The sequence below is a fragment of the Ylistrum balloti genome, unplaced genomic scaffold (assembly GCF_031769215.1).
Source record: "Ylistrum balloti isolate Yb309-2 unplaced genomic scaffold, AGI_CSIRO_Ybal_v1 Utg369594, whole genome shotgun sequence".
Taxonomy (NCBI): domain Eukaryota; kingdom Metazoa; phylum Mollusca; class Bivalvia; order Pectinida; family Pectinidae; genus Ylistrum; species Ylistrum balloti.
Genome location: NW_026781878.1, coordinates 320,190 through 392,278, shown reverse-complemented (window position 1 = coordinate 392,278; position 72,089 = coordinate 320,190). Strand labels below are relative to the sequence as shown.

Genomic DNA, 72,089 nt, shown 5'->3' with positions numbered 1-72,089 from the left:
TACAAATCATGTCAGTGGTGTTTATATGGTTTTGTGGTTCACAATAACAACGGTTATGCTAACTTCAATTGTTTATGTTACTTTGGTTTTATTCGCTATAAACATATGAGGTTCCTTAAGGGAACTTAGGGATGATTAGAGATTACAATCGAGCTGCAAGGATCTTTAGTGATCCATCGAGAATCAAGGGGAATAATGATTTGCATTTTTTGTTCGCCCGTCTTTCCGCTTACTTGTCCGGGGCCTATCCCCTACTCTTTTTTTCGCTGAAACTTCATACTTGAAATGTGGTTCACCTTGACGCGTCTTTCTGTCGATGAGGAACTGTATTTCGTCAACATGTCCTGATACAAGCTAACTTAAAAATATTATTATTGCAATATTGCGAAATATGGAAAGAAGGAATACTGGCTAAAAGGTGTCTTTTCTTTGCGTCAATTGTAAATGATGGTGCCGCTCAGAAAGTAAGAAATGTTTCAATATTATTAATTAATTGTCGCTCAAGCACACGTAAATATTGTGTCATAAACATATATATAACTATTACGTTTTGATGCTTAATTTACTTTAGATAAAATGGCGATCGCTTCATCTACCAGCTGGCAAATCGGCAAAACACTGTCAGAGTGTTTTGATCATGTATTTACGTCAGGTATAATCAGTGACGTCACATTTCTCGTGGGTGAAAACAACACAAAGATTGAAGCCCACAAACTGATCCTAGTTAGCAGGAGCCCTGTATTCTATGCAATGTTGGAGGGACCAATGGCCGAGAAAGGGGAGATAACCATTCCGGATATCTCTGAAGATATCTTCAAGTTATTTTTGAGGTGTTTTATTGTGTATACTTATGTACATTACAAAGTCTGGTAACGAAAATAGATCCAACACCATAACAGATGCCGACAGGTTTCCAGCAGAATATAGTGACGTTATCATTAACTAATTTTATTTAGAAATCGATATATATGGTCAACAAAATGAATGAATTAATAAGTTAATTATGCATGAATGAATGATTTTGTAGAGAATCGATATAGCTCCCGTTTCGGATAGATCGTGGATTGATACTTAAAATGAACAACATAATTAGTATCTCTAGTGTTCTAACATAAAGAATACAAGAATTGTCAGAAGTAACTACAAACATGTTGTAAATTCCAGATTTGCAGTCTAATTTGCAGGTTGTATTTCAACGGAACTACTCATAAAATTAAATAGAGGCTAATGAATCATTTCTTATAAAATTATCAAATTTATGAAAAATCATGAAATTATTGAAAAACGGGGCGAGTTTACCTTCTCATGTAGATTTTGCCTTTCTGTAGATCACTTTGCATTTTCCTCAGACGCCTCTTGAACTTGAACAAAATGTCATTTGCCATTATATCCGAGTCTTCGAATAACAAACAGTTATATAAAGGTGTTTCTGTCACTCTTCTGTATGAAATTCTTGATTTACATTAAAATATATTAAGTTATGTCCCTTTTGAACAATTTTTTTTAAAAGATGTGATTTAAATTAAGTAAAACTGGAATACTAAAACAAGGTTTTCTTTATAATTTTACATAGATATCTGTATACCGATGAGATTGTCTTGACGGAGGAAAACGTTGCAGCTGTATTTAACGTTGCCAGGAAATATTCTGTGGACATCCTTGTTTCTTGTTGTGAAGAGTTCCTGACGAAACACGTAGCTGTTAATAATGCCTGTATGTTTCTTGAGCACGCGCATGTCTTCATGATTGATGACTTAAAAAGCAAATGTCTCGAGTTTATTTCTGCACATCCACTCGTTGCTTTTCGATCTCCGGCCTTCACTGACCTATGTTTAAGCTGTGTTAACAGAATCACCGAGTTGGATGATCTTCGTCTTATAGAAAGCGACATTTATGAAGCCATTGTCAGATGGGCAGAGGCTGAATGCGCAAGGCAGAATGTCGAGGTAATAAAACAATGCTGATTTTATCTCATTACCTAAAGTGTACATACTGCCGCCTCCTTCCTTTGGAATTCAATTCATTGAAATTAATTTTTTATCATTGCTGGTGTTCGAATCGTTGATGTAACAATTACTGAATTGGGATTAAACGGAAACAACAGAACTATCTAGCGTACCTTATAGTATAAATGTTATTTTTAAACAGTTTCATACAATTATAATTTAGCGCAATTTCGATGTTTGACAAACTAGCACAATCATGAATCAACACGTTTACACGAGCTGCAAAACAAGATATTTGAGATAAGTGCATTCATATTATAGCGTAAACATTTCTGTGCGAAATCTCGAAAACAAAATACCGGTAAAAATACGTAAATTTATACGATTAAAACAAACAAGGGAGACAACCGATATAATTATTGATTTTTTTTTCAGGCCACACCTGCACAAAAGAGGGAAGTTCTCGGGGAGATTTTGTATAATGTACGATATCTCCATGTTGACGAAGAGTTTCTTCTCAACAAAATATGTGCCGACAGAATATTGAAGTCAGATGACATAGTTGATGTTATCAACCACAGAAGAAGTAAAACTCCATTGCTATCAAAGAAATTAGATTTGGAGAGGCGATCAGGTACACCTACTTTACATAGAATAAACAGAATAGGAAACGCGATCAATGACCTATGGGATAGTGTACCACGTGATGAAGGTATTTCGTTTAAATCATCCACTGATGTATATCTTCACGGTTTTGGATCATTCAACGCGGAAGTCGAACCAAGTACTGTGGATTTACAGGTGTTTGAAGAAAACGTTAGTCTACTTCAAACAACCAAGACATTGACGGCGTCACAACCTGACACGCCTTACATGGGAGATGTACTGTTTGATCAACCGATCAGGATATCGACTGGGAAAACTTATACAGTAGTGGAACGTGCTCATAAGGGAAAAATTCATTATTTTGAAAATGGACGGAATAATGTAACATATAAACATGTGAGTATTTTGTTCAGCAATACAGGAAAAAGCAGACACACGACTACAGCAACGGGTCAAATACCCTATCTAATTATATCAGTATAATTCCCTAGAAAATCATCGGAGAAGTGAACGTAAAGTTCGACAGTTGTTCGTTCTGCGTTATGCGGGAACAGATTTTTGGGCTGGGAAGGAGGGACTAAAGTAGAGTAGGACAATTATTCTGAATATGGAATAAGAAAAAAATTATAACTGTCTTACTTTCCCTTTCCACAATGAGACATTTGTTTCTATCTGTTTTAGTTTCCTCCTTCGCCTCCTAGGTATCTACACTTTTAACATTACTGGCATTGTATAAATGTATTGTGACATGTCCAAATGGCTAGGAACACAAAAGGAAACTTTAACTGTGAAAGAAAGATGGAGAAAAAGTTACAATTATTATGAACTATTTTGCTACCGGCGATTGAAAATGATCATATTGATTGGTAGTTAGTCATAAATGAAAACTTCTTACTATCGATATTGGTGTCTCACATACTACAGCGTGATCCCGTTGTTGGTAGGGGAAAACTCTACCGTAGTCGTCTTAGACATCTAACCCCACTATGACGATACCCACATGTAGAGCTGTTAGTGTATGGGGAAAACTGCATCATAATGTCGTGATATTTATCGAATAAAATGTGAACGTTAATACTGTGTTTCAAGTCGGTTATTTCTATCAGCAAATAAATGAGAACTTACCACCGATTCTGTGTTTTATTTCTATTATATATATACATATTTATATATAAGTGATAAAAATGTTACCTTTAATTGCACAGTTTTCATGTACATTTGAACCCGTATCACTTTCAATTTGAGTTGGTCAGTTTTTATCGAGAAAAATGAGGTTAGCCACATTGTCATCTGATAATCTTGCACGTTTGTTTGTAAGAGTGTTTTCAGCACAACTAAAAATCCTATCGGACGGTACACTCGTTGCCGGAACACACAAAGTCTGACGAAGTGCGATAAATTCGGGTACACAACGGCCTGGTCTTTCCACCACTGTAATGGGTGGTGTTCTAGTACACTCTATAAAGTTACGATCCATGTTTAGGCGTAATATTTAACAAATAAATCATCGCTGAGAAAGTCTCCAAAACTATCCCGTTTTTCATCAGGTTCTGTACAACTGTCGTCGATATGATTGACAGTGTCAATCAGCTGTACAGAAGGCAGTTCTGGTAGTGTGGGCGTGTCTTCAACTGTCGAGGTCGCAGCTGATTGGTTACCATGGCAATCAGGTTCAGTTTTCGTGAATAACTAAATCCGGAGTCTCGCTGTCAGTGAACCTGTCGTGAAATTGAGGGTCCAGCAAGGCACAAGTGTTGATAAATAGCTGCACAGTCTCAGATAACGACTGTTAAAATATGCCAACGTTTCCAACTTCATTTCAGTAATGGGGGGGGGGGGGGTGTGCAGCTGATATGATATGCAACATTGCTGACACAGCGGATTCCTCTTCAACAAAACGCGACAACAATGTTGGCAGAATTCCACCTATTTTCCATGTCATTCAAAAGTTTATGCTGGGGAATCCTATCTTGTTTTTTAATTTGTGTTTTTCTTAGTTGCTGTGCAGATATATGACTACTTCAGAAATGGCTAAATAACCGCCTAATTTTCGCAACAGGTTTCGAAATATTTGACAGTTTAAGTCCCTTTTTCACGACAAGGTGAAACAATGACCTACACACCCCATATGGGACAAATCGAAATAGGATGAAAACGCACTGATGATATTGACTGCATGGTCAGAAACAGCATAGGGATCACGTAATCCCCATTCCTACTAAACTCTCGCGCGATGTTTTCTTCAGTTTGGCTGTCATGTACACTTCTGGTTAACAATACATTTAAATTTAGTTTTGATCCTTCATCAGTGAAATGAATAGTATGGTTAGGTATGGATCACTACTTGCACCACGTGGCCAAAACTCACCAATCACCTCATGACGGGGAGCTCTCGCTTGACATGGTTTGTTCGTACCACAGTAGTATGTGTTGATCCATAAGCGGTATCCTGCATGGGATGCTAAATGTTGGTTCAATATGGTGCAGCGTTGATTAGAATCCCGCCCTCTCAATAACAGATAATAGCTTGAGGTCACCAACAACAAAGTCCACAATCCCGGTGGTAATGGAAAAAGCCCGTTTACTTCAATAAGAAAACAGTTTCTTTTTTCCAGAACACGTGATGATGTTTGCTGAAAATTTACTCCAGAATTGTCACCAGTAGGCTGTAGAACGGTATAGTATTATCGATTTAAATTTGTCGTATTACCACTGTATTTAAGTACAGTTATACAAACATAGCATTCAGAAGATTTGTTTGTCCGTATATCCTCCGTCAGCATTCTTTTCAAAAACTAAACACTTCCAAACATAGCAAGTATTTCTTGACCAGAAATTGAGTAAATCACAGCAGCATTATGAGTCTGCATCATTGACAAGTGAACCGTTACAATATAAATAGAAGTTCAATTAACCGATGCGCCCCTTTAGACAAAAATGGTATGATCCATTCCCACAGCAGAATCAACAAATGTGTTAACATGTGTCAAAAAATGGATTAGTCTAATCTGATAGGGTGTAACGATTTCATTCGGAAATCCAGTGACACATGACACGCGTTTTGTTACATTGTTTCAAAAACTGACTCATTGCCTATCATTGTTTCGCTTTGTTTACCAATTTGAATGAAATGCTGTAAACAACAACTTTTTGTGCTTTACTTGTCTGGAAATCAATTATGTTTCCACCTGAAAACTGTTGCCTCTTACTTTTTGCCAGCGGCGATGTCGTCATCCCGCTTTTCTGATCACGATACATCGCGATGACGATATAAGATAACAGCTTTATTCACATGTCTGAGTCGTGAGATGACATGTACATTTTGAACCCGAAGACTAATGGCTGTTCAAAGAATATATCAACTTTCCTGATTTCCAAAATCCTCCCCTCAATATCTAGAAGCGAAAGAACCAAATACTCCTGTTAGCTGATGGTAACGTAATTCACACAAATTGTGAACTTAATTATCCTCAGGTCCCACATTTTTCCGCAGCACGGGGGTTGATTTTACAAGGTTTGTTTAGAAAGCCTTGTTTTTGAGCACACTTTCTGTTTGAAAAATCATTCAGACTTGGTTAGAACAATTAGTTTTATATGGAAGATATATATCACATACAAGTACTTGCAGGGGTTAGTGGGCGGGAACGTACAATATTGTTCAAATTTATAGAAACATTTCATAACTACTAAGGTCCATGGACCTCAAGTTTAACCATGTGAAAAAATAATCAAGAAGGCATCATGCTGACCAGAAAATACTACGTCTATGTTCATTGTCTCATTACTTGTGATTATCAAATGCTTATCTTATGTTATCTGTTTTATTTGTGGCAGTTATTAGACATATGTGTAAAGCTGAATAAAATGTTACTTCTGACTAATAAGTCAGTGGGTATGTATATTTTGAAGTCTCTTTTTAAAAGCAATTGGTCCTCATCGAACCAAGAAAAAAACCCACTATAATACAGTGAAACCAATAATGGCTATATATATCATATAGATAAGTAATTACTAAAGTACATTTATGAAAACTACATGCAAATCAAAAAAGAAAAATATTGAAGCTCGACAGCATCTTCATCTAGTTTAGTGGTAAGATCGCCCAACATACATGTTTTTGTTTTATACGAGGCTTAATTTATCGATGCGTTCAGGTTACAGAGATCTTTCAGATATATCTATTACATATCATTTCAATAACCAGATATCTACTGAAGAATGTATACCAAAGTTCAAAAGAAAACACAATATAAACACTTTGGATTAATGAAGATTGTGATAGAGCTATTAGAAGTAGGAAAACCGCTTTGATGCAATTCAAATCAACCCAACAAGAGATCTTGGAGATCTGATGTGTCCAAATTAAATTCCAATACATCCACCAAAAAGGAAAGGGATATGATTAAACGAATCAACGGTAAAACAACATTCAAAACAATGGGACATCTGACAACAAATGGAAAATAAGCCACATCGAAATTTGATATTGCAAACGCTTTAGGATCTGCCTATTCCAAAATTCGTCTGTAAATAATCATTTAAAAAAAATCAAATGTTTAAGACCACGCGTGAATAAACGAAATTGAAATTCTCTTCCAAAAACTATGCAGATTGCAATCAACCTTCCGCAATGTTGATACAAATAGCATGACTCTACAACAGGACCTGATAATATTCACTATTACTTCCTAAAACATCAATCAGAGGCATCATTAGAAAAACGTCTTGATATTTTTTATTATCATTTTAGATCGGGTAATATTCAAAGGTAATGGGGAAAAGGCAACTGTGATTCATATCCCAAAACAGGGTAAAGACACGACATATCCCTCCAGTAACCGCCCAATATCAATATCACCCACGAGTTGCGTTTGTAAAAATCTAGAGCGGATGATAAATTCAAGATTAATTTGGTATCTGGAATCTAATCACATAATATCATTCCTACAGAGCGGTTTTAGATCTAAGCCAAGTACAAAATATTTTTGGGTAGGCTTGAAACCTTTGTGCATGAGGCTTTTCTAAAGAAGGAGCACTTGGTTCCTGTTTTCTTCAATTTGGAAAAGGCTTACAACACAATGTGGAAATACGGCATAATGAAAGATCTGCACGATATAGGTATTAAAGTTAATCTACCAAATTTTATTTCAAATTTTCTATCAGACAGAGTATTTCAAGGACGGAATGGAACGACCCTTTCCGATGTTCATCAGCAGGAAATGGGTGTACTACAAGGCAGCATTCCTTCATTTACACTTTTTGAACTTGAAATTTACAGTTTTGCCAAAACATTATCCCCTTCAAAGGAGGGCGTTCTTTATGCCGATGACTTCATCATATGCTATCGATCTAAGCATATGAATACCATCGAAAGACAACAACAACAATGTTTGAATCGGCTACAAATTTTGGCAGATGAAAATTGAAACATTGGTAATGTGACGACGGTAGACTCGGATAGGAATGCCTTTAAGGACCTGTTGGACTTAAGAAGTAGAAATGCAAGGAACTTTTATCTTACAATTTATATTATGCATAGTATGTTATAGAACGTTCCGTAATGATAAGTCTGGACACGGTGGAGACCTTATGTGTTTTGTTCACTCAAATTTGCCATGTAGACAGTGATCAGATCAGGTGGAGTTCATAGTGCTTGAGGTGATAGTAAATGACAGAATGATGTCACTAGTAGGACCGCATAATCCTTCATTTAATCCTAGGAACTCCGTCTATGAAAATCTGATTATCGGTTTAGATAGGATCAGTACTCAGTACGACCATGTTATGATGATAGAAGATACGAACATAAATATGCTTACATAAATATGTTAAAGGATGAACGCAATCTTTTTGTATGGATAATCTTATTTATATTCTTCATATTTTATAAAGAACTGCAACCTTCTCTAGTTGATGTAATTCTAACAAGCAGCCAGCATATTTTATTCAACAAAATGTCTTTTAACTGTCGACTCAATGATTAGTATAATCTGATTACATCTTATATTAAAGGATATTTAACACGTGTACTTAAAGGTAAGAGAAATTTTAAAAGCTTTAAAAACTTCGATGATAAAGCTCCCAATGCAGACGTATAAAAATTCTTTATAGTTTTGGCGATATTTACTGGGCACACGAGAAACTTCTAGTTGACGTTATAAATGATCATGCCCCCGCCGAAGGCGTTAGAAATGTTCAGTGTTAATAGCAGCCTTCGTAAGGCAATGTATCAAAAACGAATACTTTTTAACAAATAAAAAATAGAACCCATCATAATTGGGAAAGAACATAAATCAAAGGAATGCAGTTACCAAAATTAAAATCAATGTATGAGAAATTATTCTTTCAAAAGGTGTTATGGTGAGCCAAATTCATGTGATTTCTCGCCCACTATCAAACCTTTCCTTTTAAAAAGGAAATACTTCAGACTCAAACATAATACTGGAGGAAAACGATACCACTGTTTGGGACCAATTAGGGATGTGAAATATTTCTTTTATGTGTAAATGTGGCTTGAGATACCGGAAATGATGAAGGCATTGTAAATGACGACATCATTTCTAAAATCAAAAGCCAGTCGTGTATACAAGACAATTTTGTTTTTTAGCGTGTTTCCCCTAATTATGTATGTAAAATTATTAATTTAATTAGTTCTGATTAATGTGATAAATTTTAGTTTGAATGTAAATTCTGCACAGGTTGAACCTGTTATTAAAAGAAGGATGTCCTAGACAGACATAACTTCAGATCTGGATCTAAGGCTTTTGATTTCCTTTCTCATGATCTGTTGCTCTGGATCACTGGACCTGGTGTCTAGCTATCTGGGTAACAGGTTACAGTGGGTCAAGTTAGAATCGAAATACAGCGAGTGGTTGGAATTGTTTAAATGGGTTCCCTAGGTTCAATTATGGGTCCCCTCCTTGTTGATATATTTATAAATGACATGTAATTTCATCCAAACTCTATAATTATACGTACGACAACACAAATAGCGCATCCAATAGAGACCCTTCATATTCTCAAGCAGCCCATTGCAACAGATTTAGTAAACTGGTTTAGTAACACCCACATGAGGGCAAATCCTGAAATATTTCAAGCCTTATGTTAAAGCAAGAAATCTACTGATGCATTTACTTCATTTGAACAAAAATTTATTAAGCCTGATAAAAAACAGAAATTAGTAAGAGTATTTATTTACTTGATATAAAACTGGTTCACACCTTGAATGATCCCATTCATACTTGGTCTACCTGTGCAAAGATGAATTGACTGATCTATTTTATAAGTTTTATTTGCAGAAGATGAGCACAGTGTTGGTAACAAACATGTACAATTATATTAGACTGAGAAATAGGGAGTAGTCAGTCATTTAGGGGGTGTTATCGGCGCAATTGAACGCCCCTATTACTTCGTAGTAATTAGGTTCGCTCCCCCACGATCAGCACACGGCAAGCTTTTGCAATCCCTCCGACATCAATCTGATATTTGCTTATGTTGTACCTGTTCAAGTGGTATTAGCAGCAAACATACACAAACCCCCTCGGGTAACTGAACACGCTACGATAACGTATCAGATACACACTAGACATTACTCAAGCTAGTAATACATATTCAATCAGATTGACAATATTAGGCTTAGTAAGACGGATAATACCATAGTTACAGTTAGATATCAGACATCGCATTGATGCAATCGAATCATTTCGTATAGTCAAATTTACTACAATGTCTTGACTGCAGTTAAGTGGTCCGATTAGTTGCAGTAAAGATAAATACCCTCAAAACCATGCCTTAAAAATCAGACTACGACGGTATGTTCGGAATGATAACGTTCCCCTTTTCCGGCAAATATCCTTTAAACATAGTGAAGAACGTTGAACTTCTACTTAAAAGGATCGTTTTATGGGCTGGAATGTTTGCCTTGTTTTCACCCACAACAAACGAGACGTCCCTGGCTGTACCGGAGGTAAACATATGGTGCAAACATTCCAGTACTGGTTTCCCACATTGCCAGTCTTCAGAGCGTGTCTCAATTACGTAGTAATTCTGTGGAAATTAATAATATTTTGTAAAAGCAATATCTGTTGAGTCAACCGGAATATGTCATAGACATAGATAAGCCATTTCAAAATTTATTATTGGGATAGGACCCCTTCTAACCTTGAGTTTGGCATTTTGTTTATTGTCTTCAGTTACATCCTATACTTTAAAATCTAGACAGATAGTTTTGCTGACTTGTCTTAGAAGGACGAAAAAGAAGTATGCTACAGGTTAATTATGATTTGGCTTTACTGAACCTTTGATAAATTTGTATCATTTGAAACGTGATATACACCTCTGTGACCGCAAACAAAAGGTTATAATGAAATTCTGTCCTTCACCACGGATATGTCAAAGTCATTGAAATTAACTTCTTGTTCCATGGTCGTATTAAAACATTAGCATGGTACACATGTAATTGTTACGTTGTGTCTAAACTATGATATTTCAGTATGTCGCGTTATACAAAGCATTTGTCTGTAGTCCAATGATCTGCAATTAAACCAAGTCGCTAACCAAAATGATTTCAGTTCTTCATAACAATTTTTAGAAATTTCTATGTATAAAAAAACGGACACGAGATGAAGGAGTTGCTGCATAAACCCATCTTTTTGTTGATAAGTACTTTAAACAGATACGTTTTTTGAGACCTGAAGCAAGGCAAAGAAAACAAGACAATAGAAATAGACCACCTGGCCTAATGCTTATTGATCAAAGGTGATTTACGCGTAAATGTGACTGCATATTACAGGCACAAAGCCCTATTATGCAACATGATATGGTACATATCGAGATTCACAACATCGACTAAGTTGCGATTAATTACAAATAAGAAAAATAGTATTAAACGCGTAAAACAAAACATACTCTATGTATATGTACCGTTGTGAAGTTTCCAAAAATTGGAAACTGGGGCAAGTATTTTGTATTGAAATTAGATTTATATATAGATAAAACATTTCGGGGATTTACATGTCCACCATCAAAACACTTAAAGGAAACCCACAGCCGAAGTATGATGTGCCTGTGACTTATGATGTCGGAGGTAACGCCCTGATAAACTTTATATTTAATTTGGGTCAAAGGTAAAAAGTACGTTTTTTTGTTACTTGATATACCGCCTCAACAAATGCACCATTATAGATTAGTGGATACATCCTAGACAATATATTGCTTTAATGTAGCACGAGATCAAGTTGTAGATCACAATGACCTGCTTTTGTGCACGACACACCGCATCACCGAAGTTAAGGCACACCCCTAGAACGAAGTACCAAACATTAGAAGTGTAGAAAAACTGTAACAAGTAGTTAATGATAGTGCCCGGACATGGTAGCGGAATTACGGACGGACACAACGCAAACTGTTTCAACTAATATTTTAGTCACAGTGAACAGTTGAACTCAGAAACATTGTTGTATAGTTTCTTTTTTTAATTACAACACATGTTATAATGACCCACTGACCAAAACATATATGTTTTGATATTACATCTGTATGAAAAACAATTAAGTATATCTTGTACAATTTAGTTACAATTCAATACGCCATACACTGCACCAAGTGATCCTATGGACAGCGGCAGTGAAGTTATACACAAGTAAGGAAATCTATTTTTAGTATGTACTCACCTGTGTTTTCTAACAAAAGAATTAATCCTGATCAAATACTAGATACAATAGTGGTTTAAGTTATCAACTTTTGTAAAAAGTGCACAACATATTTTTGTAATGTTTTGCGTAAAATGTATCTCATCAGATACAAATCTCAACGAAAAAATGATATTTTTTACCATAATGAGTGAAAAGGAATCCAATAAGTACCTGTACATATCTGTGTCTGAGTTCTGAGGATAAATTAGTTGTATATGTACGAATATCCTGTGCAATTTCTATATAAATACCTTATGTCAAAACAAGAGAAATACTCCGTTTTTGTAAAGACGGATAGGTCCTTTCTGTCGCCTTTGAGTATTTACCTTATCAAAATTGGAAAATCTTGAAATCTACTTTCAGTTTGGCACGTTTAAAGGTAGGAAATATAGCATTGTTAATTTAAACTATATATAATTTGGAGGTGCTTAACTATCATAGTTTATGGTAATTATAACAGTATATAAACATTTAAGTGTAATTAATGTCCTGTAATGTTGATGATTGTACCATTGGTTATTGTGGTGTACATTTAGACAATGTTAAGTATGAATCACACACTTATGTGTTTAATGATCTGACATCTGCTATTCCCTACCTGTAACTCTCCAATGCGAGGTCAACATGTGTCACACTTGACTGCATAATTAAGGTCTAGCTCAGCTTGGGTATGCTGGCTTAGAACAAAACAAAGAAAGGTTACATGACCAATACTTTCTATGCCGTGTTTTATGTAATCTGGTAACATCATTATGTCTCAGATTTCCTTCTCTTTTTTGTAGTTTTGGGCAAACGGAGACGACTGATATATAGACGTTAACACTAGATTAATCTTATTTCTCTGCCATTCAAATTAGAAATAACGGAAGTGCGTCAGGTTTCTGGTGTTTGTATTCATTTTTGTGTAGTATTAGTTTTCTTGGTCAAGTTAAACTGATGCTTCCCACTGAAAGATGACAACAAAAAGAGCGCCGTCGTAAAACAGTCTAATGTCAAAGATTAACCAATCCGAATTGTCTGAGATCAGAGACGATCTATCCGGCGTAATGGAGCATATAATGATAAGAAAGATGTAAATATTGAAAAAATTGGTATATTAAAAATTATTTTTGACCCAATCTCATTTTCTTTAGTTTTTGAAATGAGATCCCCTGCATATCTACACATATGTACAAGCTGTATATCGCAAATATCCAGAATGTGTTTAAAATACTATATGATATACGATGATTTAAAAGATTTAATAAACACATTGCATTGCATGATTATATAATTTTAGCGTAGAATTAAAGATTGATGACGTCAGGTCACTTAGAACTACGTGTATAATGTAAGTATTCTAATGTCTCCACTGAACTTTAGTTTACCTGGCAATTCATATACATGAATATGTTGAATTTGATAGGCACTGCAGCTGAATAGATAAAGCAATGAATGACAATGACATTAAGTTAAGTGAACTATTTAATCAGTGTTGACTATTTTAATTATATATAATCGACGGCGGTTTTCCCATATTGTGGGGCAGAATTTGGACAAACGAAAGAATTACACGGACATTCCTGAAAAAGCACAATGACAATAAGACCAGGTGTTCCGGTAGAGTGAGCGTTGTCATCTTCTGCTTTATCAGAACAAGGTATATAGAAACAGAATTCACATACGTCCAACTTCATGTCTCTCAAAAAAAATAAAATATTTCTCATTGTTGGTGTCGCATAAACTTCGATGACCTGTACGACAGGTACAGGTAATTGGGCTCTCTGAGGGTTGAGTAACTACTTTTCTTGCTATTCCTCTGTTGTATTTGGGTAGTACATTCACTATAGAAGCTAGATTAGTTATCTTGGAGCTACGATCTACCGTCCTCTCCTCATTTACATGATAGACAAATTCTCCTACATTTTTACTACATCGCTTTTGACATGGATTCCGCAACATGAGACACAAGTACCGAGCGAAAAGTATCATTGCCTTCTCTTATATTTTTCAGTACATCAACTATCTTCTCCTCATTTTTCAACAAGGCATTTACGAGTGAAGCTACCCTTTCAATTGTCGAATGCATCTTACTGGAAACCTCGACAAGTGTGAGTGCGCGCGTTCTATTTACTGAGGGATAGTTTTATGTTTCGGAACCCACAGGGCGCGAGAAAAATTCTTCAATGTCAGTGCTATCGCCTTGTATGAAGGATTCCAAGATTTGAATGTCTCTAGTGCTTTTTCTATGCGCTCATACTCCTTGTGGTAGTTTTCCTTGAACACAAGTCACCATTTGGGTACCTTTTAGCCCTACTAGCAAATATTGACCGGTACCAGATTATGGTGTCATTACTGTCATATGACAACTCTAGTGATTTCTCTATATAATCTTATCATGTACAGGTTGGAGAGCTCCTCATCAAATGTTATGATATGATTCTGTCCATGAGAGATGACCGGTGACATACCTATTTTCTATTAAACCACAATTACATATCATAAACATTAGATGGAGGAGCTATTGTATATATTCGGTATCGTATGGTGGTGCATACCTGTCGTTTCGTCTTGTACTAAAACCTTTAAAACAATATGCAGCATATCAGCAATCCACAGTATTTTCTTATTACATTTTTCGCACCCGATATTAAATGAATTATATCAATAGTTATTTTTATTTATAAAAAATTACTTAAGGGCAACTGATTTCATATTTCCCTATCATTGTAGGACATGTCATCTCTGCGGCCATTAATTGTCAGTGTAGGGTCTTAAAAGGATGATGATGGTGGTGATATTTATTGTACCGATATCATGCAGATACTTTACATAGAATGGGACATATCGTCTTATATCATTGTATACAAGCTTTGGACACGTGTATTTGTAGATAAAAATGTTCGAGAAATAGATGTTAAGGGTATATAAGCCTCTACGAAGTACACGTGCTAGTTAGAAATTCGTTGTTATCAACACAAAGATATATAAAGGTATGTCTTTGGAGGCACGAAATCACAATACCATGAGCTGTATAATATAACAATATTATCTTTTTCTTACTGATGTTGGTCACTACTTTCAAATGCGGAAATTTTTAATGTTGATAGGGGTATTCAATTCATTCTTGTTTACTTTGTAATGTATTCAATTTTAACAGCTTGTTAGTGAGATTTGGATGTGATGATTTCCCAAATGTGCCCTTGCTTTCGTCACCTTACACTTTCGGTTTAAATGGATACTGATGCGCAGCAAAACTAGGTTTTTATGGTGTGTATTTAACTATTTTATAAGTATTTTCTGTATCAACACGTTGAAATATTATATACACTTATATATATTAATTTATTTGTGTTCAATGGGCATTAATAGGATATTGCTTAAGACAAATACAACAAAATTCAAACAATAAACAGGTTCGTAGATATTTACATCTGATAGCGGTAAGATCCCGCATTAAGCGTAAGTTATCTTTTTCACAAACATGAAACAAGCAAATTTAGAAACATTATTGATAGTCTCACAGCTTAATGTTTGTTGAGGCAGGTAGGAGGGAATATTTTGGAATACTAATCAGAGGAAATAATTTCAATTTTAACAAACCAGTGTTAATTTCTAATAAAACTTTCTACGATAAGGCAACTATCAGATTTTATATATGCATCAATTCAAATGAATTTGTGTCAAAAGTGTGTTTATATAAATCACAATGGCGATTGTTGTGTCACCCAAATCCTAACTTTGATGATTTCATCTTTTTTAGTACACGTCATGATTTTGAGGTTCCCTAAGGGAAATTACGAATGGCTCGTAACAGATAGCCGTCAAAAACGTATTGGTCCCAAAGCGGAAACCAAGGAGAACAATAGTTATGCGTTGTTTATTCCTTCCGTCCTTTCCTTCACGCTTCTTCTTTTGTGTCATTGGTTTAGCTAATAGCTCTGCGACCTGTATCACTGATATGATGGCGATCGCTTCCACTGCAAGCAGACAAACTGGGAAAACACTGTCAGTGTTTTGATCATGTATTTACGTCAGGTGTAATCAGTGACGTCACATTTCTCGTGGGTGAAAACAACACAACAGCAGGAGCCCAATATTCTACGCCATGTTACAGGGATCACAGGATGAGAAAAGGGAGATAACCATGCCGGATATTTCTGAAGATAAATTCTTCTTTTTGAGGTGTGTTTAATATAAAGCCCTTGTTTGTAAGGCTGCTAACAGCATAATAGCTGGTGCCTAAGACTTTGGAAGACTTTATGTATCTGCATATTTAGATTTTCTTACGGAAGATATGTAAGCTTAAATCTGAAATCTAATTCTAACCGTATCATCAAAACATCTCTTCAGATAAACCATTTATGCGTAAGACTAGTAAACCCGGAGTTCACGGGTTTGAATTCCGAACAAAGATATTGAAATTAATATATGACACAGGAAATATTAGCAAAAATACCAAGTATTGCTCGACAAGCTTTTACTTTCACTTCTAGACATACTCGTTGCTAATTTCTTTCCTCAAGAGGAAGTAGGATCGTTTGTAAATGCTCGGCTGGAAAGAACGTTCCGGAAAGCTCGGTTAACTGAGCATATGTTATGAGGTGTCTCGGGTTAGATTACTTGGGTAGACATTGAAATTGGTAAGAACCTTTGTATCATGGTATTATTGTTGTTACCGACATCCAGAAATTTTATATTCCAAGAGGGAGTTTTTAAACTATATTCTGAAATACTTCTTTTCATTGAATAGGTATCTATATACAGATAAAATAGAATTGACGAAGGAAAACGCTGTAGCTGTAATGAACCTTGCTAGGAAATATTCTGTTGACATCCTTGTTTCCCTCTGTGAAGAGTCCTGGAAAAGCACGTAACTGCTGATAATGCCTGTATGTTTATAGAACACGCGCATGTCTTCATGATGGATGACTTGAAAACAAAGTACTTTGAGTTGATTTCTGTAAACCCACTGATTACTCTTCAATCTCCGACGTTCACTGAACTATGTCTTGGCTGTGTTAACAGAATCACCGAATCGGATAATTTCCATCTTCATGAAAACGATGTTTATGAAGACGTTGTCAGATGGGCAGAGTCTGAATGTGCAAGACAGAATATCGAGGTAATTTAATTTCATTTGAATTTTGTTTCCACCAAAATGCTGCTGTACGATTTCGTTCGATTTAATTCAAAGAAAAAAAGTTTGTTATCATTCCTCACTGTATTTTTTCATGAAAATGTATTTCCTTCCAGTTATATTACATTTCTATTGTTTAAACGTCATTTTGAATAAATACTCATCGCAAATATTATCGTACTTAAATTGGTTTAGCGCAAAACCAAGAACTGCTCTATAAACAACCTACAGAAATTAATAGATGCATTTGTATTTACGCCTTAAAAGTTTTACCACGAAAAACATGAAAATACGAGTACCTCTATAATAAATATGAGAGACAAACAATATGGTTCAGCTTATTTTTTTAACTTGTTCGTAACCATTCAATATAACTACGCGTTTGTTTTGTTTCAGGCAACTCCAGAACAGAAGAGGGAAGTTCTCGGGGAAACTTTGTATAATGTACGATATCTCCATGTTGACGAAGAGTTTCTTCTCAACAAAATATGTGCTGACAGAATATTGAAGACAGATGACATAGTTGATGTTATAAATCACAGACGACATAAACGTCCTTTGTTATCGGCAAAGTTGGAATCGACGAAACGGACAGGCACTTTTTATTCACATAGAGTGTATAGAAAAGGTTCCGTGTTACACAGACAATGGTGTAATAATGCTCAGGATGACGGTATTTCGTTCACATCATCAACTGATGTATATCTTCTTGGTTTTGGATAATTCCACACGTCTGTCGAACCAAGTACCGTGAATTTACAAGTGTTTGAATAAAACGTTTGTCTACTTGAAACAACCAAGACATTGGGGGCTTCACAGCGAGACACACCTCACATGGGAAATGTACTGTTTGATCAGCCAATCAGGATACTGACTGGGAAAACTTATACGATAGTAGAAAGTGCAAATGCGACAAAAGCTTACTATTTTGAAGATGCCTCTTTCCCTTTGCAGGTAAATTCAAGGTTTCCCGGTGGCAGATTTCCTTGTCTCGTACCCTTGGTAGGTAATTCCACGGTTTTCCGGTGTCAGATTTCCTTGCCTCTTTCACTTTGCAGGTAAATTCAAGGTTTCCCGGTGGCAGATTTCCTTGTTTCTTACCCTTAGCAGGTAAATCAACGATTTCCCGGTGTTAGATTTCATTGTTTCTTAACCTTGGCAGGTAAATCCACGATTTTCCGGTGTCAGATTTCTTTGCCTCTTTCCCTTTGCAGGTAAATTCAAGGTTTCCCGCAGATTTCCTTGTTTCTTATTAGCAGGTAAATCAACGATTTCCCGGTGTTAGATTTCATTGTTTCTTAACCTTGGCAGGTAAATCCACGATTTTCCGGTGTCAGATTTCTTTGCCTCTTTCCCTTTGCAGGTAAATTCAAGGTTTCCCGGTGGCAGATTTCCTTGTTTCTTACCCTTAGCAGGTAAATCAACGATTTCCCGGTGTTAGATTTCATTGTTTCTTATCCTTTGCAGGTAATTCCACGGTTTGCTGGTGGCAGATTTTCTTGACTCTTACCCTTGGCAGGTAAATTAACGATTTCCCGGTGTTAAATTTCATTGTCTCTTTCCCTTAGCAAGTAAATCAATGGTATCCCGATGTGAGATTTCCTTGTCTCGTACCCTTGGCAGGTAAATCAACGGTTTCCCGGTGTCAGATTTCTTTGTTCCTTACCTTTGGCAGGTAAATCCAAGGTTTCCCGGTGGGTGGCAGATTTTTCCTTGTTTCTTACCCTTAGTAGGTAAATCAACGATTTCCCGGTGTTAAATTTCATTGTTTCTTATCCTTTGCAGGTAAATCCACGGTTTTCCGGTGGCAGATTTCCTTATTTCTTTCCCTGGACAGGTAAATCAACGGTTCTCGCGATGTGAAATGTGCTTGTCTCTTACCTTTGAAAGGTTAATTTACGGCTTCCCTCGGCGTGAGATTTCCTTGTCTCGTACCCTTGGCAGGTAAATCAACGGTTTCCTGGTTGGTGGCAGATTTCCTTGTTTCTTACCCTTAGCAGGTAAATCAACGATTTCCCGGTTTACATTTCATTGTTTCTTACCCTTTGCAGGTAAATCCACGGTTTTCCGGTGGCAGATTTCCTTGTCTCTTTCCCTTGGCGAGTAAATCCACGGTTTCCCGGTGTCAGATTTCCTTGTCTCTTTCCCTGGACAGGTAAATCCACGGTTTTCGCGATGTGAAATGTGCTTGTCTCTTACCTTTGGCAGGTTAATCTACGGCTTCCCTCGGCGTGAGATTTCCTTGTCTCGTACCCTTGGCAGGTAAATCAAAGGTTTCCCGGTGTCAGATTTCTTTGTTCCTTACCCTTGGCAGGTAAATCCACGGTTTTCCGGTGGCAGATTTCCTTGTCTCGTACCCTTGGCAGGTAAATCAACGGTTTTCGCGATGTGAAATGTGTTTGTCTCTTACCTTTGAAAGGTTAATTTACGGCTTCCCACGGCGTGAGATTTCCTTGTCTCGTACCCTTTGCAGGTAAATCAACGGTTTCCTGGTGGGTGGCAGATTTCCTTGTTTCTTACCCTTAGCAGGTAAATCAACGATTTCCCGGTGTTACATTTCATTGTTTCTTACCCTTTGCAGGTAAATCCACGGTTTTCCGGTGGCAGATTTCCTTGTCTCTTTCCCTTGGCAAGAAAATCCACGGTTTCCCGGTGTCAAATTTCCTTGTTGCTAACCTTTGGCAGGTAATTCCACGGTTTCCCGGTGTCAGATTTCTTACCCTGGACAGGTAAATCAACGGTTTTCGCGAAGCTTGTCTCTTACCTTTGAAAGAATAATCTACGGCTTCCCTCGGCTTGAGATTCTCAAACCCAGGACAGGTTAATCCACGGTTATCCCCGGTTGGAGATTTTCTTGACCCTTACGATGAACAAGTAAATCCGCGATTTTTCCCCGGTTTGAGATTTCCCTAACTCTTACCCTGGACAGGTTAATCCAAGGTTTTTACCATTGTGAGATGTCCTTGACTCTTACCCTGGACAGGTAAATCCCCGGTTTCCCTGATTTGAGATTTATCTGCCTCTCATCCTGGACAGTTAAATACACGGTTTTTACCGGTTTGAAATTTCCTTGTCTCTTACCCTGTACAGGTAAACCCACGGCTTCCTCATCTGTGAGATTTCCTTGTCTCTTACCCTGGACAAATAATCCACGGTTTTTCCCCGATGCGATATTTATCTGTCTCTTACCCTGTATAGGTAAATCCACTGCTTTCCCAGGTGTGAGATTTCCGTGTCTCTTTCCCCGGACAAATGAATATACGATTTTCCCCCGGTTTGAAATTTCTCTGTCTCCCACCATGGACATATTAATCCATGATCTTTACAAGTGTGAGATGTCCTTGTCTGTTACCCTGGACAGGGAAATCCACGGCTTTTCACCGGTGTGAGAGTTATCTGTCTCTTACCCTGGATCAGTAAATCCCTGATTTCCCCGATTTGAGATTTATCTGCCTCTCATCCTGGACAGGGTTGAGACAAGCTACACCTGTTATTTGCATGTTCTTAAAACAATTTCAGTGACATCACTGACGTCATTCGGAAATTGACCTACTTTTATGAACTCATACACATACACCTCTTCGTCTGCCAATGAAATCTTGTGTTATCCTCAAATATGAAAATCCTTTGTAATCAAAGATGGAAACTCATCATAACCAACAACTTATAATAATTAATATATATATATAAATATAAATTTTATCAAGACTACGATTTTATTCGACGTTTTATTGACATGTTCACTAGAATTATACTTTGTGTAAGATTAAATTACAATGCTTGAAGCATCTGTGGCGCGGGCCTCCTCGCTGTTCATACGACACAAACACATAATACATACACCCTCTTTAGGGTGACATAGGGGATTTAAGCCTTGTGTTAGACAGCTCAATACTCTTCCCTCACATGTTGAGATGCCCGTTTCACCCTGAAGGAGTTGTAAACTTTCAAAGTTAGTGATTTCACTTTACCTTCACTACGAGATGATTTATGTGTTTGTTCTACATTTATGGAAGCACGACCTCGGAGTCATAAACAACCAGACAAAACACTATGCCCTGCCATCAGGATTCCCCTAAAACCATCCTCTACCCTACCACAAAATATCATAGAGGCTATCCTGCCTCCTTTGTTCCGATTTGTATGCCCTGGTTGTCGATGAATTATCTGGTCCTGAGCTACGGACCCGCCCTTTCCTCTCCATTGGCCTGTATTGCGTATAATCCGATAAAGATATTGTGTTTATCACTGAGTTGCTATTTTCTCGTGTGGGATACGTCACAAAATAAATATCAGTGTAAGTCTACTGCAGTTTATAGGGCTCAATGTCTAAAATGAAACATGTTTATTTATTTATCTATTTTCAGTATCAGCTGCATGGTGATTAACTATGACATCATTGCTAAATAAAAAACTATTTTGTACGTAACTGTGATATTTCTTATATCAAATACGTTATTGATATATCCTCATGTGGTTTCTGCTTGAAGAAAATTGTGCAGATGATATATTTATTCTTTTTAAAATTTTCAGATCAAAATATGTTCAGCCAAGTAAGTTGAAACTGATTATGTGTCTGCCTACATAAGACTTTATGTATCTCCCTACAGAAGATTGTATGTATCTGCCTACAGAAGACTTTAGATATCTTCCTACAGACTTTATGTATCTTCCTACAGAAGATTGTATGTATCTGCCTACAGAAGACTTTAGATATCTTCCTACATAAGACTTTATGTATCTTCCTACAGACAGAAGACTTTAGATTTTATATATCTTCCTACAGTATGTATCTGCCTACAGAAGACTTTAGATATCTTCCTACATAAGACTTTATGTATCTTCCTACAGAAGATTGTATGTATCTGCCTACAGAAGACTTTAGATATCTTCCTACATAAGACTTTATGTATCTTCCTACAGAAGACATATAATCATGATTATGTCTAAGCTGGTCATTCGGTATGCGCCTAATTCGTTTTGTGTTATTTGGCAACTGGTATCTTAACAAATAAGAAGATTAATTTGGAGGGAGAACTAACGATGAATATAGATCCAACTCCGACAAGTCGTCATCACAAAATTCAGGTTGTGAAAGTTTTCTAGAAACTGAAAACTGAGAGTAAGGAAATTTATTCATCAGGCTTATTTTCCTGCTTAGTTAGAAAATGTCCCTGTTGATTCCGTCGTAGGAAAAGATCGAGATAAGCGGCTGATTTTCTGTTTTCGATTTCAAATGCTTATGGTTATGTACGACAGAGGTTTTCAACCAACTTGTTATTTAAGGACAAATTCCGTCAATACATCAGAATGAAATTGGGCGGAATTTGCATTGTCTATGTGATCTGTTATGCTAAATTCAGCATTTGAAAACATTAACAAGTCAGCCATGCTTCGGTCACAGGTATATTCTATAACTTTGCAATTAATCCTTGGGAAGATCTTACCATCAAACTCAACAAGGAAGTTGTTAATCAGCGATTCGATTATTTCTACGATTTACTTTTCTTTTGACGTATTTTGTTTACGTAAAAACACTTCGGCATATTGCAAAACTATTCCTGATTTCTGTATTTTATGAAAAAAAAAATTAATTGATCATGCAAAAAGATCTTAAATTGATTCCATTTGATAGACGATTAAACGTTTAACGTGTCGTGTCAATAATCTCATATAGAAGAATAAGTTCAATTATAATGAAATGTATCTGACTTTTGCAAGAGTCGTTTCGTTGGTAACATGAAATAATAAACGAAATAGTATAAGATTTTTGATTGCGACTAGTTTACTGAAACAATTAAAATAATCTATACGACATGATCACAAAACACAAAGTATTTACTGAAAAGATTTATTGAAATAACGATTACAGTTCTTTCTCTGATATAATCACAGAATATGTATAATGTTGTGAGTCATAATGATATTGGAATGGTATTAACTAATGTAACATGAGCCTTCATTGAGTAACACAATGTTTTAAAGGCGATATATTTTGGACATTTTATCTGTTATAATCATAAGGCATTTCAGTGACCTAATTTTCTACGCGACACACAAAAGTGAACTTTTATCCCAGGTACGATGTTCCCATGATTAGGAATATAAGAGATTGGATAAGAACAAGCTTTATTTCTTTAACGTAGGTCAAAGTTGAGAATGTAGGCCAGGTCATTTTAATTGACAAGCAACATTCCGTGTCTACTAAAGTTCGAGTAATGGTGTTCGATTAGGACAAATAATTAGTACACAATTGTGTCAGAGATGGGTTAAAATTTATATCTCAAAAATGCAACAAATGTTTTTAAATATTTTTCTGTCCATAATCGTTCACTTTCGTCAGAATTATGTAGGGAATGTTCCCACCTTTATTACCTTCATTTTCTCTCTTGAAAGTGACTGATCCACTACGAAAGACAACCTCATCTGTTGACCTACGGAATGAGTACTTTTTTTCCGCTGATGGTTTCTCGATCACACTGTATTGAGTTCCTGCTGTCAGAAATATAGGTTTACCCAAAATGACTTCCCCAAGTTCTTCGGTCTCTTTTACCAGTGACAAATGTCTTTCAACATGTATACGACGTTCACCTTTATATATCTCTACATCAGAAGTGCTTGGTTCTTCACATGTAAAGAAAGATCCGAATCCGTGTAACACTGCTCTGCCAGAGATTTGAAATGAAACTTTTTCTGTGGTATAACCTTGTGTATAATGTTTCCTCAAAATCTCAGAGTATCGCCTGGCTTTTGTTTTTGTCTGTCGTCTCCGTCGGCAGTCAGTCAGGCCTGATTTTACCTGATGCATTTGATAGTTAACAACTTTAACTGCAAGATCCGATGTCAGAATGTTATCAAGAAACACTCGCTGCAGAAGGAAATTCAAATCCATCGTGTTGAACCTTGCGAGAAACAGCATGTTCCCAAGTACCTCACGTCTATTTTCACTCGTCACCTGTACCAAATGTTCAACAAAACGTGGTCCGGTGTTATAACTGAATTCAGATAGACCAGGAACAACAGAGAAAAATACAGGTGTGTCAACATCATCATAAGTCGAATACAAATTCGATGAATCTAAGGCAAAATATCATCAATACAAATAATATTTACAAGGAGATTCTTGACAACAACTACAAAAGCAATAAGACAGTGTTACGGAAGTATTACCATTTCCTTCTTGGTCAATCCGAGAATTAAGAAGTACATTCATGAAAGGAAGCAGATTAACTTTAATGTAGGAGTGTGCACTCATATCTATCTTTATTTTTGTCTCCATAGTGAACATTTTTAGAGACATTACATTTTGAAATATGATCTTCAGATTCAGCAGGACATTAAAATATCTTGTAACATATTGCATCTATCTAGCAAAAAGCACTGGATTCAGTTTCGAAGTCGATTTGATATTGTGTATGAATAATTGAAACTAAAACTAGATATTAAGAGTGACATCTATTGTTAGCCATCACTGTAATGACGCCTCCCTGCCCGGTAAGCAACGTGAGAACCAAACGCGTCTATGATCGCCCAACAAGTCCGGAATTCTTTTTTCCCGAAAACAAAAGTGGATAGACAGGAGGACAGGCACAAGGATAATACAAATCAATAGCTTAATGGCGACAAAACAATGAAAGACAAAAAGCAACAAAGTTAAACAGGTTTACAGTTGTAGACTGACAATTACATCACGAATGGACGCACAAACGAAGCCATTTTAACACTTGTACCAAACATATCCAAATGGTTTATCAGTGGCATATATACATCGCCATTGAAATGTTTGTAGTATGTCTATATTGCAATACTTTTACTTATTTCTAGGCTGATTTTGCTCTTAAATCTTTCATAATCCAGATTGCTTTGTATGTATAATTTAACGCCATAACTACTAAATTAATCGGTTTATTCGGAATCAAACGATTTTCTTAATTGCGGTACTCTTTAATTATAGATTTTTCACTAAAACTTGTGTAATGTTTCAGAACTCTCCATTTCACACCCAAATTTATAAAACTTATATCTGATCTATCTTTGAGACTTTCATAACGTAACTTTGTGTAAACTTAACAAACTCGAAACGAAAGTTGCTTCCCTCTCGGGTACTATGTACTTTTAAAAACAAGTAACAACCCCTTTGTCAATCAGCTACTAACTTTTATTAACGCAGTATGAACATACAACATTCATATAATAAAAACCAATAACGCTTATATGATATAAACATTCTGTTTTGAACAACATTCATAAGTATTATAAACATTGTAAATATCTACATGGCGCTTATTACAACTGTTATAAATATTACAAATTAGAGCACAATGCTTATAAATAACATAACTAGCAGAAACGTTGAGAACTATTGCTTAACACTTCAATACAATTGATATTGATATTTTACAACATAAAGTAGTCTGATATAAGACTTACAAAATACTTATTCACCAAAGATTCAGAGAGTTCTTACCTTTAAAAACAAGTAACAGTCTCTTTGTCAGTCAGCTACTAACTGGAATTTTGGCTGACCGACAGAACATTAATAGCCAAACTGAGGGCATTCCTTCATTTTACTAATAAAGAGAAAGATTTGGGGTTGACCAATGCCCAGTCCTCAGGTACATCACTATCTACTGCTTTAAAATTTTGGTGAGGTGGTTTTTGCGTACGACATTGCTTCAACACGTGGCTAGGTTCTAGCAGTCTAGGTCATAAAAATAGGATTGATTGACCAGTGGTCAGTTCCACGATGTTCCGACCTCTTGCATCCCAAATATGGTCAGGTGGTTTCTGCTGACGTAATGGGATTTCAACGTGTGAGGTTGGAGGCAAAGGTTAATCTGCTTGATAATTTGGAAAATAGCTTAATGTTTATCCTGTGTGTATCAGCTTGACCTACAGAAGGTCATTCACTGAGAGATGTGCTATTTGGCTGAAATCTAAGGTAGAACTCTGCTTAAAGTATAGTGATTTGCATGAACCAACCGAGGACTTGAATTAATTAAAGTAAGAACAGAATATATCAAAATATCTATTCTTATATTTTTACGATTTTTCTTCGTAATACTTTAATCCATTCCAAAATCGTTAAAATTGATCATGTTGCCGGGGAAAATGTTATCTACACCAGGCTTCAGGATGCAATTTTTCATGTAATAGCCGGTATCCGGTTATTTTCTAAAAGGATATTACGGCAGTTACGATTGGTACAGTATATTTACGTATTGTTATATGGTACAGAATACTGCTATTGATATGCATAAACAGTATTCAGATCTAATTAAATTGTAACGATGTTTGTCTAACGTATCAGCGATCATAAACTTGATATCCTAACAATTTTGTTTTTCTCTTTGAAAATGAATATCGTGAAAATAACACCAATAAAAAACACGATTATACGATACCATCTTCCTATGAGTATTGCTTGTCTTCCTATATTTCTATAACAAATATATATATTAATCTGAGGAAGCTATATTACAATCAGATTATTTTCACAATGTCTTCACCGTGTATCCGTAATAACAAAAAATAACCACCAACTAAGATATTTTCTACTTCTGACAAAAATCTTATTTAACCTCTTGCACTTACCTCAATATTTTTCCGGAAGCATTCTGCTTCTGCCCACTTGGTGATGGCTAGATACACGTCACTTTCCTCTGCGTCGAGGTCGTCTGCATTTACAATACTGCTCATGCAGGAAGGACAAAGGGTAGTGAAGGATTTGGCTCGCAAACTTGCAGGTGCTGATCCTTTAATCAGCTGGAGACAATCTGTTGTAAGCTTATCTATATGGAAGACGTGTGCCTCCTCCAGAAATGTACATACATTGTCTACAGACAGATTGTGTACTAGAAAATCCTCACAAACAGAGATCAGGATATCAACGCAATACTTCATGGCGACGCTTAACACAGGGACCACATTTTCTACAGTGAGATTGATTCTGTCGGTGTACAGATACCTGCATAAAGAGGAAAACAATCAAGGTGGTATTAGATAAGAGTTTGCACCTTCACCTGCATCAGGTAGCATCTATTAAGCATCCTCAATGAACATGAGAAGCTGAATTAGAACAATATCAGGCATAACAGTCAGAGGTCAGATAAGTCGATATAATATTTCATTACCGGAAATGACGTCCTAATAATATTCATCGTATTATATGTTTGTTCATCAACAGTTTTTTTTTATCCACGTTTTATGGCAACAGAGGTGGTACCATCGACCGGAAATAAAATGTAACAGTCTAGTTGATGACAGGATGGCGAGGATAAAGTCAGTTTCGTTTCCCTATTGCGAGTATGTCGTTTGTGGATAGCATCAACTCGTTTTTCGAAACCTTCGGTGTTTTTAAGTCGCAATTGAATCATTACAAAGGACATATTTCCTATGCCGTATTGTGCCAAACAACTAGTTGATAACACCATCTGATTTCAATATATATTTACACGTCATGGAAATAGAGAAGCATTCCCTTCAAGATAAAACGTAACTGGTATCATACATTACCCTAAGAAGGTTTTGAAAATAGTATCTTGAATATCCGGTATAACAACATCTCCCTTTTCCGGCAGAGCTCCCTCAAACATAGCGTAGAATACAGGACTTCTACTTATTAAGATAAGTTTATGGGCGGAAATCTTTTTCTCGTCCTCTCCAACAATGAATGTGACGTCACTGGCTGTTCCGGAAGAACAAATGTGTTGTAAACAGTCAATAAGTGGCTTGCCACATTGCCAGTCTACAGGGGTTGATTCAGGCATAATGTTTTTCTGTAGATATTCAACAAAGATCCTTTGTAGATTATGATCGTAGTAATACACTCTTTGTATCAAGCTAGTTTTGTTCATATTTTCCTTTAGTTTTATTGAATTTGAGTTCGTATTATTTTTTATGCTGACATGTTGGTATTTTCTTGCTGTTTTTCGGCGATGATGATAATAACAGGAATTATATTTTAAATAACGCAAAACATCGTATTTTCTCCCATACCGCACATGCACATTCCAATATTAGATAAGGAAAATATAAATATGTTTTATTCTAGGTAACTCACTAACCCGTGGTATGACGCTACCTACAATTTGATAGCGTCATCAGTTTACGTAGTGAAGACACGTCACAAATTGATAACGTTATCAATACCAACACAATTCATACACAATTAATGTCGCGATCACCAGGTTTCACAATTTACATTGCGATTGTTTTTCAAGTTTCTGAAAAAAAATCAAAGTTTTATTCCGTGGATAGGGATATCTGAACCCTCGACTGCACTTGACAGACCGATGTAGAATTTTACCAATATACTGAAGTACCTACCGTCGAATAAAACTGATCGCAATGACGTCATGGTGGTTTGAAATGGCTTTTCTTTGAATCAACATGCATATGTCAAAGTTGGGGTTGGGGCATAATATCATGTCGTTTTGACTTCAAATGAACGATTTTTCAGTGAAAATACATCGCAGTGCATATGTACCTCCTAGGATAATGTTACATGTTTTTGTTTGTCTTACCAACTAAAAATCGATACCTAGCACATCAATCCTAAAATAATGAAAAGACGGTAAGGTCGTAACACGTTGGTATGATGTGGTATAAAGGTACACTTCTCTCATGATTTTGTCAACCGTGAAGGTCATTATTATGAATAATATTATGTACATGCACACACAACGCTGCAGTTCTATACAAGAAATAAGATTTTTCACTTAGACGACAAGTGAGATTGTTTTCAAAAGACCCTATTACGTTGCAATATATACATTAATTCACCATCAGTCGGTGTGTGTTAGAATGTATGTGGTGTTCCTATTATACCTACGCAATTTTAGTATATGCTAATGTCACGTCGCGGTGTCTTATTTATGAAAACAAAAATAACTCTATTTTGGAAATTACGTTATTGAAACTTTCAAAGAGAATATTAAATAATGGTACACTTGCAATAATACACTTACGTGTATCTAATTGAGATAAAATTCGAAAGACTCTTTCATTCCGGTGATGTGTATGAGGTATGGTGCCATTAGCAACATTCGTGTTATATGCATGTGTATCAGCGTCACCATCATCTTAAATCGTTGTCAAAAACATCTGAAATGCACATTCTACCATTTTGCATGTATGATAGAGTTGAAGGTTTGTAATATCAAGTGAAAGAAAGGGGATTATAAGAACTCATTGATAAACTTATATTTACTTACAAACAAATATAATGATCAAAGGACAGTGTAGATGATTTTTAAAAGTGCGGTTTCATTTAGAGAGGAAATCCGGTGTAAACATTAGTGAAATAAGTTCAACTCTGTCGTAACATCCTTTGGAAAAATGAACTTAAACTAAGTAAGCACATCCATTCGGTTCGATTCGTCACTCTTAATGTAACTGATTTAAATAGGATTCGTACGAAAATCGTTTTATTCTTTTTTATACTTTTTTAAATATCATCTTTGTCATACTTGTCAAGTTCTTAAAAAAATGTAAACTAATCTTTATTGTCTGAGATATATAAATTGCTAATTTAAGGTAATTGAGAAAGCGAAAATAGTATATTCCAGGAAAACATATGTGTATCGTGTCGTTATTTTCTGAAAAGATTCGAGTGCGTGTATGTGAGTGACGTGACATGAATACGTATATGTGTCAGACTTTTTTTACTGGCCTGAAGATTATGCAACAACCTATCGGTGTCCATTACAACACAATTTTTAAACAGATAAAACGACCTAATACGTTAATATAATTTAAGATTAGACAAAATATCAATACTTTGAGGGTCCTTGAGTAGATATAATTCACCAAGTAAATGTCTGTGGGACAAAACGACTCAATTAGGCTATACAGTAATATACGTTATGAATAATTGTAACCTGCTCTATGTCATAACAGGACTTGGGTAGTTCTTGTGAAATCTTATGTGAATGGCCCTTTTAATGATATCAGATCAATTGAATATTTTAACATTGTAATTATACGATCTAATTGAAACAGCTTACCTTCTGTGACGGAAGGAGATCCATTCCCGACGCCATGTTGAATGTATGAATACACTCGGAAATCCCATTTTACGGCACAAATAATGATCATGTGTGAGGTTCACTGAGGGGTATATTTCAGTGAATTAAGAAATATGTCTTTTACGCACTTTGTAGAACGATCATCACATATCTTTTGCATTATTCCCACTTTTGTTACTTGCATAATTATATGAGATTTTCATTTCCGTTTTTCTATCTTAGTCTTCACAATACCTCTGTTCATTTATCTGAGATTCTATAGATGGTGTAATATAACTACCTCAAACACTTATATTGATTTATGTCCTTGTTGAATTGCTTCCACTTCAATAATATTCCTCATGCAAAAGTCCTTAAAAGATAAACATACATTCAATGCATCAATGCGGGAATTTTGTTTGCTTTTTACTGGTGTCTTTTGTTTATGTAGGGGGTAGGGGTGGAGGGATGATTGCACAAATTCTTTATCGATGACTCACTCAGCTATTTGTAAAATACTCTCTTACTGGTAGGCATTTGTATATACTGTATCACATTTTCTTGTAAAGACAATCAATATATATAATGTATTTCTAAAGCATGACTTTATTGATATATACGTTACCAAAAAAACATTAAATAGTAAAATAAGATTAAAAAAAATAATATAAACGTTTTTAAAAGATGGATTCAATTGAGAAAGAACAGGAAGTACGGTTTTTGTATACTCAAAGATACAAGCCATATTAAAGTTGTGCCGATTGAGGTAAATGTGTTGACACATAATACAACTTTCACTTTCATATTAAGCTCAGTAATTCTCTATGATTATTCAATTCTAAGACTTCATGCACCTGACCTTACAACAACTCTCCTTTGTAATTTTTTTATTTACACTTTTCTTGAGAAAGAACAAGTAGAATAAGACCAAGTAATTCTGAACTGTTTTGTTTTGTTTTGTTTGTTTGTTTTTTTGTAAAAGACATCAGTCTTGAAGAGGTTTGCCAATTGTCAGTGCGTATACACATACTCCCTTTGATCACCATACCATCCGATGTAAACTTTGGTAAAGTGACGACGCTAGACTCGGACAGGAATGCTTTTAAAGGATCTGTTTGACTTAAGATGTAAAAATACAAGGAACTTTGATCTTACAATGTATATTACTATTAACAATATCCGTTACAAATTTAACGACCTCACCAATATCCTTAGGAAGTCAGTAGCGAGCATACTTTCGTTGGAGAGACAAAATAAAATCGGTTTTTTTAATCAGTTTGTTTCATGTGGACAGTATAGAACATGATAGATCCGGACACAGTGGTGGCCTTATGTGTTTTGTTCACTAAAATTTGCCATATAGACAGTGATCAGATCTTGAATTTAATCTAGTGGAGTTCATTGTGTTTCAGGTGATCATAAACGACAGAAAGTAGTCAATAGTAGGACTGCATAATTCTTCATTCGATCCTAGAAACTCCGACTATGAAAATCTGACTATCGGTTTAGATAGGATCAGTACTTAGTACGACCATTTCATGATGATAGAAGATACGAACATAAATATCCTTACATAAATATGTTAAACGGTGAATGCAATCTTTTTGTATGGATAATCTTAAGATTCTGCATATTATATGAAGAACTGCAACCTTCTCTAGTTGATGTAATTCTAACAAGCAGCCAGCATATTTTATTCAACAAAATGTCTTTTAACTGTGAACTCAGTGATTAGCATAACATGATAACATCTAATTTTACAGGATATTTAACACGTGTAGTTAAAGGTAAGAGAATTTAGAAATTACGTTTTTAAAACTTTGAAGATAAAGCTCCCAATGCTTACATATAGAAAATTTCTTTCCACGCTGCTTATGTTTTTGATGACATTGACGATATTTACTTTAAATGATCATGTCGCTGCTAAAGAAAACAATTCAGCCTTCGTAAGGCAATATATAAAAAACGAATGTTTTTTTAACAAATAAAAAATAGAGCCCCTCATAATTGGTAAAGAACTGTAATCAAAAGAATGCAGTTAACAAAATTAGAATCAATGAATGAGATATGATTCTTTCAAAAGGTGTGCTGGTGGGCCAAAATCATGTGATTTCTGGTGTACTATCAAAACTTTCCTTTTAAAAAGGAAATACTTTAGACTCAAACATAATACTGAAGGAAAACGATACCATTGTTTTGGACTAATTAGGGATGTGAAATATTTTTTATGTCAATGTGGCTTGAGATACCTAAAATCTAAAGTGAAAAGCCAGTCGTGTCTACAAGACAATTTTGTTTTTAGCATGTTTTCCTAATTATGTATGTGAACATATTAATTTAATAAGTTCAAAGAAGACATGCTGATTCACACCTTGAATGGTCCCATTCATACTTGTTCTACCTGTGCAAAGATGAATTGACTGATCTATTTTATAAGTTTTATTTGCAGAAGATGAGCACAGTGTTGGTAACAAACATGTACAATTATATTAGACTGAGAAATAGGGAGTAGTCAGTCATTTAGGGGGTGTTATCGGCGCAACTAAGCAACCCTAGTACTTCGCAATAATTAGGTTCGCTCCCCCATGATCAGCACACGGCAAGCTTCTGCAATCCCTCCGACATCAATCCGGTCGCGGGATATTTGTTTATGCTGTACCTGTTCAAGTGGTATGAGCAGCTGTGTCTAATAATAGATCAGCTACCTGTGATTCACACGGTTTTATTCCGATCACAATTCCTGCATACTGATCAAAACGGAACAGCGAACATACACACGCCCCCTCGGGTAACTGTACACACTACTATAACGTATCAGATACACACTAGACATTACTCAAGCTAGTAATACATATTCAATCAGATTGACAATATTAGGTTAAGTAAGACGGATAATACCATAGTTACAGTTAGATATCAGACATCGCATTTATGCAATCGAATAATTTCTTGTAGTCAAATTTACTACAATGTCTTGACTTAGATCCGATTAGTGGCACTAAAGATAAATACCCTCAACACCATGCCTTAAAAATCAGACTACGACGGTCCGTGAAGTTGCAAGAGTCTTTCGACTCACTCTGTATGACGAGGGTCAACATTATCAACTACATCTACATACTTTTCTCTAAATTGCAAATACTTCATGCTGTGATTACATCGCGTCACAATTCGACGTGGGGTTGGCAGACTAATATCATTTTAAGATTATCATGTAATATACACCACGAATAAATACAACATTTGCAATTTCAACAATAAGATAATATTGAAGTTTTAAGAGTAGCGACAAGATGACAATTCCAAATCATGTTTCGTGATTGCTTCCAACATCGTCAATTAGCTTCGTCATAATCAAAAATGGAACACTTGGAGAAGTCTCTCTCCGTTTCTTATTCTTAAAAGTGATCTTTCCTCCAACAAAAGAAACTCCCTTTATCAAATGTCCAAAAGCGAAAGGCTTTTCTGCAGATGCCCTTTCGATTACAGTATATGTGGATCGCGGTGTGAGAAAAATGAGTTTAGCGAAAATTATTTCCCCAAGTTTTCCCTCCTTCCTTAGAAATGGTAATTGTTTTTCAGTTTTAATGAGATTATCTCCTTGCAAAAAAACCAACATCGGAGGTACTATGTCTTTCACATGTAATCAGAGACCCTATACCATGAAGTACTGCTCTACAGCAGATTTGAAATGTCACAGCTTCAGGTTTTCGTAATTGGCAGCTAAGAGGAGATCCAGCTGGAATTTGTTTGTATTTCTGATAGTTAACAACATATACAGCCATTTCCGGGTGAACTATTTCATGAAACACGCGTTCTAGGAGAAAATTTAAATCCATTTGGATGTATCTACCCAGAAGTATCATATCTCCAAGAACTTTTCTTTTGTTTTCACTCGTTACCTACAATTAAGAACAATTCATCAAAATGACGGTTTTAGTGTGCACGTCATCACAAGTTATGTGAATTGCACATTTATATAAACATTATTTTAAGTAATTACGCCATCATTCAGGGTTATTGACACTTTATTCTCGTGATTTCTTGTCGACTGAACACACTATCAGTAGAGATGTCATGATTTCAAAACTGTCAGCACCTTCCATTACTAACGAGAATTTGAAAGATAAAAGTGCTATCTGATCAAGTTGAATTAATTATTTAGCTAAATTAATCTGTTTCTGAGTCATCTGATTGTGTTTCTATTTTGTATATAAATGTCGTATTTTTTCGCAAAATTATAAAAATGTGTATAAAACTATTATCAGATGCTTACCTCAAGGTCTTTCTGGAAACATTCTGCTTCTGCCCACTTGGTGATGGCGAGATACACGTCACTCTCCTCCGCGTCGAGGTCGTCTGCATTTAAAATACTACTCATACAAGCAGGACAGAGTTCGTTTAAATATGTAGTATGCAAACTGGCAAATGCTGATCGGACAATCAGTTGAAAACAGTCCGTTTTCAACTGGTCAATTTGAAATTCATGAGCATTTTCCAAAAACAGGCAGACGTTATCAACAGAGAGATTCTGGTGGATGAAATCTTCACAAATAGTACCCAGGACGTCCACAAAATACTTCATGGCGGCATTTAACACATGAACAACATTCTCTATAGTAAAATTAATCCTGTCTGTATACAGATACCTGCGTAAATAAGACAATTAAATAACGAAATGTATGAAACCATTTAGTTGGCGTAACTCCCCATCTTAATTTTCGCTTTTCTACTTTTCTCTATTTTCTTCATGACTAAAATGTCTGCTCTAGCATCACTGACAAGCCCTAGAAGTACGAAACAGATGAATGATGTTGATTCGCTCAGCTGTAGCTAATTCTTGTACTTGTATTAAAAGTGTTGTTCACTTGTGCCTTTTGTACAATTTTCCATAAATTAAAAGGTATGCAGATTGATGTATCTATGATGACAGAACGCAACATCATACATATCTTAAAAACGGAAGTCGATGATGTTAAGTTATACGTATGATGTTGTGACATGAAGAAAAACCTTGTTTGAATATGTTTCAATCACCTTTGATTCAACGAGTTTAAGACTGCATAGGATGGAATTTTAAAAAACGAAACCTAAAACCATTCTTTGACCGTCTTCTGTATTTAACTTCTTGAACACTATATGCTGGAGTAGAAAGATAAGAATAAGGTGGTTGCTGTATTTCAATCATTGCAATTTTCAACCAAATAGTCAGATTTACAAAGATCATTAAGCAAGCGAAATCTTTATTTTCAAGTCTGACAAATCAGGTCGAAATTCTACTCAACGATTCCAGATTTATACTAGAGAGAGTTACCTTAGCAACAAAATACCATTCAAATTTTTGAAGCTTTGAACCAAATCACACTGTCAATTACGCGAAATATCTTCAAAACGTCATATAAAGCACTTTTGTTTCTTCTGATAACTACAACTATAGATAACACAGTACAAGCATATACAAAATTGGAATTTAAGATGTTGGAATTCATTTTTGTCGAACTATGCCCATTTTCGGTCCAACATCTAGGGAGTATATCTTTAATGATCTTCACTTAATAAATTAATTGCTTTCTGCTATTCTAGTGAGAAAAATAAAGCAATACTTTACACCAAAAAAGCTTTGAAAATGTCCCCCTGTATGTTCGGAATGATAACGTTCCCCTTTTCAGGAAGAGATCCTTCAAACATAGTGAAGAACGTTGGACTTCTACTTATAAGGATCGTTTTGTGGGCTGGAATGTTTGCCTTGTTTTCACCCGCAACAAACGTGACGTCACTGGCTGTACCGGAGGTAAACATATGGTGCAAACATTCCAGTACTGGTTTCCCACATTGCCAGTCTTCAGAGCGTGTCTCAATTACGTAGTAATTCTGTGGAAATTAATAATATTTTGTAAAAGCAATATCTGTTGAGTCAACCGGAACATGCCATAGACATAGATAAGCCATTTCGAAATTTATTATTGGGATAGGACCCCTTCTCACCTTGAGTTTTGTTTGATCGTTTTGTTTATTGTCTTCAGTTACATCCTATACTTTAAAATCTAGACAGATAGTTTTGCTGACTTGTCTTAGAAGGACGAAAAAGAGGTATGCTACAGTTTAATTATGATTTGGCTTTACTGAACCTTTGATAAATTTGTATCATTTGAAACGTGATATATACCTCTGTGACCGCAAACAAAAGGTTATAATGAAATTCTGTCCTTCACCACGGATATGTCAAAGTCATTGAAATTAACTTCTTGTTCCATGGTCGTATTAAAACATTAGCATGGTACACATGTAATTGTTACGTTGTGTCTAAACTATGATATTTCAGTATGTCGCGTTATACAAAACATTTGTCTGTAGTCCAATGATCTGCAATTAAACCAAGTCGCTAACCAAAATAATTTCAGTTCTTCATAACAATTTTTAGAAATTTCTATGTATAAAAAAAACGGACACGAGATGAAGGAGTTGCTGCATAAACCCATCTTTTTGTTAATAAGTACTTTAAACAGATACGTTTTTTGAGACCTGAAGCAAGGCAAAGAAAACAAGACAATAGAAATAGACCACCAGGCCTAATGCTTATTGATCAAAAGTGATTTACGCGTAAATGTGACTGCATATCACAGTCACAAAGCCCTATTATGCAACATGATATGGTACATATCGAGATTCACAACATCGACTTAGTTGCGATTAATTACAAATAAGAAAAATAGTATTAAACGTAAAACAAAACATATTATATGTATATGTACCGTTGTGAAGTTTCCAAAAATTGGAAACTGGGGCAGATATTTTGTATTGAAATTAGATTTATATATAGATAAAACATTTCGGGGATTTACATGTCCACCATCAAAACACTTAAAGGAAACCCACAGCCGAAGTATGATGTGCCTGTGACTAATGATGTCGGAGGTAACGCCCCGACAAACTTTATATTTAATTTGGGTCAAAGGTAAAAAGAAGGTCCGTGTGACTGTATTGTGTTACTTGATATACCGCCTCAACAATCGAACCATTATCCAAAATATAAAGGTGAAAAGTAGGTTAGTAGATACAGCCTAGACAATATATTGCTTTAATGTAGCACGAGATCAAGTTGTAGATCACAATGACCTGCTTTTGTGCACGACACACCGCATCACCGAAGTTAAGGCACATCCCTGGAACGAAGTACCAAACATTAGAAGTGTAGAAAAACTGGACAAGGACAAACGTTTTTCTTTTATATAAGTTAAACGTTAATATGTAGGTCAGAGTGACATTAATTCAAGTAACAAGTAGTTAATGATAGTGCCCGGACATGGTAGCGGAATTACGGACGGACACAACGCAAACTGTTTCAACTAATATTTTAGTCACAGTGAACAGTTGAACTCAGAAACATTGTTGTATAGTTTCTTTTTTTAATTACAACACAACATGTTATATTGATTCACTGACCAAAACATATATGTTTTGATATTACATCTGTATAAAAAACAATTAAGTATATCTTGTACAATTTAGTTACAATTCAATACGTCATACACTGCACCATGTGATCCTATGGACAGCGGCAGTGAAGTTATACACAAGTAAGGAAATCTATTTTTAGTATGTACTCACCTGTGTTTTCTAACAAAAGAATTAATCGTCAACAAATACTAGATACAGTAGTGGTTTAAGTTATTAACTTGTGTGAAAAGTGCAAAACATATTTTTGTAATGTTTTGCGCGAAATGTATCTCATCAGATACAAATCTCAACGAAAAATGATATTTTTACCATAATAAGTGAAAAGGAATCCAATAAGTACCTGTACATATCTGTGTCTGAGTTCTGAGGATAAATTAGTTGTATATGTACGAATATCCTGTGCAATTTCTTTATATATACCTATATGTCAAAACAAGAGAAATACTCAGTTTTTGTGAAGACGGAGAGGTCCTTTCTGTCGCCATGCCTCTGAGTATTTGCCTTATCAAAATTGGAAAACCCTGAAATCTACTTTCAGTTTGGCACGTTTAAAGGTAGGAAATATAGCATTGTTAATTTAAACTATATATAATTTGGAGGTGATTAACTATCATAGTTTATGGTAATTATAACAGTATATAAACTTTTAAGTGTAATTAATGTCCTGTAATGTTGATGATGGTATCATTGGTCATTGTGGTGTACATTTAGACAATGTTATTTATGAATAACACACTTATGTGTTTAATGATCTGACTTCTGCTATTCCCTACCTGTAACTCTCCAATGCGAGGTCAACATGTGTCACACTTGACTGCATAATTAAAGACTAGCTAAGCTTGGGTTTTCTGGTAAAAAAAATATAAGAAAGGTTATCAGAAAAATGACAAATACTTTCTATGCCATGCTTTATATTATCTGGTTACATCGTTATGTCTCAGTATTATTTTGTATTTTTTTGTAAAATCCCTTTTTCCTCATGTCTGAATTTATGTACATGTACCTTGCTTTGTATGTCTTTACTGTCTGTGTATTTTATCTGATGCATTTTTTCTGCTCGCTTTACACCAGTATCTGGATTTATTTTAATTACACGTTAAACATGTAAATAACTTTCATGTAATTAGATTTGAAGTTTAACGTCAACATATGGTGAGAGAGGTGTGATGCTTGACAGACTAATGTGAGATGAATTAAATATCAGTGAACTAAAGTATGACTACCTATAGTATTTACTAAACTGGATTTAAAATGATATTATTAGCCACAGTCAATCAAAAGTATGAGCTATATCCCTGTGCTGTTTGTGATACGGATCTACCCATGGTGACTATACGATCATGGCAACTGATAACATGGACGAGTATGTGCCGTTATCGAGAGATTATATATTTTGCGCTTACATCAGTACTGATATCATGAGAATAGAGAATACATTGTCCACATATTAACTGTACTATGTTCAGGGGCATAGATACACACAATTCGGTTATCTTTTCATCACAAGATCTTGTTAAATTGGACATTGAATATTTTGACTGTCATGATGCTAACCTTGACTTTATAATGATAAAGACACTTCCCCATTATCTATGTTAACTACTTATTTAATATGCACGTAAAAGGCATTTGATATAAATTAATGTCTGTTATTGTGAGTTCTTTATAACCATCTGGGTTTAAACATTTTATTTGTGACACAAAAAAACCTTTATGGGGGTTGGCACTTAATATATTTATCTCCAATTTTTATAAGAAGGATCAATTAATTATTTATATCTTACAGTGTAGAAAAAAGATAAATATGAATTTCCTTCCTTTGTGTTGATAAACATTATTCCAGGATATTGAGCAAAAACCACATCACTGCAATACCAACAATAAAATCTACATTAGTAACCATAAAATAATCAAGTGATATAACGCATTGTATGTTTTGAATTGTGTTTAAAGAGAAGATGGTATGTGATTACCTGCGTATCATTTGTAATGAAAGATCGGATGTACACCTATACAGAAAAATATTTCATATTCGTTATACATCTTTAAGATGCATCAATAGCATGAAGATGCCCTTAACTAAATATTGTATAGAAATGTGATACAGCTTCTCGATTTATAGTTATAAATATTATCTTTGTTTTATGTACTAAAGGATGAACATGCTACTTGAGTCAAATATTCTGTATTGATAAACGAGAGAATTGCCACAAAAAATGACAATTTGTTATCGGTATTGTCGTTTTAACATCATTAATCATATATCTATGTATTCCAGTAACAGGCATCCAAAAAACATTTCAACACTAGACTATACGGTTGATATATCTTACTAGAAGGAGAGAGTTTTATATGTAAATGCACGTCTAGAATCTAGTAAGTGATATTGACGGTATGGTCCAATATTGGCACTGGATCCTCACAAACAAATGTTCGATGAATGCGTATTACTGGGATAGATTTATGATCAATGAAGTCATAGCAGTAGTACGGACAAGCGAATTGTCAAATTTTCGAGGAAACCTGCCCCTTTATCAAGACGCAAATATTACTTAATTTACACTACATCCATAGAACAAATATGTCTGTACTGTTGCTATTACTTCATTAATCATCTATATTATATATATATATAAACACTGCTAAATATTCCTTTTTTATACAGATAAAATGACAACTATTACATCTGAACCATACTGGCAAGCTGGAAAATCATTGTCCGAAAGTTTTGACTACATCCTCACTTCCTCCTTAGCTAATGACGTCACATTTATTGTCGGTCAAGACAAGGAAAGGATTAGCGCCCATAAACTAGTACTAATTTGCAGAAGCCCAGTTTTCTTCGCTATGTTGATGGGTCATTTGGCCGATACAGAGGAGATAACAATCCCGGATATATCTTCAGAAACTTTCAAGATATTATTAAGGTATCTCTCTGTAATAATTTAGAGCTTTATCTGTTAGTGTCAACAGCTATGTAAGAGTCTCAAAACAGTCATTGTTGAGCCCCTCCCTGTTTACTTATTAATTCAAACAAGGGCGAAAAAATGTCTTTGCCACTCATGCATTTCATATCAGCAAATTAAATGAATAAATAATGCATAGGAATTTAACATGCCTATGTTAAAATTGTCAGTGCCGTTGTCGGAATAAGTCTGCCACATCTGTTTTGCTGTATTTGGCAGTGACTGAAAACAGCTGTATTTTCGCACGTGTGTAAATTCGACAGAGTCGATTTCTGAATTTACTTAAAATTACGTTTAACAATATAAATAACTTGGAAATAAGTGATTTTATATGTTTTAATGTACAAGTTGATTTACGAAAATTTATAAAATCGCTGTAATATCCGTTGAAGTTTGCAACTATATTTCTGCGCGGAGCACTTATTTTGGCGTACGTCATCAGCTAAACCTGACTCGCCGCTTTTGTCTTTCTTCAACCTCGCCAAAATACAGCTTATATTTTAAATTATCTGTATATACATATTATGATAATGCCAGTTTTTAGGAAATGTCTAGTCCCCAAGGTTGCCGCAACCTGACACGTTTTATATTTCGAATAGTGGCACGGATGAAAATATATATTTCAATAAGTTTTGAGTTTTAATTTAAGTGTCTTAAAATGACTGACGATTCAAAGAAGAACGAAACAGATATATGATGCAATTTAGTCCAAAATTAAGCTTTCCCGTATCTGATTCTAAATTTATATTGCAATGTTATTCTCTTGTCCTTTCTTCTTTGTATATTTCTCTCTCTTTTTATCAGTTCTACCAACCATTTAAAGTTTTTCTCATATTTCTCAGTGGTTTTTCTCATATTGAATTTCTTATTGTTATGTTTTTATATCTTTGTGTTACAGGTATTTGTATACAGATAAGATCGACTTAACAGTGGGAAATGTCGTACCTGTGTGTTACGCAGCCAACAAGTATTTGATAGAGATTCTTGTTTCTCAATGTGAGGCGTTCCTTGATCAATACCTAACAGTTGACAAAGCCTTTGAACTACTGCATCAGTCGCATGAGTTAGGGATGAATTGTCTAGTAAATTACTGCCTCCGATTTATTGCGGAAAATGCCACCGCTGTTTTAGACTCAGTGGTCTTCACTCACATGTGTTGGGACTGTGTCGAAAGTGTCACCGCTATGAGAGATCTTAACATCGACGAAACAGGCTTGTATGATGCCGTCGTCAGATGGGCGAAGACGGAATGTGTACGACAGAATCTGGAGGTATGATTTGTTCCATATATTTATAGTAGGTGTAACGATAGGTCGACTTATCGATGTATTGCGATAGCTTAGCTCTAGATAACAATAGGTCGATAGCATATTTTGAAGTCGATAACTATCGGAAAAGTTTTTTTCAACCAGCGATTGTTAACGATTGCGCTACTTGAAAGCAAGATTTTTCACCGAATTATTGTCAAATGGCTGCAAGCTTTGTTAATTATTAAAGCGTCTTTGCGACCTCGCTAGATACAAGATCTGAACAATTACCTTCTTAGAATGGAGACAGAAGTTTTAGCACAAGTTGTTTAATTGATGACAGTTTATATCTCAAATAAATGTTATATATTTATTGTTTCCAGTATGATCTAATTAAATCTATAAACTATAGCAGAGTTGAGGTGACTTCTTCAAATGTGGGTCCATGGTTTAAACCCGACCTTGAAATAACCCATTTCGATAAACAACATCGCGGAGGGAAGCAACACTGTAAGAATCTATCCAAATAAAAGGGCAAACAACAATGCAGGGCATACGAATTAATAATAAAGTGTCTCAAAACTCACTACAATTAACTCCCGATTATGAAATTATAGGTATTTTCATTTGGTAAATAGTCATATTATATTAAATCAGTCTACACCTATACTGTAATATATTTAATTAGGCTAGACCTATACTGTACTATACTTAATCAGGCTAGACCTATACTGTACTATACTTAGTTAGACTAGACCTATACTGTACTATACTTAGTTAGGCTAGACCTATACTGTACTATACTTAGTTAGACTAGACCTATACTGTACTATACTTAGTTAGGCTAGACCTATACTGTACTATACTTAGTTACAGGCTAGACCTATACTGTACTATACTTAGTTAGGCTAGACCTATACTGTACTATACTTAGTTAGGCTAGACCTATACTGTACTATACTTAATCAGGCTAGACCTATACTGTACTATACTTAATCAGGCTAGACCTATACTGTACTATACTTAGTTAGGCTAGACCTATACTGTACTATACTTAGTTAGGCTAGACCTATACTGTACTATACTTAGTTAGGCTAGACCTATACTGTACTATACTTAGTTAGGCTAGACCTACCTATACTGTACTATACTATACTTAGTTAGTAGACCTAGACTAGACCTATACTATACTGTACTATACTTAGTTAGGCTAGACCTATACTGTACTATACTTAGTTAGGCTAGACCTATACTGTACTATACTTAGTTAGGCTAGACCTATACTGTCCTATACTTAGTTAGGCTAGACCTATACTGTACTATACTTAGTTAGGCTAGACCTATACTGTACTATACTTAGTTAGGCTAGACCTATACTGTACTATACTTAGTTAGGCTAGACCTATACTGTACTATACTTAATCAGGCTAGACCTATACTGTCCTATACTTAGGCTAGACCTATACTGTACTATACTTAGTTAGGCTAGACCTATACTGTACTATACTTAGTTAGGCTAGACCTATACTGTACTATACTTAGTTAGGCTAGACCTATACTGTACTATACTTAGTTAGACTAGACCTATACTGTACTATACTTAGACTAGACCTATACTTACTTAGGCTAGACCTATACTGTACTATACTTAATTAGACTAGACCTATACTGTACTATACTTAGTTAGACTAGACCTATACTGTACTATACTTAGTTAGACTAGACCTATACTGTACTATACTTAGTTAGACTAGACCTATACTGTACTATACTTAGTTAGACTAGACCTATACTGTACTATACTTAGTTAGGCTAGACCTATACTGTACTATACTTAGTTAGGCTAGACCTATACTGTACTATACTTAGTTAGGCTAGACCTATACTGTACTATACTTAGTTAGGCTAGACCTATACTGTACTATACTTAGACCTATACTGTACTATACTTAGTTAGGCTAGACCTATACTGTACTATACTTAGTTAGGCTAGACCTATACTGTACTATACTTAGTTAGGCTAGACCTATACTGTACTATACTTAGATAGACTAGACCTATACTGTACTATACTTAGACTAGACCTATGCTGTACTATACTTAGCCTAGACCTATACTGTACTGTACGTAGTTAGGCTAGACCTATACTGTAATATACTTAGTTAGACTAGACCTATACTTAGTCAGGCTAGACCTATACTGTACTATACTTAGTTAGGCTAGACCTATACTGTACTATACTTAGTTAGGCTAGACCTATACTGTACTATACTTAATTAGGCTAGACCTATACTGTCCTATACTTAAATAGGCTAGACCTATACTGTACTATACTTAGGCTAGACCTATACTGTACTATACTTAATTGGACTAGACCTATACTGTTTTATATTTAATTAGACTAGACCTATACTGTTTTATATTTAATTAGACTAGACCTATACTGTACTTTACTTAGTTAGGCTAGACCTATACTTTACTATACTTAATCAGGCTAGACCTATACTGTACTATACTTAGTTAGGCTAGACCTATACTGTACTATACTTAGTTAGGCTAGACCTATACTGTACTATACTTAGTTAGACTAGACCTATACTGTACTATACTTAGTTAGACTAGACCTATACTGTACTATACTTAATCAGACTAGACCTATACTGTACTATACTTAATCAGGCTAGACCTATACTGTACTATACTTAGTTAGGCTAGACCTATACTGTACTATACTTAGTTAGGCTAGACCTATACTGTACTATACTTAGTTAGACTAGACCTTTACTGTACTATACTTAATTAGACTAGACCTATACTGTACTATACTTAATCCATTATACGGTATATCACGATCTTTTAGATTGAAGGGTCAATAAACAAGAATGTGTTTCGGTCCGTTCACAACGCTATAGTAATCATGTTTTACACATGGTCACATTTACTGTTTCAGGTTACAGCAGAAAATAAAAGGGAAGTTCTCGGAGACATATTGTTCAATGTACGATTTGACTACATTGACAAAGATTTCTTCCTCGATAGAGTTTGTCCTGACATGATACTTAGACCACACGAGATTGAAGAAATTATGAACCATAACAGGAATAATGAAATCGTGGCATTACACTACACGGAAAGACGGATAGGAGTACCAAAGAGATTTAACAGAAATGGAACAGTGATAAACGGAAAATGGACCATACCAGTATCATTTGAAGCTATATCTTTCCAATCCTCTGTCGATGTGTATCTGTTTGGGTTTGGATCGTTTTTCACCGTAAACGGTCGAGGTAATGTCGATCTGAAAGTATTTGAAGACAATGTCCTTTGTATTGCAGCAACTAAATCTAGGTCAGCACCTCAGCCCGACACGCCTTCCATGGGAGACGTGATATTAGAACCTCCAATTAAAATACGAGCTGGAAAAACATACACTATCGTAGAACGGTCACATGATATAGTGAATCATCATTTTAACAATGGGATTGATAGTGTATCAAAAGAAGATATCACATTAGCATTCACCAACAGTCCGATGAGTACCAACACGGACGTCAGCATGGGTCAAATACCGTATCTCCTTCTCTTCGTGAGCTGTTATTCTAATACCAAGATACAACGGATGGAAGAGACATCATTTATGCCTCTAACGGCCTCATTATCATTTTCCAATACCATCAAATAGTTTTCGTGCCTTGTATACTTCGAACGAATCAGTTGAACTCAGTATATAAGTATAAATACAACCTTCAAAAACTATACAGAAATACTTTTTGCATCTCTTTTATTTTCCAAACATTTATGCAAAGACAATATATATTACAAAATAACTGGTGATTATCTTACTCCCTTGCACTCACTTTCACCTTTCACTCATAAACATAAATACTTCTACTTGAACACTTATCATCATCATCATCATCATCATCTTTATTATCCATATCATCATTATCATCATCATCATCATCATCATCATCAATTCATCATTATACAAATCATCATCATCAATTCATCATTATACACATCATCATCACCACGTGCATTATCATCTCATCATCATGCACGTCATCATCAATTCTCAATTTATCCTCAGTCGCAACCATATTCACAAACCTTCTCTCACATATTAAGTGGCAATGGATTTCTACCAATTTATCATATTATGAGTGTTCATTATATAGATACATGTACATCATATATAAATCACTTTCACACGAGACCTTTCAATTTTTGTACACTCACTCACCGATTTTTTCTATAGGAAAAGCAAAGATTTCTATAGGAAAGGCAAAGCGGCCGAAAGACAGACAAGTAGACAGAAGAAAATGATAGACATTTCATTTTGGTTATTTTCAAAGTTTTATTCTGAACAAGACAATTCCATCAAAATGAAAGATGTAAATGATCTAACAAAAGAAATTTGTATAGAGAAAGGGTGAGAGAGGGGGAGGGGGATAAGTTGGGATGCCAAGGTGAGTATGTAGTTAAGTAACATTAGAATCAAAACAAAACAGTTTAAAATTATATTAATAACAACATAAGGATTTGCAGCTATTATATAAAAACATTGATCATCAACAAAATTATAAAATTTATGTATCATTTTTCATATACTTTGTATATATTTTATAATTAATATCATTAATACTATCATTAGTACATAAAAATGCTGTAAATAAAGTTCATTATCAATGTAATGTAATGCAAATAGCTTACATGTTGCTGATACACAATATATTAGAGAAACAAAGTCTGTTGAGGTCAATAACGTTGTAGTTGAAGAATAAATGCGAACGGTTGTATCATTCGTGATTCGGATGTTTAAGAAATGACCGAAATATCATTCATAATTCGTTACGGAAACAACGGTAAAATAATATGTAACAAAATAGGGTTTAGCGTAACACAACTGTATTTTCATATGGGATTGGTTGAAATAAGTTAGCTTAAACAATAGTTCGTTTAATGTTCAATAGTATATCAATAAAACATATATAGGTAATTCGCAGGGGTGTAGATAATTACTTGCATATATACACTTAGGTTGACGTAGTCTGGGCCCGGAGAATCTTATCAGTGGGTGTACAGCTTTGGCCAGTTAATTAATTAGAGACTATCCCCACTGCCTTGGTAATTAAACTTATGTAATTTACCTAGTGGTGGAGTAATTATTAGGGTCTATTTCAAGTAACAAATTAGCAGGAGGAATCTCAACCTTGCACCTCGAGTACAGGTGGCTATACTTCAACAATCGTATCATCTATTAACAAGTGAAGTCCATATAAGGGGATAGAGGGACAGAATCGGTCAAGAGGAGATAAATAAAGCTAGATTCTGGGGATAGGGGAGAAGGTGTTTGGACACCCGACTGCACGGTCAGAGGCAGCCTTGGGGAGCCCACCAGATGGACAGTTCTGATACGGGACACAATGTGAAGTACTAGTATATGAACTCTGTGTGTTGATAAGATGTTGCTTTTTGTACATGTAACATTATTATTATTCAACATGTAATAAACATGGCTATTAAAAACAAGTAGGTGTGTTTACGCCTACAGTATTACAAATATTTCACAAGTAAATATATTGATAGGTCTATAATCACTATTATTGTTCAAATCATAAAGTTATAAAAAAATCAATTACCGCTCAAAAATACTTCGTTCGACAAAATGTCTATTAGAGCAGTTTCGTTTAGCCTATTTGAATGGTTCTCCAACACGTATGTAAATGGGACATATTAAAGGATCTATTTAGTCAAGCAACGTTTTTTACTATTCAGCTGGAAATGAAATTATATGTGTCCAGACAAACAAATCTGTACATAATAGTTTTCTCCTACGTAGCCAATGTCCAGTGTGGTCACCTTAAAATCTGGGAAGCCCCCGCCAAAATTAACGATAATCCTAATATAGCGATATGCAGGCATCAAGTGACGAAACGGTGAGTCTGATTTCAGGTTAACTCCTATCGTTAGGAAATCATGAGAAAAATTGAGTGGTAAACCTTTGTGAAACATATAAAAGTTGCTAAAATTCGCGATGAATTGTTATTTGATGGTTTAAATCTGCCAAACACGGTCTGACATACAAAAATATCACCAGCGATGATGACGTATCACTTACCAACAGTCTAGGAGAGTCTTCACAACTTTTTCATTACTTTGGAAAAAAGTTTTCTTTCTTGAACTTATCCCACCTCTCGTGCTACACTCCCATTGTTATTCCAGGGTGAGCTTTTTGTCACTGGCCTTTTCTACGTTTTGTGTGCGATGACGTGACCCGTTTGCCACGGACACGCTTCCGTTGGGTAGTCATTTTTTTCAGACGCGTTTGCGAATGCTCACAGGTCAAAGGGTGCATAGGCGGCTTGCTCATTAGCATTTTATCTTGCTGCACAGACAATTAGGATTTCCAACGTAATTAATTAAAAATTGATGGGAAACGCGCTTGTATCAATATGTCACCTATTTTCACTTAGAAGAAAATAAACAAACTTGACTAAATAGCCCCTTTAATACAAGTTCACAGCAGGATTTATTTCATGTAATGAGTTAGACTAGTGTTTTGCACTGTGTCTTATATTATAACATATATAGAACATTTTCTCATGCTCGAGGCATTCACTTCCATCTATAACAAAGCAGCCGTCTTTAAAATTAAAAAAAAAAGAAAAGTATATATAAACAATATTTACTCATACATATATTAAAAACAGAGTTCAGTTATTACATAAAAAGTTGATAGCTTTAAATATACTTATAATGTATTCCTTTGAAAGTGCATAGTTCAGATACGGGGTTAAGAAGAGCATTATTTTTAATTTCCTGCATGTACTTACCGCCATAAACTAAATAAGCCAGCCAGTATCAAAACAAGGACAAGACAGTACAAAGCCCGTCATAAAAAAATTTTTGTATAACAGTATTGTCATGCCTTCATCATAATTTCCTTGACTTATGATGTTCAATAACAATTTAGAGAATATGTTGGTGGTTTTTTTTTTAGAGAATGACATACACACTATACAACATACGTTACTTGTTTGGAAGCACATATGTGTGCCAATGCTTATTGGTTATGTGTAAACTCCACGTCTCTTTATAAAGAATAAGTTAATCAAACCATAATCTCATTTCTGTGCCGATTTTATGTTTCATTAATGTAACGATTCAATTTTCAGATAACCTTCGGAAGTCAGTTTGATTTCAAGAGAATTCGAAAAAAGTATGATACTGACAAGATAACAAAAATGGAAAGTCCAAATCGACAATTGATATTGTATACTGTTAATGATAAAAAGTATACTATGTGCTTGTTGCATCATGATCAGAATTTCCGGAGGACAATCGGTCCGGAAAAGAACCCTTCACAACACTTAAAAAATGCCACAAATCACCTGAAATAGAAAAGAGAGTATATGATAGTCCGTATTGTAAACAGTGACATGAGGTCATGCATTTTACCTAAATGAATATATCTATGTCTTGATAGTACATCTAGAGTGGTCGCAGAGTAACCTTACTATTATGACATTACAATCATACCATAAATAGACAGTCTTAGATTTTTCTAAATTATATATTTATGTCAGTGTTCTATAATTAAGTATGTTACGATGATACAGGCAAGTGGCATAACAAACTATTTGACAAGTTTCATTATCACAAAGCACACTGGCAGAAGCTTATGGTTAAGGTATCTTCGGACTATTTTTTTACTCCAATAAAACTTCATCGGACGTATGACCTATATGAAGCGTATTTACCCTAATGTAGGCAGTAGAGGGCTCTTAAAATGCAATAAATCAGCATTACAATGCCTACTGTAAGTTAAGGCAAAACCACAATGATCGTTTGTAGAACATCTGCAATACCAAAATAAAACAAAAACTTAAATATGAAAAGAAAGAGAGAAACCACGAGATCCAGAGACTAATGATATCGATTTCTCCTATCTTTCCCAATATCGTATGGTGCCTTGTGATATTTACACAATATACCTACCTGTACAATGAAATTTCCGCTGACAGCACGTGTATTTATTGTAACTTTCAGGTATGGTCGCAGTTCCATACACAACTATAACAGTGATCGGAACTTGTCACATAATTCATATTTATGATATTTATGATTTCCTTGTCATACGGGTGAATTTCGAATTGGTCGATATCTTTATATTACATTCGTACTGAGCGGAATATTCGACGTCATTTATTGGTGACATTGGTCAAAATATGTGTTTGCCAGAGCCAGTAGACATATTTTGCATAGATTATACAATATACGGTGTTGGGGTAAACCAGTTTTGTAGTTTCACCTTTAAGTATATTAATCGCGGTAGATGATGTGTGTATGTCAGGAAATCGATTTCCCTACAAATAAAACCACTTAGGACAAGTGAATACTTCCCTGTTGTCCAGATGTTATTCATTTTGTAAATGAACATGATAGTAATGGATATGCTGCTTTGTTTTACTTTGATGTCTTTTATGGCTTCATGTGTAGGTAAGTGTGCTTGTATGGTAATTTTCATTTACATTCAGTTCATTCAGATGTCAACATAAAGATCTAGGCCCGTTTTCATGAAACCGTTCTCATGTTCAAGCATGAATTTTGTGCTCAAACCTTATGTCTTGTTTAAGTTAAAAATTGATAAATAAGGCTGATTTTACCAAAGATTTAAAAATAATTTTGAAAGGACTTTAAGTCAAAGTTATATTCCATGTTTATATTTGACATTTGTATTATTTTATATGATTAAGGTAAAAAATGTTTGCTTGAGCACAAAATCTATGCTTGAGCGTGAAAATGGTTTCGTGAATACGGGCCCTAATGTTTTCAGACAAAATCTAAAAACCAATTGCAAGTAATTGCTGTATCTCTAGCACAAAGTTTTTAAATGATAATAATAAAATACAATATTTATATAGCGTTCTATACTGTTAAAAAGGTCAGCTCTAAAGTGATTCACAAGTCATGTTTTAAAAACTTATCTCTACTATAAAAAAAATACAAAATATCATATATACATCTATGATAATACAAATGTGTATTCATTTGAGTGTGGTTATTCATCGATGTAACCGCCAATAAATGCATAAACATATAATTATGTATTACCAGGAAGTTTGCTGAAATAATATATTATAATAATAGTAATAATGGAATCCTCGATAGTGCAGAATTAGTCTATATTTTTGTACGAAAGAATTTGGTCACGAAACTCATAAAAGCATAACGTTTAACTATTGGACTATGTTTAAGAATAGCATCAGATAAATGTATTCTTTAAAAAGGAATAGAGGAACACATTCGATTTGTAATATAGCTTTTAAGCTTAGGCACATATATATATACATTATGTATGGATTCTTTTTCTTCACTTATATGTACACAATTATGTTGCTAGGGATGAGGATCTCCTTCGTTTCGTTGAAGCTTCGTTGATTGTTTACTTGTTTTCATATAGTTTAATAGATTAACATACCACAGCCACAAATAAGGACGGATATTGTTGTGGTGGATAAGTGTTTTTGTCTTAGCACTGTTACTTTACTCATTCGGAATTGGCGGGTTCTTTTGAACAAATGAAATTCGACAACTTAATTGATTCCAATTTAACTTCAGACGTTGTCCTTTTATATAGGTTCATCCGTCCTTCCCGAGTTTTCCTTCCTAGAACTATTTCTAAGGTCCATTACCCTGTCTTCCTTTTGATTGATCTTTGTTTGATAGTGCAGATATGTGTTATATGTTTTGTTTTATAACTCCACAAAAGCTGAAGTCAGTTTTTTATGAAAAACTTCCGCTCGGAGAATACTTCACAGAGTACAATTTATAGGGAAAGTTGTATAAAAGATTAAAGTAGTCAAAGTATCAATAGTGATTGAAATAATATAATAATAATAATTTAACTTATATGATCAAAGTATGTATATGGTGATTTAGAAGTAAGCAAAAAGGTCAAAAGATGCAAGTTGATAGAAATTATGAGTACGTTTTAATGCTGATTATAGAGACCTTATTGAGAAAGATTTTGGTTCGTTTTATGTATATAGAGCTTAGTAAAATAGTTTATTAGTGGATAGTTTTCTGCATTTTGGTCAACACCTTAAATACATGTCATGATTTAATACTTTTGTCTTTTTTTCCACTTCCGTAGCAAAATTACTTAATCCGACTCGATTAAGTGCGAGATATTTTGCGGATGGAAGCATCAAAATCTCCTGGGGCCCACCGGACACAGACTATGCAATTGACAGTTACCAAGTCTATATCAATGTGGCTGGTAATAGCACTGGTATATACTTTTCATCTCTCGGTTCATTCCGGTACTACAAAATCAAGCCAGACACAACCTACACAATTGCAGTGTATACTGTCATATCTTCGGATGTCAAAGGAGGAGCAACAACAATTATCACAACACGTAATATTCTACCCTTGTATATCCAACTTCTGTTCTGTAACATCCATATGGAATACGGCACGCTCGTGATCTACCTACGTACCCTCAATCCTTCTTTTTGTGTCCACAAAAGGATGAATATTTTAGGATAGATTATTTAAACCGAGAGTTTTCTTTTAATCCTATCTATCCATGAAATGTATTATTATTGAAATCCACCAAAGTTAAGCCCAACGAAAATATCTACTTTTATGGGTTTTAACCCCTCGAATTCAGATATAAAATGGTAATTTGTAAGTAAGTTGTCACACCATGTACGTACGATACAGCTGAGATGATAATAATTGTCAACGTTAATGATGAGGTGAAGCATTTTACGGTGAATGATAGCACACTAAGGAGTTATAGAAGGATGAAACAGTGGTAGGACGCTGTCTCGTAATTGTATGGCTCTGTTGCATTTAAGTCTAGATTTATATTAGCAGATGTCATTAATTGTATTTCTGTTGTAATTCTTTCAACGGTGTCCGTAGGAGTGTTCAGTTCAGTAGGTAGAAGGCAAGAGACCGGATTTACTACAAATGTCACATCACGTGATTCTCCAACAAGGAGAGACAAATCCCAAAGTTTTCACTACATACTACTGTAGGTTAGATATCTGTATAGATTTGTGTATGATATATATAAAATACAAACATTTTTTTTTTATATTATATAAATCATTCTTTATGTGGAATGGAATAAAAAACGAATATTTTTAATGATATATTACAGCCGCAGCCAAATATATACCGAAAGGGGATAAAGCAAGTCTGTCGTTACCAGTAAGGACTAGTGCCATCCAAACTGTTTTATTTAATGGGGTAATTATTGCCGTTATTGGAAACGGCGAAATCTTTCAAAGACCTCCGAAAGACATCACAGTAAAAGTAACAGCGCACGCTATTGAGTTGAACATAAAAAAGGTGGCGAAATCCAATGCCGGATACTACTACATAAGATCATTCTCAAGAGAGTTACCTGGAGAGATGTTGGTAGTTACTGGTGAGTCATACTTATTTGATACTTGGAGTAGAGATGTTGGTAGTTACTACTTATTTGATACATGGAGGAGAGATGTTGGTAGTTACTAGTAAGTCCTACTTATTTGATACATGGAGGAGAGATGTTGGTAGTTACTGGTAAGTCCTATTTATTTGATACTTGGAGGAGAGATGTTGGTAGTTACTGGTAAGTCCTACTTATTTGATACTTGGAGGAGAGATGTTGGTAGTTACTGGTAAGTCCTACTTATTTCATATTTGGAGGAGAGATGTTGGTAGTTACTGGTAAGTCCTACTTATTTAATACTTGGAGGAGAGATGTTGGTAGTTACTGGTAAGTCCTACTTATTTGATACTTGGAGGAGAGATGTTGGTAGTTATTGGTGAGTCATACTTATTTGATAATGAAGGAGAGTTAATGTTAGTTACTGGCGAGCCATACTTATCTGATACTTGGAGGAACGTTACTTGTAATTACTGGTTTGTGAAACGTATTCAGTACTTGGAGGAGAGATATTGGAATTGAAAGTGTGTCATACTTGTTTGATACTTACAGGAGATAAGTAGTGATTCACTTATTTTAAACTTGAAGAGGAGATATTGGTAGTTAGGGATGAGTCACACATAACAGTGGTTACTGGCGAGTCATATCGGTTTTATTTAATACGGGAAGGAGAGTATTTGCTCGTTGTTGGTGAGTCATAGTCATTTGAAGTTTATTGATATTGTTAGTTACATTCAGTTTCTGGCAGGGTACATCCTTGGATATTTACAAAATAATAGTCTCTAGTTGCCTTTGTAGTGTAAACATTTTTATCCATCTTGTGAATTTACTATGATTAAGAAGGACTGAATACCATCCCCGAAGAATACAATATGAAACAAGCAATTTATGAATCAGTTGTTAGTTGTTTTTACTTTATTCTCGGTCTTGCGAGTCCACAACTTTTCTTTTATTTCTTCTGTTCAGACGAACCTGCCCAACCAAGGATTGTCACTTCAAATCCCTATCCCGCCATCGGTACATCAGTGACATTAGAATGTTCCGCCAGTTCACGAAGTAAGCCAGACAATCATGGTTTGGTCCTATCATATATCTGGAAACTTAACGGCAGCATCGTCAACAACCCGAGATTCTCCATCAAACACTCTATGCTGATTATTAATTCGGTAGAGTTCAGAGACGAATATAATATGTATAAATGTATAGCTCGTGAGCAAGGCAAGGAATACATTGGAAAGTTCTCTATTGCCAGTGACACATTCAAAATTTCACCATGCTGTAAGTATCACGTGACACCGATTTCTCCTTTTTTACCACGATGTAAGTTTATGTTGACATTTGTTACTGGTATATAAACCGCTCTATAAATTTCCTTTTTAGGCTAAACGTACTCAGTACGCAAAGCCTATTGCGTCGGTCTTTCAGACAAAATTTACCGATCCTCATTGGCTGAAATATCGAAAAAAGTTAGAGCCTTCTAGCGGCAGTTTTCTGCGTAAATAATGCCGCGATCGTTCAAATCGCTATTTTAAAAGCATCCAAAATTAGTTTATTTTTTAATAACAATACAATGACTGTATATTTCAAAAAAGAAGCACAGTGTGGTTGAACTATTGATAAATTTTGAACAATATATTTTACGGAATTCTCGACATGACGTAAGCGTACAGAACACTGTACGTGCGAGTTGATTAGAAGCTAGTCTGGGACTTGGTTTGAATTATCAACTAACAGCACTTATAAACAAACAAAACTTACAAACAGAACATCAATTTTGTTTTAATCCTTGTCGTTGTGGCAAGATCTTCTTAATATATAACATCACTTTACCTCATTAGACGTCACGCGAACACCCGCCGATATGACACTTTTTTTCAGGTTTTTTACACCACCCACCGCCATGACACTTTCTCAAGTTTTGGAAGTTAAATAGTTTGCGCTTCGTAGGCAATGTACATTTGGTGCTCATGATTTATGAATAATATATTTTAATACTGTACTGATCATGATGTTGACTCTGTTATAACTTATATTTTTTGTCTTTTAGTTTTATTTGATGAAGGTTGATTGTGCTGATTTCTCAAGGTTTGTTAATGTGTGTCAAAGTTGCTTGAAATGAAAATATTCCTTCGAGCAAAGCGCGTATGAAGAACAAAACATTCATGTTTATAATTATCAATTAAATAGAATGAAATATTTCCATAACATTTTTATTCATATAGCGTGTCATGGTGACATTATCTAATGCATTGCAGATCAGAAATAGTAGTAGCTATAGTGAAAATATTGTAAATTTTGTATATATATGGAAGTCTGGTTCAATCTCAAAGAACTATGTCTTTATAGACATAATTACTGGAAGAAAAGTCTAACCATGATACTTCAAGGAAGATAGGCATGTAAATATGTAACAGAGTTCATTTTTCATCTCAATGCCTCTGCTAGGAATCGAAACCGGGACCCCTGGCTTACTAGTCTGACGCTCAACCAATCGAGCTAAAGAGAAGTTCTCTCTAGCCGAGTATATTGCGGCTAGTATTTTACCAGGGTTACAAATACATTTAATGTAATTACTTACACTTTAATCTATCTGAAATGCTGTGTACACCTTATCTACTTTCCTCAACTACAAATATAATTATAATAAGTAAGGACTATAACTTTGCAATACATTCAAAATAAAGAAGTAGGTATAAAGTCCTTTCGATTTGTCTAAATCTTCATATTGATAGGATAGTAATTGCAAAATCTTGGGTATTTCAAAAGTTTTATTTAGTCAACTTCATCATAGAGCTATTTATCATTTGGCTTATTGGCGATAAATATATGATTGTGTGTGTTTTGTTATTTTCTTTTTTACCTATTTTGATTTGTTCACATTATTATCGTCAAATTTGAAATAAGAATTAAAGAAGATATAAAATCGCTTAAAATTAAGAAAAATAGCCCATGGTTCTCTTATTTTAGTAATTTTTGCATTCCAAAGTGTAGGAGTATGGGGAAAGTAATATAGCTTTGCGGTTATTTGTGAACATTTTTCAATACGTTTAGCCTTTCAGTACTTTGATTTCTATCTGCTGTTGTCATGTATTCCACACTGTATCATCTGATAACTGTTATTGCCATGTTGTTACTATATTAATATGCAATTCTGAATTCTTATATGCTTTAGTCATGAATTTATCTCCCTTGTATTTTTTCGTAGTTTGTTTTGTTAATGAAATGGCCAACAGCTCGGGCAAATATTTCTTATTGTGTCTTCTTATTTGTAAGCAAACAATGAGGTTAAGTTTTTACACAGTATAAAGATATAGACGATTTGAAGATATAAAGATGTAAGCAAACAAATCTGAGAAATAAAGAAGGTAAAAAATAACGCATATATGTAAAAAAAAAAAGTCAAGATGATATCAACATGGTAACATAATCATAATCCAAACTTGAACTCCATAAAACTAGGACAAAAATGAACAAAAGAAATATTTACACGGAGACTCCTGAAAGAGTACTAGGAGAATAAGACCTTGTGTTCTGGAAGACTAAACGTCTTCTGCTTCATCGACGGCACCCACTATGTAAACCTTGGTTAATCCATGTAAGTAATGTCAGGTGCTCATATGAGAACAATATATACAACGGACACAACATACAAACTAACCAGCATCAAATACCTCCAGCTTCCTGTCACACAAATATGATATTTCTCAATGAGATCACTATGGTGACCATTACACTTCCCTATAATCTTCATCAATCTGCTTCATTTGAACCCTTGTGTTATGAGTTTGTCAAGTGATGACTTCTTGCAAGAAAATCGTGATAATGGGAACAGGCCCTTAAGCATCGAATCAATTATTACATCTAAACATATTTAAATCAAATTGGCTTAGATTTCACAAAATCATTGTAATAGTTGTATTGTATATGTGATAGAATATGAGTTCGAATTAAGGTAGTTTATCCCTTCAGATTTTATGGGATAAGACTTAATTCAATGAATTTTACTTAAATGGTAGATATGCTTACATTACAATAAACATATATATCATATCTATAACATGGCTCACATATACATACATACTAATGTATAGCTAATCCAGATTTTGAAATGTTTTAAGAGACTGACATTATTTTTTTATTACAATAATTCCCTATTAATCATAATATATACATCACACAAATGTAACTGAAATGACACATATGAATGATACCCATTTTGGTAATAAATTATTTAATTAAAGTTATTGCCAGTTTTGGTTATGAAAAAACCAGGTCTTTTTTATACTGAAAACTCTATAACTTAAGTTTTCTCCTGTATCAACCATTTTTAAATATCTATTTTCTTAACAAATTCGTTTGACGTTTTGACACCAATTAAGATAAACAGATAACAAAAAACGTCCTATTTTGAATCATGATCCATTTATTGTTTGCGCTGCTGAGAGACGACATCACGGTTAAAGAACAGTTCTGATGATTGTGGATAAGTAAGCCCATAAGGTCTCCCCATTACCTTGGTCTTAGTTTTAGTTATCATGGTACTTCAAATAAATATGGACGTTTCTGTTTGTTGATGGAAAAGGACTTCTCTCTCATTTACACTACAATATCTAGTTTTCGCCTATCTTCATGTATTTTGCCAACGTTCAGTTTCCAAATCTTCAACCTATATTCGAATCTTATATAAATGTGTAACAAAGGACGCAATATGATTGCTGCACTGAATATATATATATTTTCAAATTAAGGATGTTTACTACCATCATCTAAGTGGCATGGAAGTTATGATACATGTTTCGGTAATGTCACAGAATCAATAGACTACATGGTTAGTGTCTGAAAATATAAGCGCCTTTTCCCCACGGGACAGAAAGACAAAAGTGGCACGACAGAGGCCCGACACATTTGTGTGTCTTCACACCCGTCAAATTATACCTTTCATTTTCAAACACTTCAATTGTTGTTGCTTTTTTTTTTTTTTTTTTACACAAGTGCTAAGTGATTATAGTGTTTCGTTGCCATTAATTGATATATCGAACTTAGAACCAATATACTAACAATAAATTGCACTCCGTAAAACCTATCATCGGTACCTGGTATCCATGCTATAGAGACAATCACCGAGACGAAGTTGTCCTTGCCCGTCTATGGATGGGCCATACATGATTTACGCATTCATATATGTTGAAAGGCGAAGATAACCTTCGGTGCAAAGGATGTGATGAGTCGTTCACCGGTAAACATTTTGTATTAGACTGCATTGACCTGTCTACTCGAGAACTTTTTTATCGTAACATTACAAATCTAAAGACCCTTTTTGAAACTGTTGAGATTTATAAAATTTTAGCTTATCTGAAAGATCTTGGTTTGTATTATAGAATATGACTTACTATTTTGATCGTTTGTGATAATATAATCATTTAAAATTTTTAGCATTTTTTATTTTTGGATCACTTTTTGTACAATTTCCCATCCTTATCCCCTGGTACCGTTTTGTGAATAGTTAACACACTCCGAAACACCAGAACATAATGTCACATTAAAAATCTGATCTATGTAGCGAGTTATAAAAAACAAAAATATTACCTTGCTCCGGAAATAATAACGTCAAAGAATGGCCGATTGACTTCAAAATTTTGTTCTCTTTTCAATGTTGTTGTTATTCCAGGATGGAAATTAGAAACTGTGGAACATTGCTTGAATCAGAAATTGCTAAAAGCATTCTTTTCTGCAATACCCTATAGATGTCGCATAAATTATCAGTGATATGTAAAATAATATGGAAAATATTAAGGTTTGCTTTCCGATTTCTGAATATGTTGGTTTAATTGACTACTTACTATTGTCCCGAAAAAAATTCTTCAGTCATCCTTTTAAGGTCCTCGCTTCTAGGCGCCTAAGTTCGACTTGCTTTTTGTGAGTATACTTCAGTTTCATGTCTTTCACACTTTTTCATTAATATAGATATGCCCTTACTTACGTTCGCAATTGTATGCTTATTTTTTCAAACTTCATTTTTATGTATGTAGCAGACATAGTCACAAACAACATACCCTCGCTGATTTGACGTGCATTCCGGCGTATTAGGAATAACATTAATACATTACTTCATAATGTGATCAGCGAATTACTTAGATAATTAAAATATTAATTTCTTTATCAACATTATATATGTTTCTGTCCGTTATCTTTCTTTTGGGATAGTAACATTTTCCTCTATAACAAGGTACTGTTTTACGTAGAGAAGAAAACATGTTCAAAGTGCTGACGGTTGCAGGGAGTGTAAGATAGTGTTACAGTATGACAGTCACGTGAAGTGTAAAAGAGCTAATACAGTATGACAAACACGTGGGAGTGTCATAAAGTTATATTTTTACATTGTAGTACGAAATCACATATTGTAAAAAACTATTTTGTTTGATATTAACACTTCCTTTATGCACCCAACAACACGAAAAACATAGATTCGGCCATGGTCTATAAATAGCCTTGCGGGGTATTTGAAAATACCGTTTCTTAACGTTTAAACAATACATACTGTCAGCATCCTGTATATTATTAGTTATAATATATGTTGCAGATGGACCCCAGTATCTTACAATAGAGGGCGCTGAGGGACCTGTTGTCATCGGCGATAACTATGGTCCAGTGATATGCAAAACTCACTGTAACCCTCCATGTGATCTGGAATGGAGAAGGCAAGGCTTTCTGTTGACTTCATCCAACAGTCCTTCTGATCAACTTGTTTTGGTTGATAGGCACTTTCCCAGAATAAGGGAGATAACTTACACTTGCACAACGCGCCAATCATCGGGATGTATACCCTTTTCGACACGGGAAAAGAATATAACAGTTGACATCTATTGTAAGTGCAATTATTTAAGTTTTACATGTACATCCTTCACCTTACTTTTATCTGTTTCATTTCTACTCTCTTTCATCTTGTCTATTTTTTCTGTTAAGAAGTTTTATTATTTAATCAGCGAATGGAATGATAAAAATACCTGTTATTGCATATCTATAAGCGATACAAGACATTCAGCTTCTTTGAATCTTTAAAACTTTCCAGAGCATTGTGTTTGAAATGAATGTGTTAATTACATGCTTTGATTGTACAGTCCCAGCCAAAATCACGTCAGTAAGGTACCTTGGTGAAGTCATTGAAGATAAACCTGATATCCTCAAATCCTCGGAAGGATCCAGTTTGCGGCTCAGTGTTGAAGTTGAAAGCAACCCACCTTCTACCGTCATTCTTTTACGTGACCAGGAAGTAGTCGCATTAGGTGTACTTATTACTGATGGAAACTATGCGATTGAATTTGACAACATTCAGTGTTATCACACAGGAACCTATGACGTCAGTGCGACCAACTATATCACTTCGAATAGAAGTAACATCAGCCCCTCCTTGTGGCGATTTAGTCTTCAAGTCTCCTGTAAGTACTTAACAAGAATTGTACATTTATTTCACGTTGGAAACGCCTTTCGACCAAGGTTAATTTTTTGATATACATTTTAGATTTACAGAACGTCATTTTACTCAAATCAGTTCCCCTGTATTTATGTATTAAAGAACCATTTACGTTAAAGTTCCCAATGCGACGTTTGATGCTATTGTTTGAGAAACATTTCATGAAGCAACAATATGCCATTACTGTTGTTGTCTAAAGCTTATTAGTTTGTATAGGAAGTAGCAAAATATTTTTCTTCTGAAATAAATGTTCACAATTTTAGTTTCGTACATTCATGATATACAGCTGTTGTTTTAAGGCGTGAACCACTTGGAGAAAAACTGCTAGATGTATATATATATACTGTTAAAGCTTTGATTTGCGTGACTGTTTTATTTTTACTTCTTTCGTGCATGTTCTTAACGTGATATGTCCACTGACTATTATAATTAGCAAAAGCAAATTGTTTTTTTTTTCCAAAAACCAGGAAAATTGAGCCAAAAGAAAATATGTTTTGCAATATATGTTAAAAGCATAAATGCAGGGGAACAATGTGACTTCTTTTTTCGTAGGCTTCCCACGAAGACTAAGCCCTTTGAACAGTACTATTGAAGTATTATTGGAAATGTATCAGATTGCTGTTTTAAACGTTACTGTGATCGCTTACCCAAGACCAACAAACACATGGTCGTTCGGTGTGACGTCACTTCCTCTTATAAAGATCACCGACTACAAATATATCATTAGAGGCGTAGTAAGTGTCATCGGACCGTCAGACTTTCAGGTATACAAACTCAATGTCAGTAATGGTGTACAGGAGGAGTTGACGGTCACGTTCCAGATCAACCAAGAAGGAGGTAAAATACACAAAATTAGTCATTAAGTAAATTCTGTAAAAGCACATCAAGGTATAATAAAACAGACTGTCATTGGGTATATGAAAGGTGTATGGTTCATATTTATATCTCATTTGGGAATGTTCTATTTTATTTTGAAGCATTGATTACGATATGTTTGATATGTTTTGGGATGTCCGAATAACAGAACAATCATCTCCTTATAGACGTTATCTTCAAGTGCTGTCATAATTTCCAGATTTGTGTGCTGTTGAAAGAAAGAAATACTTAAGATTCGTAATAATTACAAAATACTGAGCTGTATTATACATCGAATTATGCTGCTCATGGCTATTTATTCTTTACATAGAAAACCATTCCAGCAAGATAATTGATTGAACTTGGAAGTTGTTGAAATTTAATTTGTAGCAGAACAGATTTATTGGTCTGTTACCATTCTACATTAATTGACATAGGTAACAATAACGACTGGCTGGCTAGCCCCTTTTTAGAAAAAGGCACATGTTGTATGATTTGATGCATTGCTGATATTTCAGTGTGAAAAAAATTACTGGCACATGTTGTATGGTTTATTGAAGTGCATAATCTTAAAAAGTTCTGAATATTTCAGTGTGATTACAAATAAATATATTTTTAATGTTGTGTTCATTAAGTTTTCCGTGAAGTGTATTTGCTGTGGTTAGAATGCTATCGAAACAACACTGACGTATAATTACCTTGCTGTAATAATCTGTTCGTTGTACTTCTTGTATAGATCAATTAACCTGCTGAGATCCTAGTTATTATTTTGACCCACATTTTAGATTCACCGACTAGGCCACAGATGAACTGGACAACCATAGCATTAGTGGTTACTATTGTGATTCTTACCTTAGCTCTGGTCATCGCCATTTCTGTAAAAATAAGAAAGCAAAACCGACATGGTAAGTGAAAAGTAATTCATATTTATCACTATCTATTGAATATATATTTCATCTTACTTCATATCACTGACATTTTTTTTATTATAAGTTAAGAAACCATTATTGATAGTAGAATCATTCGGTATAAAGGGACATTACTGTCTAGATGTGATATATTCAATCAAAATGTTACAGATATTTAACAAAAGTCAAGTTATTATACCTATTATAGTTAAGTACTTAGATTTTCAATTATTTTCATTTCTTTTTTATTGAAACACGATTAAATTGGACTATAATCTGCGAAATAATCATTTCAGTTCCAAGGTTTTTTCCCCGATCAAATGAAATTGAATATTTTACCAGATGCTAGTGTCTTATAAAATTATAACAAATGGGATCTTTTAGGATAAGTCCATCTTGGTTTGGCCATGTATCATAAAACTCTCTTGCTCAGTTAGGTGATTGTCAAGGAGTATTGCTTCCAGTAGTAGTCATTCGAAAAAGAGAGGAATTACGCAACGTCCTTTCAATTTGCTTGTGCTGCTTCATTCACAACAAATAATTTGACGTAAGATTTAACATAAGCTGTTGTCTTCATGTACATCTTTCTTTGAGTCGGAGTTTGACCTAGTGTTATTGAATTCCACTTTGGATTATGGTTATTTTTAAACGTTGACTTTTTCGTGTTGATTTTTTTTTCATTTGGTTTACGAAGAAGACAAATACTTTTATTCAGTCAGGTTCAATCTTGTTCAGTTATGGTTATATTTAATTGTCTTTATTTCCGCTTTAACTTAAGCAGGAATTAATTCAACTCTTTCTCCATAAGAATTATTGGACTCTTGATGTTAGGATAAGTTCAACATATCTATTTAAGAATATATTCCAGTTCAGTTTTGGGTATCTTCCAATTACTTCTATTGATACTTTTTTTCTACCTTAAAATACCGTTTCTTTTTTTTTACCTCTCCTAAAGTTTACAGATACAAAAATAACTAAACATTCAGCGCAAAAAAAAAATGGGACGACCCATTGTCTTTCAGATTACAGAAGAAAAAAAGAACCTTTTTTCATGGCATATATATACATAATGCCTTTATTGAAAACTAAATTCTAATGTTTATTCTATTGAGCTTCCCTGGAAGAAAATATCAAAAGTTAGACAAGAACGGCATCTAAACGTATCTCTAATGGACTGAATTTCGCACGAAATTCAAGCCCAGTGTGTGATACGATGAGGTTACGGGAATCTGTCATTCATAGTGTTATACCACAAAGACCGCCTGTTATGTGTGATGATCCAGAGCGATACAAACGTTATATAGTAAATAACCATGATAACTGTAACTATATTAAATAAAACATTAATCATTCTATCAAAGTATGCATTTTTATGTCGTAGAATAGAGTACATAGCTTATTTCTGATATTGAATAACATTTTTGTAGAAAGAATTGAAATACCATTATAAAACGACGGAAATAAATTCGTTTGTTTGCTTGCTGGATTTCTATCGAGGCTCCCGGAGTTCCTATCGCTATATTCAGTTTATTAATGGTATCGTTTGGTTTTGTAGTATTCAATGATGTTGATGTTGTTTAGTTGGATTAGTGATGACAATGAAATCAAACTTCTGGTCTTCGTGTTTTATTTTAGATAAATATATTTACAAAATACAACCATATACATTGTATAAATTATAACATAGTTTAGGCAAAAGCAGGAGATAGCGGGAGTCTCGCCAGTGGAAACTAGCCGCTCTCCTCCGTCTCTCCTGTCTGAATTTTCCTCTTCTAGTAGGCCAAGAGTGGTCTGTTTATACCAAAAGTTTGACACATAGATTAAACGTGGCAACCGAAGTAATAATCTGGATGTGAGATGGCAATATAAGATTTTCCTCTGAAAAAGATTATTTAACACAGGTTTGGTTTGATAATTTAAAACTATAGTTCACTATCAAAGTTCAAGTGCAGTAATTAATTCACGCATATTATCCCCTAAGTGATTTATGATATTCAAATTGATATTACAGTGATTGTTATCAGTAGAATTTCATTACGCATTGCAGGGCAGGAATATAACTCTGACACAGTTGCACGCCATGATCCCCAGGTCAGAGGTAACGTCCATGACGGAGCAGAAAGCAGTTTGGACCAGCGTAAGAGAATTCACTTTTAAGTAATAACATTTATTGTGAATTATTTCGAGATTTTTTAATAGTTGATATCTAGAGCGAACTACTAAGTACTGTTCAACGTTTTAATGATCAACTGTTACTGTACACAAGTTTTCATTCCATTTTTCACTACTTCCTTTTCCTTCGATCGAGTTTATCTCCTCTTAGTGTTAACAATCGTAGTCAAATATCCTGACTAATGTAAGACTATATTTTGGCAAAATCTTTCATAAGTGTTATGAACCGTTATAACAGTCCATTAGCTTCTGATTAGTCAAAAGCAATACTCACCCGATTCACATGCAATTAATGTTTAATCTAAGGGTTTATGGGGATGGCAAATGGAATTGTTCCACGACGAATGATCAATGAACTAGCCCATATGTGTTTTATTTTGTGTTACAAGCAATAGTTCAAGTTTTAAGCCGCCATTCTCTCGTATATTTAAACAAATTATTTACTATTTACATGTACATAAAGCAATGATAAAGTTTGATTTGACCATGGTCTTTATTTCCAGCACGGTATAATTTGAGGACAATAAGGGAAGTGGTCTGCTTTATTTGGGAGAAGTAATAGTAGTCAGCCATTCTTGCAGCATTCCTCTTTTATTTCCTCACATTAAATAAGTAAAATTGTTGAAAGCGTGATTTATGGAGATTGAAATTGTACTAACGGTTTAGATTTCAAACAATCCTCTCAAAATATTGACATTTCTGTGTGATAGTACTATGAAATATTTTTCATATGTCTGAATTAAAAGACTTTCTTTCTATTTTAAAGGCCAGGATCATATTTACGACACCGTTATTGATAAACAAATGCAGAAAACCAACAAACCTGGAGAGCTCCAAAGCAGCGCAACCAGCCGCGGAATTCGGGTCAAGGCCAATAGGGGTGGGTTCATTTCCATTGTTTTATGGGGTATAATTTGTTTTTCTTAGTGGAATTCTTTAAGATATATCCGTGTACAGGCTGGCTCATTAGCATCGACCATATTCAAATGTACAAGACCGTGAACGATTCAAATGACAAAGTTATGGTAAATATAAAAAAAAATTAATTCAAATTCAAAGTTATGAAGAAGAGGTTAGGAACGTTACTAATCGCAAAATGACAAATATACATATTCTACATCCGCTGCTTATCTCGACCTTTTTGTTATTATTTCTTGATAGCACGATCCCTGCATATGATGATTACATATTTACATTCGATATGCCATGACCTGTTCCTAGTGTCCTAGAGTTTTCATTCAAAATGTCTTTAACGTGTTTCTATTTCTTTGTGCGATATGAAGGCAGGCGTTTTTGATGCGCGTTAATTTGCCTTCTTTATCAATTGATGTATAACGTTCTTATTTGCAAACGTGACACTATTTACTTAAATTGACCAAGATATACATGGAGGTATTGTCGAATAAGCGGATGTCGTTTTCTCTTCTGGAATACCTGATCTTATTATCCATGTTCTTTTCCAGGGGACTCGGTCTTATTTTTTTCTTTTGTTCATATTTTGCCCTAGTTTTATGGAGTTTGAGTTTGTATAATGATCATGGTCACGTGCTGACGTTTTCTTTCTGTTGTTGTCTCAACAGTCATTATTCATACCAACGTTGAGTTCAAATTCATACCTAAAATGGTATGATAAAGCTGTAACTTACTTCGGATGAATGTTGATTGTCATTTTGGAAGACTTATATAACAAATTTCTTAATTCCATACGAATGGTATGTGTATGGCCTTTCAATAGACAAGATTACTTTTGTGAGGATTAAATATATCACAATTTATGTGAATGGAAAGATACCTGTTTTTAACCTTTCATTGATAAATTATTTACAAAACTTTTAACAAATTGTCCAATAGGAGGCGATTCTGTTCAATCAAGAACTGGCAGCGGGTATTTTGAGATTGGACCAAGCAGAGGTAAACAAATTCCACGGACAAGGGCTCATTTCGTGCTTGAAACGGTATTATATAGCCGGAGATAAATTACTACTCTCGGAATAATTCATTTGTGATATATTAATCGTCTTCGTTCTAATTTGTTTACTGTTTCCAGATGTTTTTGATGCATAATAATCATGCTGATTGTGTATAAGGGTTTGTCTTTTAAACTATAAACATATGCAATATTACATTTATGAAATTGGTGACATTTGATGTAAGTTCACTTCCCCATTTGATTTTAAGCCTTCAACCTTCAAATATTGGGCTATTCAAATCGCTCTCTATCCATTATCTGAGGTCCGTAAAAAGTTTTGGTATCAATTCGTATGAGAAAAACTCATTTCATTTCTGAAATTTCATTTGTATGGTTTCTCTTGCTTCTTACTTGTGTTCGTTTGATTTCGAACTTATCAGAGAAAACAATATGGCTGGAAGGTGGTTGTTTCTTGAAAGTACGCTATTGATCTCTAAAATTTGTCCCCTTGGTCCCTCATTGTTGTGTACATATAATTTTGGGAACGATTATAGTAACAAAAATGGCTGACATCTTTGGTTGACAGTTGAAAAAATGGTTATTTTTCAGAGAAATTTCTCAATTTCTTAGAAGAGAAAAGAACGGAATATATCCAACTTTAAAAAACATCCGAAAATAAATGATGCCAAGATCCCTTTCGGATCTTTTGTTGATATATGTTTCGATCAATTGTGATGACTTAATGGTCCCTTCCGTTTCCAAAAAATAGACTATTAGCGTTACTTATGAGTCCTACTAGGATGACAATGTCGTATGATGCAGTTTAAGTCAATTCCATATGAAACCACATCGAAGTTAATTATCACGTATTATTTCATAGAGAGTATTGCTACCTTGAATTTGTTGATTCACTGTATGATTTTATGTTTTACCGGCTTCTGCGATAGGTGGCGCTCCTGACAAAATTGATAATCATAGTGAAAACTTCGAAATGAAAAAGCCAAAAGGTAAATTACATACAGTTAACGTAACATCGCTTTACAAAAAACAAGAATTAAGATTTTTCTACATCACCCAATGTTTTTTACATACAGACGAATGAAATTATGGCAATTTTTTTTCAGGTGAAATCTATTCAGTATTCTCCTTAGAGGTAACATATTTTTTTCTTTCATGTTTTTATGTACAGAACAGTGTTAAAAATACCTCTATTGATATATTTTTTTTCTTTTGCAACAGATCGCGCTCCTGCACAAACTGATGGTGGTAGACCGTACTTGGAAACAATACCGCCTGAAGGTAAATAGCACACCATTAACGCTACATTATATTTAATGTTGGGGGAGGGTATTTACAGTGTAACAAATACTATTTAGGAAATGTTCTTCATCAATCAAGCTTTTCTTGAAAAAAGAAGATATAGCAATATTTAAGTAGATACTTTTCTCTTGATTTTATTATACGTTTTAATACAAATAACATTGAAAAACACAGTCTTTAAGTTATACCAAAGATGCTTAAATCCTAAATTAAGGAATGCAAACCTAGAATTAAAATTATGAAGAAAAATGCAGCCGTCATTGATAATGAGACAATACACGACAAATGAGAAATATACATACTATACATAAACCACCTAACTCCATCTTTCCTTATACTGAAATAAGCAGGAACAGCTTCCCACCAAGTTGTATCAAAAACGTGATGATTGTAATTTCCGTATTGGGAATTTTCCATTTCTGGATGACATTTCACGGATTCATCCCAAAACTGTGTGGTTAACATGTGACATACCTAGCTTGGATTAACCAAGATGTACGTCGCATGTGTCGTTGATGGCACAGACGTCTACTCTTCCGGAACGCCTTGTCGTATTATCCTTGTACTGTTTCAGTCGATTTTTAAAAAAATATTTTGTTTTGTTCATTTTTCGTCCTAGTTCAATTGATTTTGAGATTGGATAATCTGAAAACGAGTATTTCGAGATGGCACCGGCTAGAGTACGCAAACATTAACGACACTTTAACTATAACAAGGCTTCTTTTCATGTCATGTTCAAAACGGTTTGACGTAGCTGAGAATATATCACTACTGATGGTGAAAATCTTTTATGTCATATTTAGGGTCTTCGTGGATTAATTTCTACAGTTTCTATCACATTTCGTGATATGTAGGGTTGGTTTACATTTCAATCTGGTTTTTAGCCAACAACCATGAGATGGTGGCTATTCAAATCGCTCGACGTCCGAGGTCCCTCCGTCAACATTTTTTTATACCAATATTAATAAGGATGTGCAAAATTTCATTTGCAGGTTCTCCAAAGTCCCTAGTTTTGACAGTTTATCATCGCTTCTTCTTATGCAGTACCAAATGATTTTTTTTTTCAAATTTAATTTTGATAGTTTCCCTTGGTACCTAGTCGTGATCGGTTGATTTTGGGACCAATCAAAATAACAGAAAGGGTGACAGGTGGCCATCATCGATTTTAACAAAAATAAATGTTCTTCAAAAAAAAGTACTGCATGAATCTTTCTCAAGTTTCATATGTAGGTTTCAGTAGATTCTTGGCTGTGTCGGCTTGAATTTTAGACTGATCAAAGAAACAGAATGTTTACAGACAGCCATTGACATTTTTAAAGTATATCTATTTTTAGAAGGAGTTTCTAAAGTATATAGAAGAGAAAAGAAGGGCACACATCTGCCAAATATTAAGGACAAATGGAGAGATTAAACAATTCCTATGGGATCTTTTATTGACATTTATTTTAGATCAATTTTCATTATTTCAAAATTATTGTCAACTGAAATCTTTGTCGGTAGTATCTTCAGAAGTTAAAATGAATACCTTTTAGGTTTTTTTGTGCACAATATATAATAAAGGAATGTTTAAAACACTTTTGTATGTTGTTCATTAATAGATTATCTACATTATGTATTTAGTAACCTGTCCAACAGGTGACGCTTCTACTCAAACAGGTGATCGTTACATGTACTCGAACATCAAAGACCCTTTGTCTATACCACAGCTTAGTTAGCTTAGTTCTGTGGCATATCTTAACGGTACTATGCAGTCGGAAATACTATATATAATGTCATATGAGGCGTCTTCATTGAAAGAGTTCGTTTTGTTTACTGAGAATTCATTATTTGGACTAAAAATAAAAGCTTATCACTTATATGTTTTTGATTTACGTAACAGGTAGCGCTTCTTTGCAAGCAGGTGAATATAGTGGGTACTTAAACATGAAGCGGACGGAAGGTAAAACATTGTGTAATAGCATAATGCTATATTCTGTTTTACAATCACCAAAATATTCTGCATAAATCTTGAAATCCGGATAACAGCATCAACAATTATGGCAATATTTTTTCTTATCTTACAGTGGCCAAAACAATGTTGATATCAATTTTGCTTACTATATCGGGACTGACTAAACTTGAAATCATAATATACTGTTCAAAGTTTTATTCGTGGTACTTACTAGAAGACAATAATTGTGTGGTTTTACTGGGATCGTTTTGATTTGTTCACCAGGTGCTGTGACAGGTGACAAAACAATATCTGCAGATGATAAAAATGACTACATCGAAGTGCATTCCAAGAGAGGTAATATGTTCTACATAGTTGGACAATCGTATTTCTTACTATAGTGAGTTTGCAGCAGAAGGTTGTAATACACATCTTTATTTTTTGACTTGTAACTCTTCATAAACGGTAATAACAACATCGAATAAACTTTAATGTTGATGAATCTGAAGGACGCGGGGTTAAAACGTCGAAGTCTGTTATAGGTCGTACTCTGTGCAATCTTTGTCGTAAATACTTTATTTAGATATTATGCTGACAGCATTGTTTTGTTTTCGTACACAGGGAAGGACCATAGCTATGAAAACACAGTATCACAAACCGTGGACGCCGCGACAGGGCCGGAACATGTAGGTGTCATCGATTTGTCTTGATGTCAATCCAATTTCCTGACAGTCTATCTCTTGAAATTTGAATTTTACCCTGCGTGCTTTGTGACATACAGAACTATATTTGAGATTAAGGGAAAATATATTATTTATCATAATTGTGATCGCCCTCGTCCTTTGTGACATACAGAACTATGTTTGAAATTAAGGGAAAACATATGTATTTATCATAATTGTGATCGCCCTCCCCAGCAGGCATTGTACGTCAAATTTACGTCATATTTTCGTCAAATGATGGTCAGGACGTCACTGACGAGTATTTGACGAAGATCTGACGTAAATACCCTGACGTCAAATTGATGTCAGAAGTAAAACGTCAGATGTACGTCAAGTGGCCGGAAAACCTGACGAAAATAAAATGTTCACAAAAGTTGATTTTGATTTCAGAAACGATCTCGGGTTAGCGTACTGTTGCAGAAAATACTGCTTGTCCCACCTTCCGCCCCTTCAGTTCTAGTTTTGTCATGATTGAAACAACATTCTTTATCCTTCATTAAGCAGTTCTTTCTACAGCTTCATAATTTTAACCAAGCTGTATAAATGAAAAAAATATCGTGGTATATATTGCGGTTGATATCAATCTGATTAAAATCCAGATCCCAAAATACATCACCAGAAGCCGGTGGGTTTTTTTTTCTCTTGTTACCTCCCTTTAATGGCACATCGAAATTTCGAAAAATAAAATCATCACAAATACATCTACACGATAAGAAATTGTTGTGTCAACAAAAAGCTTTTGTTGGCTATTTGATGCTTTAATTTAAAAATTCACCTTCTTTTAGTAAAATATGGAACGATATGAATATTATCACCGGAGTAGTTCGTTCATACTTCCTGTCATTTTAAAATTCTAGCGGGCGCCGAGTGTTACGGCGGGAAACGAGGTCACATCGGTTTTTGAATTTTTTACATTTACTTTTGGATTTCTGTCTACAGCTGGTTTATTTTGCTTCATTCTCGGAAAAGGTGAGTTGGTTTATCACTCAATGTCTGTATTTGCACCGTTATAATTTTACTTTTGTTTTTTGTTGACTTTTTAGCTGTTTAAAAAATCATGGTGGAAACAGATTACACGAGGTTACACAACTCGTGGCCACCGGATACGGTATTTCTTTCACTCGAGATAGGCTAGTTATGTTTTAAAAGTTATAATAGAAACACGCTGAAGCTTGTATCTTTTGTAACTTTAAAAAAAAATAACCAACTCGAGTGAAAGAAATGCAATAACCAGCAGTATTTTCTCCACTTTCAGCCATGCAGAATACACAAAGATATACAGCACTTTTTTGCTAAAATTTTCATATAA

The 72,089-nt window shown here is 34.7% G+C and overlaps 3 protein-coding genes and 1 pseudogene across 3 annotated transcripts; 3 read left to right on the top strand and 1 right to left on the bottom strand.

The window, feature by feature from the left end:
• The first annotated feature begins 576 nt into the window (after positions 1–576).
• LOC132545293 (BTB/POZ domain-containing protein 1-like) lies at positions 577–3,613 on the top strand. The gene is made up of 3 exons (XM_060208969.1): positions 577–830; positions 1,574–1,946; positions 2,382–3,613. Exons 1-3 carry the CDS (start codon positions 577–579, stop codon positions 3,033–3,035), a joined length of 1,281 nt encoding a protein of 426 aa, XP_060064952.1. The 3' UTR covers positions 3,036–3,613.
• Positions 3,614–16,187: 12,574 nt separating this feature from the next.
• Positions 16,188–23,596, top strand: LOC132545283 (BTB/POZ domain-containing protein 6-like; annotated as a pseudogene).
• Positions 23,597–23,667: 71 nt separating this feature from the next.
• Positions 23,668–30,406, bottom strand: LOC132545272 (BTB/POZ domain-containing protein 6-like). Its single transcript, XM_060208950.1, has 4 exons — positions 30,371–30,406; positions 27,879–28,141; positions 26,958–27,330; positions 23,668–24,318 (listed from the first exon to the last, which is right to left on the bottom strand). The coding sequence occupies exons 1-4, from the start codon at positions 30,404–30,406 to the stop codon at positions 23,668–23,670; spliced, it is 1,323 nt and encodes a 440-aa protein (XP_060064933.1).
• Positions 30,407–40,498: 10,092 nt separating this feature from the next.
• On the top strand, positions 40,499–45,723 carry LOC132545262 (BTB/POZ domain-containing protein 1-like). The gene is made up of 3 exons (XM_060208939.1): positions 40,499–40,755; positions 41,693–42,065; positions 44,992–45,723. The coding sequence occupies exons 1-3, from the start codon at positions 40,499–40,501 to the stop codon at positions 45,721–45,723; spliced, it is 1,362 nt and encodes a 453-aa protein (XP_060064922.1).
• Positions 45,724–72,089: the final 26,366 nt, after the last annotated feature.

Bases quoted from the DNA above. Each gene is read 5' to 3' on its own strand.
- LOC132545262 (XM_060208939.1), top strand. From the start codon at position 40,499: ATGACAACTATTACATCTGAACCATACTGGCAAGCTGGAAAATCATTG. The intron at 40,756-41,692 runs GTATCTCTCTGT...TTTGTGTTACAG, and splicing joins ACTTTCAAGATATTATTAAG to GTATTTGTATACAGATAAGA. The intron at 42,066-44,991 runs GTATGATTTGTT...TTACTGTTTCAG, and splicing joins GTGTACGACAGAATCTGGAG to GTTACAGCAGAAAATAAAAG.
- LOC132545293 (XM_060208969.1), top strand. From the start codon at position 577: ATGGCGATCGCTTCATCTACCAGCTGGCAAATCGGCAAAACACTGTCA. The intron at 831-1,573 runs GTGTTTTATTGT...AATTTTACATAG, and splicing joins ATCTTCAAGTTATTTTTGAG to ATATCTGTATACCGATGAGA. The intron at 1,947-2,381 runs GTAATAAAACAA...TTTTTTTTTCAG, and splicing joins GCGCAAGGCAGAATGTCGAG to GCCACACCTGCACAAAAGAG.
- LOC132545272 (XM_060208950.1), bottom strand. From the start codon at position 30,406: ATGGCGTCGGGAATGGATCTCCTTCCGTCACAGAAG. The intron at 28,142-30,370 runs GTAAGCTGTTTC...GAATATCTACAG, and splicing joins ATCTCCTTCCGTCACAGAAG to AAAAACATTATGCCTGAATC. The intron at 24,319-26,957 runs GTAAGTGCAAGA...CATTTGGTACAG, and splicing joins GCTTCCGGAAAAATATTGAG to GTGACGAGTGAAAATAGACG.